The following is a 70,658-nucleotide window of genomic DNA, read 5'->3' as shown; positions in this document are numbered from 1 at the left end:
AAAGCCAGGGTGTCACTGAAGCCCCTGGCAAAATCTCCCCACTTTATTCCTAGCAGTGAGGGCTGCACGCTAGCCTCAGCCTTTTGGGCCAGCCTCCGCCTTCCTTAGCTTGCAGACTGGGTATTCAAGTCTTTGCCTCAAGAGCCCCATGGTTTCTCCTGTCCAAATGTCTCCATCATTAGTGTAAGCAGTCTTTGAATGTGGGCCACTTTGCCCCCAGGACAGCCGGGGCTACACCAGGTGTGGGCACAGCATCACCTGGTGGCTTCTGCCTGGACTCTATTTCCCACCAAGGCTGTGTGCTAGGAGAGCAGGGTCAGGATGTGAGCCTCTTGCCTTGTCAGGAGATGGCTTCTGTCTGTGGCCACCGCTTCTTTAGAGACAATATATTTGGATTTGGCGTGACAGCTCAGTGGGCAAAGCATCTGCCTCTCAAGCATGAGGACAGAGTTTGAATCTCTAACATCCACATAAAGCTGAGCAGGACGGCATGCACCTGTGACCTTAGCACTGGGGACAAGGGTAAAGCTGGAGATGGGGGACCCTTGAGCTCATGGACCAGCTAGCCTAGTCAAGCGGAGAGCTCCAAGTTCAGTGAAAGACCCTGTCTCAAAAATGAGGTGAAGATGCTCAGTGTTGACCTCTGGCCCTCACACATATATGCACACGGATACATCCACATGTACCCAGGCACACTGGGACACGCATGCACATATACCACATACACCACATACACCACATACACGCACACATGACTTTTATCTTAAACAAAGGAATACTTGAAAATTAAATAAATGAAAGTATCCAGGTGTAGAGACCCACATCTTTCATGCAGCACTCGGAAGGCAGAGGCAGACAGATCTCTAAGTTTGAGACCAGTCTATAAAGTAAGTTCCAGGACAGCCAGGGCTACACAAAGAAACCCTATCTAAAAAACTACAAACAAACAAACAAACAAACAAAAAAATTCGTGTCTGGATTGGGAAGGCGGATGGCTCAACAATTAAGAGTTCTTTCTGCTTTTGCAGAGGATCCAAGGCTAGGTGCCAGCAGGCAAATCGGGTGGTTTACAGTCATCTGCAACTCCCACACCAAGGTATCCCCCACGCTCCTTAGCCACTGACGGCACTGCACACACTGTGTACACACACATTGAAGTTAACAGCTGAGAGACAACCTCAGGCCAGGCTGAGACACAGGAAAGGGAGCCCTGGTGCTCCAGCAGGCGGGGAGGCTGGTTCCTGAGGGGACAGACCCCGAAAAACGCTCCCCATTAAGACAGGCTCAACGCAGTGAGTATCGGGAATCATATTGCTCTGATTAATGAGCCAGAGGCTCTCCTAGCCAGGAGACTACCTCCAGCTGAGGAGGGGCAGGGGCTTCTCCGGAGCCAAGCCTGGGGGCACGCTCCCAGTGTGCAGGAGCCTAGAGCTGAGCCCCTGCAGGGAAGTTGCTGGTAGCTGCAAAGGATGCCTGGGTGGGGACAGCCTGGAGTCTAAACTTTGTCCCAGCTCCCAGGAAGAACCATTAGAGGCATGCACCACTGAAGATGTGGAGGCCAGTGGAGGCTGGGTGGTCTCTTGCTCTCTTTCTGATTCCTTTAAGGCAGGACTTCTCAGTGATGCCGGAGTCTGGGTTTCCAGGCTAAGCGGACAGCCAGCTAGCCCCAGACGCTCTGCCTTGCTCAGTGCTGGCTTTACATACCTGTGCAAGACCATGGCTGATTTGTTACTTGGCTGCTGGGCTCCGAACTCTGGCCTTCATGCTTGGACAGCAACAGCTGCTAATAGATGAGCTACTGTCTGTGGCCCAAGGGCGTAAGGTTTTCTTTTTAAGTTGGGACACCATGATGCCAAATGCATGTTTCTGGTCTTTTCTCTGATAATTAGTGATTATTATTTAATGTGTCAGAACCAGCAGGTTGAATGAGATATGTGCCCCACCAGTGAGTTGTTTTTCCAGTGTGAACTCTGTCTGTCTGATCTAAGTCTCTCTGGCCTTTCAAGACAGGGTTTCTCTGTGTAGCTGTGGCTGTCCTGGAATTCACTCTGTACACCAGGCTGGCCTCAAACTCCGAGATCTGCCTGCTTCTGCCTCCCAAGTGCCGGGATTAAAGGTGTGTGTCACCACAGTAACTGTGACTATAGGTTTGGGCCACCAAGCTTCGATCCTTTCTCTTTTCTGATAACTGGTTCTCGTCTAGGGATGCAGATATGAAGGCTGGTATCCACGCAGTCATTGGTTGCCATTCACCAAGAGCAGTGGAGCAGTAAGACAGGCCCCTAAACTGTGGAACTTGTGCCAGCCTTCGAGTGCCGGCCTCTAGACTCTATGTAAGAGCTAGATGTCTCCGCCTTGTTTACGCCTGACTTGGCAGGCCTCCCCCTTCTTACTGCACGGCCAGCACACAGTTTCAGGTTAGCCTCGCCCACCTCATGAATCCTCTTTACACACTAAGTCCCAATCCCTCCCCAGTAAGCTAGACTCCCCAGAGGTCATCTTGCTCTGGCTTCAATTCCTTTGCTCACTGCTGAGACTTCTTCCTGTAAGTCCTCACTCTTTGCTCCTCCACCTGGTCTTATCTCAGCCGGGGCCTCCTCCTGGGAGCCCTTCACGCCTTCCTTTCTGGGAGCCTGTTCTGTGCCCACAGGTCCCACTGTGGTCCTTCTCAGACATCCACCCGGCTGTAGTGTATCAGTTTTAAGTCTTTTAGAGCTCTGGGCTCAGAGCCTTTCATGGTTCAAAGGGGAGTCAACAGCGGTCTAGATAGGGGTAGGACAGTTAACCACCTGATCCAGTTCTGGATTCTGTTACACGTGCCCCCAACCCGGTGATGTTACTTCAGCCCCGCAGGTGGTAACATCATGGAAGGGGTGAAGGAGGAAGCAGCCGGTAGAGGGCGCTGTCGCTCCGCAGCGGAGGTGGCTGGGCGGGGCCTGGGGTTGGGCGAGGCTGGGGCGGAGTCAAGTTGTTCAGAACAGGGCCCGGATCCTCCCAGCCTAACATCCTGGAACAGCTCGCCCCTCCCGCCGCAGATAATTAACTGAAGCCAATAAAACGCTGATGGCGGCGCCTTTGTAGCCATTGAGGCGGCATTGTCATGGAAAGCGCGGTCCCCACCCGCCCGGTCCCCGCAGCTGGCCCTGAGTCGCCCGAGCCACCTGGACGGGACCCGGGACCCGCGCCGGCCCATCTGCTGCGCCGTCAGCTGCGGGGGAACAGGGGAGGCAGGCCACTCTGAGTCTGCGAGTCCACAAAACTTTAGGTCAGTTGTGGCGCTGGAAACCCGGTTGCGCGCAGCCGAGATCAGCCGGGCTGACCCCTGAGAAAGTGTCTGCGGAGTGTTCACGGAAGCTCACGGAAGGCGATACACTGCTGTCCTTTACGGATCGCTCCCTTTCAGCTGACGAGTACATGGGGCTACCTCACGGCTCGGTGAACGAAATAAGACAGCCATGTCACCTACGCGGGCGGTCGCATCGCGGGCCCCAGGGCTTCCAGCCCAGCCCAGTAATGGTCCATCCTGGGTACCTGCCTAGTCTGTGGTCACAAGTTGATGCGATGTGTCCTCTCAGTGGAGCGAACAGAGGGCTGTCTTTGCTCAGAGAGAAGTAGGGTAGCAACAGAAAGTTTTAAAAAGAGATAGCGCCAGGTTGTCTTCTCGGTACCATGCCAAGGCACTGTGTGTCTGCTGGATCTCTGCGGACGCCCAGCCGCCAACTTGTGAGTTATACTTATGTCGCAAGACCGTCTTGAAAGAACAGCGCATCTTAGGATTCTCCTTCCCTTGGTGCTTTTGAACTCACAGCTGCAATAACCTCTGGCAACTCAGCCTCCATGAAGAGTTCCATGAAACTGATAGCTGAGGGTGTGGCTCAGTGGCAGAGCTTTGCCTAGAAACCATAAGGCCTTGGGTTCCATTCCCAACACTGAAACAAAACAAAACAACCTTGGCACCTTAGTATTATAGATGTGTGTGAAATTCATACTCTAGCTCTGTTTCCAGGTGTTAGACCTCCAACAAGCAACATCCATGGCTCCTGTAAGGTGACTGCAATGGGGCAAGCCCCTGCCTCATCCCTCTTTCCAACTCCAAGCTGCATCTACCAGTGCTGGGCTCTGAGCTGCCAGCAGACAAGCCTTCCCCCTCTGGACTATTCTTGCCTCATCTGTCAATCAGGATCAGGAACTGCCGCTGAACTTCCGGGAACTTTCAAGGATGAGCGTTACCTATGTTGACTGTGCTGGCTAGTTTTATGTCAACTTAGCAGAAGCTAGACTCATCTGAGAAGAGAACTTCAATTAAGGAAATGCCTCCAGGAGATCAGAATGTAGGCAGGCCTGTAGGGTATTTTCTTAATTAGTGATTGATAGGGGAGGGCCCAGCCCATAGTGGGTGGTGCCATCCCTGGACTGGTGGTCCTGGTTCTATAAGAAAGCAGGCTGAGAAAGCCATAAGGAGCAAGCCGGTAAGCAGCACCTCTGCATGGCTTCTGCATCAGCTCTTGCTCCCAAGTTCCCACTTAGTTTAGTTCCTGACTTGGCTTCCCTCAATGGATTATGACTGGGGATGTGAAAGCCAAATAAACACTTTCCTTCCAAGTTGCTTGGAACCTGGAACATGGGTGCATTTCATCACGGAAATCATAGTCCTAACTTAGACACTGATAAAAGTCAGAATACTATGTGCTGATGAGAAGACTTGATCAACGTGATAGCCATCCAGGGTGTGCTATCAGGGAAACAAATGTGAGATGTGTGTGGGCCACACACTTTATCTATAGGCATATTGTCCTTGCCTAGTGTGGTAGTTTAAATAAAAATGACCCCTTCCCCCATAGGCAGTGACACTATTAGGAGGTATGGGTTTGCTGGGGTAGGTGTGGTCTTGTTCCAGGAAGTATGTCACTAGGGTGTGGGCTTTGAAGTATCAGAAGCTCAAGCCAGGCCTAGAGGCTCACACTCTCTTCTTGCTGCCTGTGGATCCAGATGTGGAGCTCTGAGCTAGCTCTCCAGCATTATGTCTGACTGCATGCTGCCATGCTTCCTGCCATGGCCATAATGGACTAAACCTCTGAACTGGAAGCCAGCCCCAATTAAATGTTTTCCTGTATAAAGAGTTGCTGTGTCATAGTGTCCCTTCACAGCAATAAAACCCTAAGGCACCAAGTCTAGCTTGAGGACAAGAGGAGACCAATCCCTAGGGCCCCTGATCTAGCCTTGATAGCAGAAGCAGATGGAGGGTTGATTCAGGCCCTGGTGTCCTTCTGAACCCACCTCCGGGCCTCTCCCCACTGAACAGGGCCCAAGGTGGAGGAAGAAAGAAACCATTGGAGTAACAACTATGGGCTGTATGGATTTGGCTGTGCTGCTTATCTTCTCTGATCCTTAGCCTCCACATCTGAAAAATGGGGACAGTGGTCTTCCAGAATGTGGAGAGGTCTGAGACAGGAGCTGAGCTATCATGCCGTGTTCATTCAACCATAGACAATTGTCTGTGTAGTCCCATGGCTCTGTTTGCTGGTCTCCACCATGAAACACGAAAGGATCCTGGTGAACAAAACTACTATGCCAAGAACAATCTGCCACTGGGCACGGTGGTGCATGCCAGTAGTCCCAGCATCTGAGGCAGAGGCCGGTGGATCTCTGTGAGTTTGAGGCCAGCCTGGTCTACAAAGTGAATCCAGGACAACCAAGGCTACAAAAAATAACCTTGTCTCAAAAACAAACAAAAACAAAAAAGAAAGACAAAGAAAGAAAAGAAGAAGCAGAATCTGTGTGCAGAGCAAGGATTCTCAGGCCTGTTCCTGCCCAGCCCTTGACTGAACTCCTGCCCGTTAAGGGTGTTGAGGGGAACCAGGTAGCTGAAGGTCCTATCAGGAACCAGAAAACACCCTTCAGACAAGCTCCTTAGCTGGCATATCTAGGCCTGTCTCCCCACTTTCCCCCAGAATCTCTTCCTCCAACCATTTCTTTTGGCCCCCACACAAGGCCACTGCAGCATATATATCCCTAGGTCTCCGGTGTTCGTACATTCAGGGCCTTCCCATTACCTCCGTCAGGCTGGTGATCAAATATCACGTTTGTACATCAACTTCCACCCAAAAGACAGGAGTGGCAGAGACAGGAGTTCTCCTCCTGCTAGAGACAGACACACAAAGGCAGGCAGCACATTTGAGATGACAGTTTTCAGGACAGTGGGCATCCGATAGGCTGTGAAGGATGCCTTATGTGACAATGCTCTGGGCTGGGGTTCTAAAGAAGCTTCCATAGAAAATGAAAACGGTGCTTGTGCGTGTGTGTGTTCCTGCATGCATGTATGATGCTCAGTGGGCAAAGGCATTAGCCACCAAGCTTGACTACTTGGCTTTGACGGCTAAAACCCATGAGGTTGACTCCTACAGGTTGTCCTCTCTGTGCCACACATGTGCTGTCATGTGCCGTGTCCGTCCCTACTAAATGTTCTTTTAACCAGTAGGGGCTGGAGAGATGACTCAGCACTTGCTGCTCTGCTACCCCAGAGAACCTGGGTTCAAACCCAGCAGCCTTGGCAGTTAACAATTGTCCGTATTCTGCTTCCAGCGTATCCGATGCCCTCCCCTGGCCCCGAAGAGCATCAGGCATGCATGTAGTGCACAGATATGCATACAGGCAAAACACCCATGCAAATAAAATTAAATTATTTTTTAATATCTTAGTTAGGATTTCTATCGCTGTGATGAAATGCCCCAAACAGAAACAAGTGAGAGAGGAAAGCATTTATTCAGCTTGGGCCCCTACATCACAGTTCCTCCTCAAAGGAATTCAGGACAGGAACTCAGGCAGGGCAGGGTCCTGGAGGCAGGAGCTGAAGCACAGGCTGCAGAGGAGTGCTGCTTACTGGCTTGCTCCTCATGGCTTGCCCAGCCTGCTTTCTTATTGAGCCCAGGACCACCAGCCCAGGAGTGGCACCACCCACAATGGGCTGAGACCTCCCCCATCAAGCACTAATTTAGAAAATGTCTTACAACTGAATCTGTTTGTTTGGAGACAGGGTTTCTCTGTGTAACCCTGATTCTCCTGGAACTCATTCTGTAGACCAGGCTGGCCTCAAATGCAGAGATCTGCCTGCCTTTGCCCCCCAAGTGCTGGGGTTAAAGGTGTGCCCAGCTGCTTTACAGCCAGATCTTATGGAGACATTTTCTCAATTCAGGCTCCCTTCTCTCTGATGACTCTCATTTGTGCCAAGTTTACATAAAACTATCCAGTACAATTGACCCCTTGTCACCCTGACACACAAACACATCACTTTTCAATTAAAATCCTTCCTTTATCATTTAGCCCCAAGATCTTACATTAAAAACATAATTAACTTTAAAAGTCTCATAGTCTTTACAAATTCACTTTAAAACAAAGCCTCCTGAAAAAAAATCCAAAGACTTTTTTTTTTAAATCTAGTCTCTTTAAAAAAAAATTAGTCTTTCAGGCTGGAGAGATGGCTCAGTGGTTAAGACCACTGGCTGCTCTTCTAGAGGTCCTGAGTTCAATTCCCAGCAACCACATGGTGGTTCACAACCATCTATAATGAGATCTGGTGCCCTCTTCTGGCATGCGGGCACACATGCAGGCAGAATATTGTATACATAAGTAAATCTTTTTTTTCTTTTTAATTTAGTCTTTCAACTGTAGACTCCTGTAAAATCAGAAATAAATTAAATGCATTCTTACTTCCTAAGGGAAGAACCAGGGCACAGTCACAATAAAAGCAACACAAGACTAAGCTCTAACTGTGTCAACAACAGGGTGTTCAATGTCTGAGACCCACTCCCAGACTTCTGGGTTCCTTCAAAGGGCACGAGCCACTTCTCTGGCCCCGTCCTCTATAGTATGCACAGCTTGTCATCTAAGCTCAGGCTGGCCCCACACCACTGCTGTCACTGCTCTTGGTGGTCACCCCACGATACTGGCATCTTCAAAATGCTGGGGTCTTCCCCTTCAACTGGGCTGCACTTTCACCAATAGCCCCTTCTAGGCTCTCTTCATGGTGCCAAGCCTCAACTTCTCTGCATGACCACTTCAAGTCTGGCTCTTCAACTGCTACTGAGGCTGCACCTTCACCGATGGCCTCTCCTGGCCTCTCACAGTAACAAGTCTCAGCTGTTCTCCATGACCCTTTCATACCTTCAAAACCAGTACCACCTGGGTGAGGTACCTTGGCCACCCCTGGAACACAGCTTCTGTATGCTGACTCTCGGGAAACACTTTCCAAAAGATTTCACCTCAATAATGCTGATGTCTTATTAATCACCACTAAAGTCTCAGCTTCTGTTAACCAGCATCATTTGACCCAGCTAAGCAAAGCTTTCACTCCAGCGGTGCTGGTCTCTTGCTAACCACTCTTTAGCTCCAGTTGACAAGAATGAAAGCACCTTAATTCAAAATAACAAATGGCCTCAAGAGAGTCTTTAAACTTCCCTCTGAAACTTCACATTCTTATCTACCAAGCTCCTACAGAACAGCTCACTGAGCTCTCAACCCTCACTTGCTTTTCTAGCCCAAAGTTCCAAAGTCCTTCCACAATCCTCCCAAAAACAACATAGCCAGGCCTGTCACAGCAATATTATGCTGGTACCAATATGGCTCAGTTAGGATTACTATTGATGTGATGAAACACTATGATCAAGGCAACCTGGGGAGGAAATGGTTTATTTTACTCATAGTTCTACATAATAGTTCATTCTCAAAAGCAATGAGAGCAGGAACTCAGACAGGGCAGGACCCTGGAGGCCGGAGCTGATGCAGAGGCCATAGAAGGGCACTGCTTACTGGCTTCCTTCTCGTGGCTTGCTCAGCCAGCTTTCTTATAGAACCTAAGACCACACACAGTGGGCTGTGGCCTCTCCCATCAATCACTAATGAAGAAAATGCCCCACTTACAGGCTTGCCCACAGCCAGCTCTTCTGGAAGCATTTTCTCAGCTGAAATGCTCACTCCTCTCGAACGACTGTAGTTTAGTTAACAGAAAACTAGCCAGCGGATTAAGAAATTTAAAGAGGGGTGCACAGTGGTGCACACTTTTAATCCCATCCTTTGGGAGGCAGAGGCAGACAGCTCTCTGTAAGTCTGAGGCCAGCCTGGTTAGAATAGTAAATGCCAGGACAGCCAGAGCTACTACATAGTGAGATCTTGTCTCTGAAAAAGAAAACACATACGCTCACTCACACACACACAGATACACACACACTCTCACACAGAGAGAGACAGAGAAAGATTGGCACTCAGTGACCACACAGGACCAGAAACAGTGCTATACAGGAAAAGGTCACAATCCTGGGCCCTGGCTAAGGGTCCAGGAAGGTGTCCTCTAGTCCTCAGTAAAGTACTAGACCCTTTTCAGGTCATAAAAATAAGAGTAGAGAGGATCAAACCCTTCCTAAGTAGCTTAATTATATATTTCAGGGTAGAGGTGAGATTTATGGATATTTGAAAATATGCATGCCCAGCAAGGGTGAAATTGACAGTGCCAGATACCCACAGCTTACCTGGCACAAGAAAAAATAAAAAGACAGGAAATGTGTTCCATCCAGAGGAAGAGGAGGAGCCATCAGACAAAAACTGACCCAGAACTGACCCAGCAGTAGCCAGATAAGAACATTAAGACAGTTAAACACTGTGTTCCACATATCCACCTGTTCTGTTGGACGCCGGAGAGGCAGAAGGAGAGAAAGAGTTGGAAACAACAACGAATGAAGTGAATGCATGGTATCAAAATATGTCACGTACCCACAAAAAGAAAAGGCAGTGAGTCAGAACAAACAGGTTGTCCAAAACTCAACACAGAGAGGAAAATAGTGTGAAAGACAAGCCTATCAGGAGCTGTGGGACAGTTCAAGAAGCCTGCTACTGTGTAACCGAAGTCCCCAAAGGAGGGGAAATATTTGAAAAAGAATGACTAAAAATTTCCAAATCTGATGTAAACATAAACTCACAAAGTAAAAAAGCTTAAAAAACTTTAAACATTAGAAACTGGGGGGGGGGGGGGGGAGGAGCCATTGTGATGAAATTTCTCAAAAATTCAATGACAAAGGAAATAGTATTAAGGGCTAGAAGCCAGATGGTAGTGGCACACACCTTTAACCCTAGCACTAGGGAGGCAGAGGAAGGCAGATCTCTGAGTTCCAGGCTAGTCTGGGGTGCAGAATGAGTTTCGGGACAGCCAGGACTATACAGAGAAACCTGTCTTAGAAAACAAACAAACAAAGAGAGGGTTGGGCTAGGATTGTAGCTCACTGGAAGAGTGCTTGTAACAGGCTGAGGTCTCCTGGGGGAGAGGGGAGCTTCGCTCCAGAGAATGGGAGAGAGAGAGGGAAGTAAGTAGGTATATAGGTTAGTGGATATCCATGGACAGATGATTAGATAGATGATAGATAGATAGATAGATGACAGGTTTAAAATAATTTTAAAAGACTTGTTATGTGAGTGAAGTGGTTAAGCGAGTCCGTTGCTCTTACATTTGCAAGAACTCTTCAATCCCCAGCAATCACAGTCTGTAGCTCTACTTCCGGAGGACCCACCCTCTTCCTGACCTCTGAGGGCATCAAACACCCATGTGCTGGATGCACAGATATGCATGCAGGCCAAGCACCCCGGCACATAAGTTAAATTCAAAATAGTAAACAAAAGAGTTGTCATAGAGATACAGATAAAGATGACAGCAGACACACACACACACACACACACACACACACACACAGCCTCTTGAGACAGGGTCTCACTAAGTAGCCCTGGAGAGCCTTGGAACTCGCAGAGATCTGCCTGCTTCTGCCGTTGTAGTGCTGGGATTAAAGGTGTGTGCCACCACACTCACATGGGAGAAAAGTAGCAACATCTTGTAATGAGCTGAAAAAAAAAATCTGCCAACCTACAGTTGTATCTTTCAGAATTGAAGGGAAAATAAAGGTGTCTTCAGACATAGAGAAGCTAAAAGAATTGATCTGTACAAGAGATGACAAAGGAAATGGAGAAGGGAATTGAGACCAGATGAAAACCTTGCATCTCCCCAGAGAACGGAGATGATAAAGAATGTCAAGTACATGAGCATGTGAGTTATTTTCTCATCATTTCTTTAAAAAATAATTTACCACGCAAACAAGCAGGAGGGAGATGAGAAATAATGGGAGAGGAAACGATCAAGGTACATTGTGTGTGTTTATGAAATAGGGCCAGAGCACGTTTTTTAAAAATGTGTTCTCCCGGGGCTGGAGAGATGGCTCAGCACTCAGGAGTACTCGCTGCTCTTTCAGAAGACATTCGTTCAGCAACTGGTACCCACGCCACAAAACCATCTGCAACCCTGGCTCCTGGGGATCCAACATTCTGTCTGGCCTCTGTGGGCCTCTGCACACACATGTCATAGACACATGCAGAGAGACAGGCAAATGACAATAAATCTGTTTTAAATTTATTTATTTATTTTTATTTTGTGCATGAGTGTTTGCCTGCACCACACAGAGAGCCTGGTAACCGAGGAAGCCAGAAGAGGGTATTGGATCCCCTGGAACTGGAGTTATGACCCTGTGGGTCCTGGTCCTCTGAAAGAGCAACCAGTGCTCTTAACCACTGCACTCTCTCCAGCCCCATAAATAAAAAGAAAAATTACCTTTTTTTTTCTTAAAGACATGGTATCAGGGGGCTGGAGAGATGGCTCAGTGGTTAAGAGCACTAGTTGCTCTTCCAGAGGTCTTGAGTTCAATTCCCAGAAACTACATGGTGGCTCACAACCATCTGTATTGGAATCTGATTCTCTCTTCTGGTGTGCATAAAAACAGAACACTCATACATAAAATAAATAAATATATTGTTAAAAAATATACATGGTATCCATGTGTTGTTCTGGCTGGCCAGAATCTCATTTTATTGTACTGGACAGGCTGTCCTGACTGCCTCTGTTTCTTTAAAGTTCAGGGATTAAAGGCAGGTGCCACCAACATCTGGAAAACAACAAACAAGCAAACAAAAGAGATGTTCTTGGAGCTGAAGGGGGGCTCAGTGGTTAAGAGCCCTTGATGTCCTGGGAGAAGACTAGAGTCAAGTTCCCAGCTCCCACCGAGGCTTGCTCACAGCCACCTGTAACTCCAGTCCCAGGGGATCTAATGCCCTCTTCTGGCCTCCAAGGGCAGTTCATTCACAAGCACATAACCACACCAATATATACACAAGTTAAAATTAAAATAAATACATTTTTAAATGTGCTCTTGCAAAAAAAAAAAAAAAACAAAAAAACAAAAAAAAAAAACAAAACAAAACAAAAAAAAACACCCCAAATATTGAGTAGAAATATTGTTGAAGTAATATATATTGCTTTTACTCAGGCTCATGTCACATGATCCTGTCTTTCTTCTTGCCATTTGAATCGGGGATCCCACGTACACTCATACTGTAACCTCCAAATGCTACAACACAGGACAAAATCATTGTACTCCAGAATGTCTGTGGAAGACACATGGGATGTGAAAATTCTAGAAAGACAGACCGTCAGAGCTGGGGACCAGAGCTGGTAAAGAGGCTAAGCCTGGTGTGTACTAGGTAGGGCTGGGGAGAAAGAGCCAAATGGCTCTTCTTGTACCCCATCTGTTCCCTCTAGGCATGTCTCTGCACCCTCCCCCCACAAGTGCGGGATTAAAGGTGTGTGCCACTATGCCCAGCAGGGGCGTCCCAAAGGTTAGTGTCAGTGAGGAAGTGTCCACTCAGCACCCTCAGCTGAGCGACACCGCAGGACAGAGACTTCACGTGAGCAGTGAATAAGGGCTGTGGTGGAGGAGGGGAGGAGGGAAAGGAGGCTGTGTTTTTCCATTTTAATTCAGCTTCTGTTCGCTGGGCCCCTTCTGGACTATAGGCTTATGAGGCAGCGTGGTCATGCAAGGCTGGAGGCTGTCATAATCACAGAGAACCATTCACTCTTCCACCTCCTCAGGGACCCAGCCCTCCGGCTGCAGAACTGGCTGGCTGGCAGCTCAGGCCTAGGGGTAGAGGGAGGAAGCTACCCAGGGTCAGAGCGGCCTTTGGTCTCCATACCAGGAATGTCACCTTCACCCAGTGAGCGTGAGGATGGCTTCCAGCCATCCCTCTTCTTTGTCTACAGCTTGCATCATCACTTCAGGAACACGCGTCTCGAGTCGCACAGGCTCATTTACTTTGTGTCCTCGACCCTGAGGGGAGCCCAAAGCATCCACTAAGCCTATGTCTGTCTGTCCCTATCACCTAGTGGCAGTCCTGTAGACGCCAAGGCAAAAAAACGCAACCCATTTTGCTCTGGAACGGAGCTTTTCCTAGCTTTTCACGCGAGGCATCACACATCACGTCACACCACCCCCAAATTAATGGAAGCTGGAGGTGACCCACATCCTCCCGTTGCCCAGGAGCTGGAAGGGGCTTTGAGCCAAGCACCCCGCTTTACCCAACCAACACAAGTACCAGGAAAACAAGAAATTCCACCCGGCGCGATCCGTGGAAAACCATAGATGACTCCAAGAACCAACACGTGAACACTCCCCAGCACTCTGCCTGCTCACCGCAACTGCCCCAGGCCTACGCCGTGCCTTGCCTTGGTCCCTGAAATAGTTTGGAATTTGCCTTCCATAGAGGACCCTGCTTCTTGGCATCACCTGGATCACACACAGTCGCTTTTCTCGGGGGAGGGGGGGCTGAGGGCGTGATGGAGGGGTGTCAACTTCTGGCAGAGCCCCAAGAAACTCACAAAGAGAAGGAAGTGTGGGGCAAATTCCCGGAGACCCTCCCCTTCTCCCCCACCCTCCACAGCCCCAGCCACTGGGACACTAACCAGGCGCCACACCTGGGGTGCGGGGGTGGGCAGCGACTCTCGGCTCCTGGCCCCTGCTGGGATTCCCCCATCCCCAGCTGCGCAATCGGCGGCGCCCTCCCCCTCATCATTACCACGCTTCTTAATTGGGCGGCCCCCGCGTGTGTGCGCGCGCGTGTGCGCCCGGGTCTCCGGGAGGTGGGGGGGGGCGCTTCTGACACATGGGGCGCCGGGTGGAGGGGTGCTGGCTCCCTGCCCGCCCACGGGACCCCTCCCCCAGCCCGGCGGCGGGGGGCATCGCCCGGCTCCGACAGATGGACCGAGCCCAAGGGGCGGGGGCGCGCTGATGGGGTGCGAGACGGCGCGGCCGGGCTCCCCGCATGACAAAGGCGGCGGCGCGGGCGCCTTATCAGCGCGAGCAGCCCGGGCGGCCGGCGGGGCCCGCGGCCCGCGCTCGCCGCACAAAGGCCCGGGCCGGCGGGGGCGGGCGGGGGCGGGCGGGGCCCGCGGCCCGCGGAGATTAATTGCCCAATCAAGTTGTCGGCGTGGGCGGGGGCGGGCCGGCGGCCCCGGGGGACGCGGGCGGGCGCATAATGAAGTGTGCAAAAAGTTAATTTGCTCCGCGACGCGCAGCTCGCCGCAATCAAAGGCGGGCGTTGGGGGTGGGGGCAGCGAGGAGGGTGCCCAGGGTGCCATCCCGAGGCAGGCTGAGGGGACCCGGGGATCCCCGCAGCGACGGGGTCAAGGCCTGCGAACCTGCCTTCTACTCCCTGCTGTCCGGGCAGCGCTCTGGCCCTCGCCGGTTCAGGCCTCCCCAGACCCCAGCTCCGAGCAACCCAGCGTTTCCCTGGTTCCTTTTCCTGACAAAGTGGGGAGGCCGGGCCTAGAGGGTGATGGCTGGAGAGGGCTCCGAGGTCACGGAGCTCTTATCTGCTCCAGAGCCTTCGGTGGCAGCTGGCAGAGGAAACCCCACGCCACAGCCGATAGGATCCGAGCTTCCGTAAAGGGAGGGTGCAGCGCGGGTCCCCGGTCGGATCCTTGGCAGGACGGTTGGCCTTAAGCCCTTACCAGGGAAGCCACCGTTACAGGTGGGCGTGCAGATACGGGCTTGCCCTGTGATCCAGGGAGGCGGTCCCCGGCAGCCAGCTGGAGGGGAAATGTTCATCTTTTTGTCTAAATCTTTTCGGGGGAGGGGGTGTCACACAGTTCTGAGCTCAGCTAATTGGCCACAGACAAAGAGCGGGTAAATGGGACTGTCTTTGTCTGGCCTCCTTCGAGGAAAGTTCGCAGGCCAGCGGAGGGGGAACGGTCCAGCGCCGGGAACGAGGGCACGGCCACCCGAGCCCGAGAGGGTGCTTGGTCCAGCACGGCTTTCACTGCCCTGTGAGTACAGGACCCGGGTAAGGCTGGACGCTGTTCCGCGGGCCTAGAGAGAAGCGCTGGGAGCCTGTTCCAGCAGCTCTGCCCCAGAGAAGACACTGCTTGAACAAGCGATTTCAGCCCCTCTCCACACAGCAGGGACGCTGGAGCAGTCCCACCTTAGAGCAAGATCAGAGAAGCGAGCGGTAGAACCCGGGCCCCGAGGGGGCTGGGCTCTCGTCAGTTCTGAGTCAATGTTTTCTCTGAAGGGAGTGGAGCTGAGCTTTGGTTTGGAGGTTCCAGAGCACAGGCTGACCGTGAGGGGCATTGCGGCCCCTCAGGTACAGGTTCAGACACATCCAGAACCTGCGGCCCAGGTACTGGGTGCCCTTCCAAGGCCTGCCAGGGAAATCAGACAATGGCTAGGAAGCCCGAGTAACCCTGGATACACAGAGCCACCCCTCCTCAGAAGCGGCTTGCAGGCCAGATTGGCCAGCTCACCCTCAGCTCAGATTGGAGGCTCTCCAGTCCTGGTTCTCTGACTAAATGCCCAGGCCTGACCCTGAGCCCAGGCAAGACTAGAAGAGACTAGTCAGGGAGGCCTTGAGGGTGACAGGAGCCAGCCTTTCAGGGGAGAAGGGATAGGTTACAGCCAAACCAAGATTTATGGGCCTGATCATAGTAATGAAAAGAAAAAAGAAAAAAAAAGGACGCGTGTTCGGCAATGCTCAGGGACCAGGACTGCTGCCCTATTACCAAAAATGTCGTTGCTCTTGACTCTGCAAATTAGCATAAAACATGCTGTTTTGCATCGATTTGCATCTCATTTGCATGCTGATGACTTGCTGCCACAATGCACCCAGTTCCTTAGGTTTTCTCCCATCTCTGCCTCGTACATTGCCCTGAGAAAAGCAGGGTCCTGAGTTGGCCAGGTCACTGTGGTCCACTCCCTGGCTTCTTCTGTTTCCCTGAGTGTGAGCTGAAGGAGACAAACTGAGCAAGGATTTTCAAATTGTGCTCCAGGAGCTCTCTTGGGGGTTGCAGACATAGAAACAGGGGAGCAGGTGGGACAGATGCCCCCACCCGCCAATCTCCTGAGAACAGCTGGGGCTCTGAGTAAAATTTCTCTTGAGCAATGCAGACCTTCTCTATTAAACACAAAGACCAAAAAGTTTGCAAACAATTAGATCCAATTTTGTCCACCAAGCATTTCCATAGCGGGGTTTTCTGCTGACTCCAACGCTGACAATCGGGACACACTCACAGCACTTGCCACCGCAGGCGCTGTCCTAAACACGATGCATCACATTCAATTTCATCCTTTTAGTCCTCACAGCTCTTAAATGCTGCCGTTGTCATCCCCCTCCCATTTTACAGACCAATAAACTGAGATCCTAAAAGGCCAAGTACCTTAGGTAGGTTAGCGGCCACTAGCAATGGAGAGTCAAACCCATTCAGTCTGGCAGGAGTCCTCATGAGTTTATCCAGGCTGGTTCTCCCGTTATACAGATAAGAAAAAAGGGGGCCCTGAAGGAGAGAAGCCAGTTCTCTGTCTCTGTCTCTGTCTCTCTCTCTCTGTCTCTATCTCTGTGTGTGTGTGTATGTGTGTGTCTGTCTGTCTCTCTTTGTTGCTGTTTTTTTGGGACAGGGTTTTCCTGTGTAGCCTTGGCTGTTCTGGAACTCACTCTGTAGACCAGGCTAGCCTCGAATTCACAGAGATCCACCTGCCTTTGCCTCCTGCTGCAATTAAAAGCATGCACCACTCCTGCCCAGCTAGCTCTCATTCTTTTTCAGAGGACAGGGTCTCATGTAGCCCAGGCTGGCAGGCATAACATTTCTTATGTAGCCAAGAGTGGCTGTGAACTTACAATATTTCATTTATCTATTTATCTATCTATCTATCTATCTATCTATCTATCTATCTATCTATCTATCTATTGTTGCATTCACTTCCCAAGTGCTAGAATCACAGCTATGCAGCACCATGTCCTAGTTCTGCAGTGCTAGGGATTGAACCCAGAGCCTCAAGAATGCTAGAATAGCACTCAACAAATTGAGCTCCAGCCCTCAATCCCTTTCTCTATGTGGAATTCTGAAGCCTAGCAGCTACGAAGCCTCACTTTCTTGCTTCCTGCCAAAGGCTCCGTCCGGCTTTTGTTGAGTCCCCTGTCACTTATATCTGTCCCCCCCCACCTCCCACCCCCCTACCCTGCTCAAAGATGGCTGGAGAAAGGACCTTCTGGGGTTTCAAAGACCTCTAGAGTCTAGATAGGGATGCATCTTCTTCACTACTGTAGAACCCCGTGTCCTTCAGCCCTCCCCATCCTGGCTGGCAGAATTCAGGAGCAGGCCCTGAAGAGGGGCAGCCTCAGTCTTAAATCAGGGCTGCCAGCAGGCTCACCAGAGTGCCAGGTGTGCCTGCCAGAGCCAGCACTAGGGCCAGGCTTGAGTGCAGGTGGGAGTAGCTGAGAGGGTCTTGGTGAAGGGGGATGGGAGCTTTATGTCTGCACAGGGAAGTAATGCCAGGCCAGCAGGTGCTCTGTCCCCACCCCTTGGGCTGAGAAACCCCCAGATGCAGAAATGGCTGGGCCCCCTGAGGGATGCCCAGTGGGGGGTTGCCATCCCTTCTCTCTATTCAGGGCTTTCCAGCCCTCCCTTCTACAGTCTCACCCTCTGCGCTGCCCCCTACCCTGTCCCAGCCACCTGGGCCTTCTCAGCTCTTCCCACACCCTAAACGCTATCCTGCCCCACACAGGCTTTCTGCCCCTCCCAGCCAACACCAACTAAATGTATGCACTGGCACAGATAGCCCCCAGAACCCTGTGAGTCACTTGGAGTTGTTGAAGCAGAGGGAGCTCCTGAGTCTTCACCTCCTGTCCACATTGGTTATGAGGCTCCTGGCCCTGACTGCCCGGCTCTAGCTATCTGAGGGCACAGCCTAAGTTAGAAATTGGCTAGCATCTCTGCCTAGCTCAGCCGAGGCAGTGTTCTTTGGGGCTTGAATGCAGGCTCTACTTCTGTCCTAGAAGAAAAAATGGGGCACAAAGACAGGGTGACATTGTTCATAGGTCAGGCACTGCCAATCCCTTCTCACCCACTGGTTTGGATCCGAAATGTCTCCCGAGAGTTCCTGTGTAAAGACTTTGGGGAAGGGGTTATGTCATGAGGGCTCCACCCTCAACAGCAAATTAATATATGGATGGACGCATTTGAATTCATAATTGGGAGGTGGTAGGAAAAGGAGGCAGGGCTGGGTGGGAGGAGCTAAGTCATGCAGATGAGCCCCAAAGGTATGGGTACCTCTGGCCTCTGGAGCTCTCTGCCTCCTGCCTCCTGTCAGGAAAGCTGCTTTGCCTCCTCACAAGCTCTCTAGATCAGTGCTCTGCCTCAGCACCAATAGACCCAGACGACGCAGAGCCGTGGGCCCGGGCTGAAACAGTGAGCCAAAATAAATCCCCTCGTTGTGTAACATTTGTGATCTGCATGCATGTATGTGTGTGTACATATATGTGTGTGTTTGTGTTCTTGTGTGTGAATGTGAGCATGTGTATCCTGTGGCACACATGGGCAGGTGAGAGGGACAGCCTTGGGTATTTGTCCTCGCTTTCCATATTGTTTGAGACAGTGTCTTTGTTGTTGCATGCTACATACCCCAGGCTAGCCCACCTGTGAGCATCCATTCATCTCAAGCTACAGGAAGACTGGGATAGCAGACTTGTGCTGCTGTGTCTGGCTTTGCAGCCGGCACTGGGGAACTGAACTCAGGCCCTAACGTTTGTCCAGCCAGTGCTTTACCCACAGAGCCGTGTCTCTGCCCAGTGACAGAACACTGGCCGACACGCATGCCCTCGCAGCTGAACCCAAGCGCGCTCGCCACCCTCTCTCAGTCCCACCAGCTCCACCTCCCTGTCATTCCAGAGCCCCGAAGTCCTCAGTATGACACCCAATCACTTCCCTGGCCTACAAGGCCCAGCTTCCCCTCTCACAGTTCTGTGAACACAGACAAATTGCCAAAACACTCTGGATCTTCCTTTCCTGGTCTGGGAGACGGCTACGACCATAACCTCTGTCTCCTAGGGCCCTGGCGCAGCTTCAAAGAGTCGGGACAGAGTGATGTTCTCCTGTGTAACAAACAACCCCACACGTGACTATGAACCATCTTCCCATGCTCCTGGACCCTCAGAGGTCAGAGGATCACACACAGTGCACTGGAACTGCTTCCTTCTACTTTAGAATATCTAGGCCTCAGTCTTGAAGCTGATGGTAAGGGATCAAAATGATCTAGAACTGTCATTCTGCCATCTCCATTGACTAACGCTCTACATGGCTTCTGGTTGGGTACTACACTTTACAGGATGAGTTCCACGAGCCAGCTTCTCCTGCGATCCACACAGAAGCATCACACTCAGTTCTGACAGAGCTTCAGAAGTCACTGTGTTCCCCTTGCCACATTTCATTAATGGGAGCAGTCCTGTAAGGGGACAATGCCATTCAATGGGAGCAGTCCTGTAAGGGGACAGTGCCATTCAGTGGGAGCAGTCCTATAAGCGGACAATGCCATTCCACTCTTTGAGGTGAGGATTACCGAGGATATTGGATTTTGTGTGTGTTTGGCTGTCTGTGTATGTGTCTATGTGTGTCTGTGTGTGTCATTGTGTCACCTCAAACTCCTGAGCTCAAACAATTCCCAGCCCCAGCCTCCTATGCAGCAGGGACTGCAGGTAGGCAGCATGCTGCCCAGCCATCATCGTGGACCCAATAGTGTTTCCCCATCATACACATGCAAATGACAGAAGCCCTCCAAGCACGGCGCGTTAGCACAGGGCTCAGCCTTGTGTGTGTTCAAACAATCACATTGGATTACACTAGGCACAAAAGGGTGGAGAAAGCATGAGATAGGCCCTTAGAACTGACATCCCCAAGAAGCCAGGATCAGCACCGGAAGATAGAGCCAGGAACATACAGCTAACATGCCTTGATGTCAGCTAGGCACGGTGCCAGTCACTTTCTGTGCTGGATCCAGGAGAACGATCCAAGAGACAGATCCTATCAACATGCTGTTGTTAAGGTTAGGAGTCAGAGGCTCAGAGAGGCAAAGGGTCTTGCCCAAGGCCACACAGCAAAGCCGAGTCATGCCCATTAGCTGAACCTACACTGTGGGTGGTCAGAGACCAAGCCAGGCAATAGTCCAGCCTGCCAGGTGGAACAGGCTGTCCTGACTGTTTGGTGACAGACAGGGAGGGCTTGTTCTGCTGGACAGGGAGCCAGGACCAGGAGGCCTGTCAGCTGCAAGCCCAGCCACAGGAATGAGGCCAAGACCTCCGTCTGGAGGGACAAGGAAGGGAGGAGATATGGGGAACCAGGAAAGCAGGCTAGAGACCTCCTGGGGAGGGGAGGCAGTAAAGAGCTCTAGATCCTAACATGCCCCAGACAAGCCATCACTGTGCCCCATGGAGGAGCAGAGCTCAGCCTGCTCTAGAAATCAGGAATCCTCAGTTATAGGAGATCAGGAGGCAGTACCATGTCTTACTACAGCCAGCGCTTGAAGGCAAGGGCTCCTCTGTCCAGGGCCTCAGTCCTGACAGCTCCCGTGGTCTTCTCTTTCCTTCTCTTCCTTCCCTCCATCCACTCCCTTTTCCATTCTTCCCTCATTTTTTCTTCCATTCTTCTGCTTCCTCCTACCTCCTTTTCTTCCTTCTCACCTCCTCTCCTCCCTTCTAATCCTTCTCCATGCGTAGCCTCACAGATGGCATCAACTTCTCCCAAGGGAAGGAGACCTGCTCTGACCCTTGGCCTAGCCTGAAATGAATGCAACTTCCCAGCTGCCACAAAGCCCAGAGCAACCCTTGGCTCTCCACAAATCAGTCCTCTGCTTCCCAAGTTGCACAAGCACCAACGATGTCCTCAGAGTAGGTGTGTAATGTGGGAGATCCTTGAACAGCTTTGTGGGGACCCCTCTGAGCCCCAGTTTTCATGGTTGACACAACTTCAGAATCTGAGAGGTACCTAAGGCTAGATGACACACAGTCACACAGAGTCACTGAGGGGTGCATCTGCCGTGTCTAGCCCCTTGCTGGCATGGTACTCTGACACCGCTCCCAGGCCCATGGGGCAGAGCCAACTCCCAGCTGATGTTGGCGAGTGGCTGGGACAGTGGACAGACAGGCTGTCAGGGCCGGCTATGTGCCCAGAGAGCCTTCTGTGCAACCGTTACCTCAGCCAGCCAGGCCTGGGCCAGAGGCCACTTCCTGTGGCCCTGGCAAGACAGGGCTCCTGGCCCCTCCTCTCCTGCATCTCAGCTGACTATGGTAGCCACCTCCTCCCCCTAGGCCCTGGAAACAGAAGTCTCCAATCTAAATGCAAATTCACTGAGGTCCCCTGTCCATGTCATCTCTACTAGGCCAAGACAGAGCTGACAGTGGACCCGAGGAGATAAGGGGCTTCTGGAACACGTCCCCAACCCACCCCCCTCCTGCCTACCCTCAGCCTGTCAGTTCCACGAAGACCCCAGGGAGTCCCAGCAGCTTCCCAGCCCCATAAGCACTGGCACGGTTCTACAGGGTCCCCCTGCTGTAGTTAAGGAGGAAGGAAGCCTACAGGGGAGACAGTGGTAGGGACAAGCTAGAGGAACAAAGCCAGAGAAAAGGCAGTGTGACAAAGTGGAGTCACTGCCATCTTCCATGATGCTGGATGCTTAGGTGCCATTAGCCTGTCCCATTCCTGCGTGAGTTAGAAGCAGGTCATATTTTTTTTTCCTGGTGCAGTGGCAGCCCACAGTGGGAATAGGATGATTCTAGAGCCCTGCCCAAATTGTACTTTGGTTGCTGCCCAGCCCACACCCTTAGCAGGGCCTATCGTCCTTGGGATGTCATTTCCCTTGGGACAGAGAAACCATGTAGAGAGCCTGGTGTTGCACACCACTATGGTAGATGGAGTCAGGGCCCTGGAGGTGGGCAGGGCAACACCATAGATTAGACTTCCTCTGGCTCAGATTTCTCAACGTCCTTCCTTGCATTCCTGGGCCCTGCTCCACAGTGCTGCATAATGCACAAAGGGTAGGTCTGGGTCAAGAGCAGGACTCTTGCATGCCGCAGCTCAGGTTCAAATACAGCTGAGCCTGGGTTCTTTTTAAAGGTATTGCCTCAGCCGCGGCTTTAGCAAATGGCCTCATGGTACCTCCAGAGACTACCTCACATTGCCCTGAGGGTCTTTCCTTCCCTCTGCATGGTGTATCTTTTGTAAAATTAGCTCATTCATTTACATCTTCCTGTGGTCCTTTTCTGCCTCTCATCCTTTTGGAACAACAACTTGTAAGGGCAGATTCTGTAGCTGAGACGCCCTGGCCTTGATCCTTTCTGGGATCCTGGCATACCCTGTCTGTGGGGTGGAGGGAACCGAGCAAGGTGCTTAGGGCAAGCAAGCTAAGAGTTACTGGCGTGAAGAGAGTGCTCATTAAGTGCTAATGACTGCTGCTATTGTCATCAGGGAAGGGCTGGGATTCTGCCTCACTATTCTCCTAGCAGCTTGACCCCTCTCTGCGTGCCTCAGTTTCTTCCCGTAGATTGATGGAGTGGTCACTTATCACTTGTCACTTCACAGAGTTGCCGTGTCAAGGGGTATGGTGTCAGAAACATTAATCCCTAAACTCAGCTTCTATACTGAGGGGCTGGGGATGTAACTCTCGGAAGAATGTTTGCCTAGCACACACAAGGCTCTGAGTTCACTCCCCAGCAACACATAAAATGTATGGGGTTGTCTGTAACACATGGCAAATGCAGATGGGATCAGAAGTTCAAACTCATTCTCAGCTACACAGGAGTTTAAGCTTTATCTGTGCCTTTGGATACTTCCCTCCAGCATCCTCCCTTCACAGTCTCTGCGTCCTAGGACTGGAAGGACCTGTTCTTCCCTAAACCAGCCAGTGCACAGCTCAGGTCTTTGAAGGTAGGTTTTCCACAGAACCAGTGTTTTCCTCCACCCATCTACAGTCTGTGTTTCTCGCCATCTATTTTACGTTTTTCAAACTGCCTGTGATTTGAAAAAGTAAGGATAATTCCTGCTAGCAGAAAATTTGTATACTCTTATATTAAATAAAAGCTTCTCCACTTAAGAAAGAGGGTTATATTGGCATTTGCTGAAAGGAATGCTTACGTGTCAGGAACTTGGTGCCTTTAGCAAGAGGGCTTAGGGTTCTAAGAAGAGAATTCTTGGAGTTGGAGAGATGGCTCGGAAGTAGAGAATGGATATTGTTCTTGCAGAGGACCTGAGTTTGACTCCTAGCTCTGTGTCAGATGGCTCACAACTGACTGTAATCCCAGCCCCAGCAATTCCAAGGATTCTGCCATCCTAGAATACCTACATTCACACACATACACGCACACATACACACTTTACAACAATAAAAAATAAAGCTTAAAAAAAGAAGAGAAATCTCTGGGGACTTTTAAATGCTTCACTTCACTGGCAAACCCTTGTAAGGGGCTTTGAGAGACACCATTTCTACACTCCTCGAAAGATCCACTTAGGGCCGGAATCTAATTAATTAATGGAGATTCCCCAGACAAGTAGGCCTGACCGGCACCCCCAGCTCTTTTCTCCTCAATACTATCCAATAAAGGGTCTTCTCGAGGGAGGGGGTTAAGAATGCCGCGGTGGGAATATCTTTGTTTCTCAAGTGACCAGGGTGACTAGGGTGGCTGTCTCCATCTGCACGGCAGCTAGCCTGCTAGGTCTCACCACCTGGCTGCGGGCTCTTGAGAAAAGCACTTGAATGCAGTGGCATGCAGCTTCCTGGAAAGGAATCAAAAGGGGGACTTCCGCAAGTATGAGAGAATATACAGGGAACCTCAGTGCAAGGTATGGTGGGGCAGGCCTGTAATCCCCGCCCTTGAGAGGCTGCGACAAGAGAGAGGGCGGCCAGGCTGTGCCGCAGAGACCCCCTCTCGAGTCACAACCAGCACCAGAAGTCCGTTTGAGCCCTCGGCCTCTGAGGGTCACAGCCACTGAAGGTGTTCTTAGCAGTTGTGCTGAGCAGGGTGTCTGGAATGTTCATGGAGAGGCCCTGGGTGGCTGAAGATGCTTTGCTCCACACGGTGGGCAGCGTGCAGCTGTGAGCCGCTGGCGCTCTGACTGTCACACAGACAACGTCCACACTAGGTTGGTGAATGAAAAAGTCGCCAGGCAACCAGGCACACTGGGCCAGGAGACGGTTCAGCAGGTAAAGTCTCTCAGGACACAAGCTTGACAACCTGAATTTGATACAGAACTCAGGAAAAAAAAAAAAGGAGAAGATCAACTTCCAAAATTTGTCCTCTGACGTTTATGGACACCATGGTACACACACACACACACACACACACACACATACACACACACGTGAACGCATGCCTTGCACACATAGAAACCAGCATTTTCTAATAGGAGCTGCAGAGATGGCTCAGTGGTTAAGAACACATACAGTTACTGCTCTTCCACAGGTGCTAGTCCACAATCATCTGTAACTCCAGCTCCAGGGAATCCACTGCCTCTGGGCCCTTAGGCATCTGCACACAGGCACATATACCACACACACACACACCCCACTCACATGCATGTACCACACCTCACTCCATACATGTACCTATACACATCATTCAAGACCTATGATTTATATAGATATACATATATACCATGTTTGTGTGTGCATGCATATTCATGTGTGTGGAGGGCAAAAGACAACCGCTAGTGTTGGTCCTCACCTTAAATCTTGCTTGAGAAAGGGTCTCACACACTGATGACTGTAAGAGCCATAGAAACCCTGGGATAGAAATGTGTACTTCTGCGTCTGCCCTCACTGAGCCATCTCCCGAGCTGTGTGAAACCCTTTTAAAGGTCTGCATTATACTCAGCACTCCACGAGGCGGAGGCAGGCTGAGCTCTGTGAGTTCCAGGCCAGCCTGGTCTACAAAGGGAGGCCGGACTACACAGAGAAACCTGTCTCTAAAAACTGAAAAAAGAAAGAAAGAAAAAATCTGCATGATAGAATGGGCTACATAATGAGACCCTGCTTCAAAAGTAAGCGGGGGGGGGGGCGAAGGGGGAGAATGAGGAGGAGAGGGAGAGAGAGGAGAGGGTGGAGGGAACGATACAAGGGGAAGGGGGGGAGGAAACGTGAGTTACAAGCCGAGAGATGTTTGACTGACATAAATTTTCACCCCAAACATATAAAGAATTCCTACAAATCAATAAGACAAAGATAATAAAAAAGAAAACTCATCTAAAGATTTAACATATAGAACAGAAATCATGAACAGCCAATAACAATTGAAAAGGTGCCCAGCTTCTGACTAATTAGGAAAAATCCAAATTTAAAGCTCATCTCTGCTCATCACATTGACAGCCCTTAGACTGCTGGATGAATCTCAATGTGATCCATCAAGCTAGAACAAGAAGACTCCTTGAGGCTGGGGGGCGGGGGTGTTTGTACTGTCGCTTTGGGAGACAATCTGGCATTGTTCTCCAGCCGTTCTGTGACCAGTCCATCTCTGGAGACGCTAGAGGGAAAGTTCAGCCTTCTACAGTGCGGGAGACGGGGTGTGTGCAAGGATTCCGGCCCCCTCCTCTGGTCCTCATCAAGTCCTCTTCTCTCAGCATCAACTTCCGCTGTCCTCAGGCCATGCCAACCAGCAGGACTTTGCTCTCCTTCACCTCTCGGTGTTCTGCTGGGTTACTAGTGAGCAAGCTGGAGCCTAGGCCCGGAGCCTGGCATCCAGGAAGTCATCGTGTGGAGGGAGGGGCAACAGGGAGAGACCAAGCCTTCTCAGGATGTTAGGAAAGGATCGACAGGGCCGCAGGCAGGGCTCATCCACAGAACAAAGTGCCCCACTGTGAGGAAGGCTGGCACCTCTGCCCGCAACAGAAAGTATCTCAAAAACGCACCACCAAGTAGCAAAACCAGCAGGTCATTAACGGTGCTCTCCAGGGGGAGCACCCTGTGCACCCTCACTGCGTGAGCAGCGGCCCACACTTGCTGCGTGTATGTGTGCAGTGGCCCACGCTCGCTGCGTGTATGTGCTTCTGACACTTCAGAGCATTGGCCGCTGGTCTTGGAGATGGTGGGGAACAGGGGACCCACAACTTCCTATACTGTGCAGTGTAGCATGGAAACTATAGAAACACAGCAATCAAACCATGGAAGAGGCCAGGAATGGTGGCCCACGCCTTTAATCCCAGCACTCAGGAGGCACAGGCAGGCGGATCTCTGTGAGTTCAAGGCCAACCTGGTTGACAGTAATTTTCAGGCCAGTTGAGTCGACACAGTAAGCCCCTGTTTCAACCAAGCCAACAAATGCCAACAGCCAAACAAACAAACAAAAAGAACCTCACAATCCACAAACCCATGGAAGAGATGTGGCTGCAATAAGCGTGACACACACACTACCCTATCCTATGATAATGTACATGCAGCTGTATGTACCCTATCCTATGATAATGTACATGCAGCTGTATGACCAGCTTTGAAAGGCTTTCAGGTGTCTGTATGGCCGCCTTTCACTTTGGAACAAGGGTTGGACAGTTCCATCACTCTTGGGGTGCCCTCTGGTTTCTTGACACTGTGTCTACCAGACCAGATGCAAGGGGCAGAGCCGTCCACTTCTCGTGCTCCGTGACCCCTGCTCTGTCAGGGCTCCACCAGCGCTCACAGTGAGAACAGGGTTGATGGCTCAGTGGATAAAATGCCAGGTGTGTGAACATGAGGACCTGGGTTCAGATTCTCCGTGCCCACATACAATTCAGGCAACCCCAGTATCAGGAGAGGGGTGATACAAGCGGATCCTGGGGCCCTGACAGTCGGTCATTTGAGCTGAAATTGTGGGCTCCAGGTTCAGGGACCCTTGGGAGACAAAATGGCACAAGGTCACCTTCAAAGTCTGTCACCCACTGGGCTAGATGGTACCTCTCCTGGTCCTTTGCTTGCTGCTCCTCTTTGCTCCCTCCTGCACTCACGCTCCCTCACCAGGCTGGCTTCTCTACTTTTCAACAACCCCCATGGCAGACACACTCTAAGGTGGCACCCAAGATCAATAGCCCCCATCTGTGATCCATCTGTGGCTCTTGCCAAGCCCCTGGCACTGCAGAGGTGATGCAGTTAAATTCTCTGGCATAAGTGACCTTAAGCAGTGGAGGTCATGTGGGTGTGGCGGCCCCATCTCCTGGGTGCTTTCAAAGCATCTTTGCCGCCTTGACAGTGGAGGGGCTGCTGACAAGCCGAGCAGAGTTCTGTGGTCTCTAAGATCCAGTGAGAAATCTAGAAGTAGGCAAAGCATGGCGGCCTGGTCTCTTTTGGGCCCTTTGTTCAGGTGGGTCCCCAGGCCTGGAAGGCTCTGCCCTGTAGCTACCTCTTTACCCAAGTCTCTACTGGAATACTGGTTTGCAGAGCCCCGCCCTAACCACGTTTTCTAAAATATTATCACCCCTTTGTTTCCTGCCCCCACCCATGGTTCCTTTCATGGCTTCTGCTGGGGTAACTTTGACTCTGAGGCAGTGTTAAGCAAGGGGAAGAGTTGCCAGTGTTGGACAAAGAATCCTCACATATGGTACCCCATCACCCAGAACCTCCCAGCGCTGGCACTGAAGCGCATTTGCTTCAGCATCCCGGCAGAAGGGTCCTTCCTGGCACTGCAGAACAAGTTGCCAATCTGGTTCCCTGCAACCTAGGAACTCTATACCGTGTTTTCTCCAAGCAAGGACATTCTCCTGTATAACCACTAAAGCCATCAAAATCAGGAAATTGACATTCTCAGTGTGATCTTCAGAGACCAGCCAAACTGCAGCCAATTAGTTCAGTAATGAAGCCCTTTATCTCGAGAAGGTGCATCTGGAACGCGCTGGAACTACATGTCTTCCTGTCGGTCACCCTGACTCTGGATGGATCTCTCAGTGTTGCTTTGACTCTCACAGCTGTGATAGTCGAGGCCACTTATCCTGTGGATAGTCCCTTGCTGGGGCCTGGTATGTGCCTCTATTCCCTGAAGTTAGAAGTGGGCTTGGCTTCTGAGGCTCTGGGCTCTCTTCTACCTCCTGACAGGAGACCTCCATTGGCTTATCTATCCCTTCACAGGTGAAGCAACCCTTTAAAAATTCATTTTTCATGTATTTATTTCATTTTATGTGTGTAAGTGTTTTGCCTGAAGGTATGACTATGTACCAGGTGCCTGGTGCCCAAAGAGGTCAGAAGAAAGCATTGGATGCCCTGGAGCTGGACTTAGGGATGGTTGTGAGCCACTATGTGGGTGCTGGGAACTGAATCCAGGTATTCTGCAGAAGCAAACACTTCACCATGGAGCTATCTCTCCAGCCCCTTGTGATAGACTCCTTGATCAAATTTATCGAAGCCCTGCTTTTTCCCCTATGAAGTCAGCTTCCTTCCGGCACAATTGCTGCACAGATGTGGTGTGCAGCGTGCTTTAAAAGAACGTAATTTGGAGCCAGTGGCCTGGCTCGGCAGGTAAGAGTGAGTACTGTTCTTTCTGTGTACCTGAGTTCAATTACCAGCACCCGTGTAAGGTGGCTCACAAGCACCTGTGACTAGCTCCAGAGAGATTCAATGCCGCTGGCTTCTGCAGGCACCTGCGCATGCACACATACAGGCACACACAGGCACATGTACATGCTCACGTGCACACACACACACCACAAAGAATATGGAAATTTCCACAACAAATCTTCACACAGTACATTTAGCTTTGGCATCTACTAATAATCTTTGTTCTGTTGTTGAGATGGTAATGGGTACTTCCATCTTTCATGAGACACCTGAACATTTCATTTACTGATGGTCTGAGTGTGATGTCCCATCCCTGTTTGTGGCCTGGAGTCAGTCACTTTCCTAAGCCCTGGTTCATTTCCTCGGATTTGGGCATGGTTTCTCACTGTTTCAAATTAGCTCACCACTGCACTCAGGACTTCCGGTGGGCGTGATGTGACATATTTATTTACAAGAATGCCTAGGAAAATGGTTTGAGGAATGTCCCCTAAGAGTCCATTGTGATGGAGGCTTGGTATGCAGGGGTAAGACATTGGGAAGTGCCAGGGAACTTTTGGGAGACAGGCCTAGAACCCGAGGCCATCGTAGAGGGAGCAGGCGCAGCCTCTACACGCCCCTCTGGCTCCTGGTACAAGATGCGACCACCTCATTCTGTACTTGCTCCTGATTCATGACAGTGTCTGTCTGTCTGTGTGTCTGTCTGGCTGACTGATAGGCAGCAGAGCCCATGCCAGCGGGGCCATCTGATATGGACTTTGAACCTCCAAAACCATATGCTAAATAACCTGTTCTTAATAAGTAGCCTGCGTCTGAAGTTTTAGCTCTGCTTTGTTTTTGTTTTGGTGGGAGGACATGTGTTCATGTGTAGGTACATGTGTGTGCCAATGCACATGCATATTTATGCATGTGTGCACGTGGTAGCCAAAGGTCAACCTTGGGTGTCATGTCTCAGGAGCTGTCTACCATGTTCTTTGTTGTTGCTTTTTTTTTTTTTTTTTAGTATTTAGTATTTATTCATACACATTTTATGTGTATGTGTGTATGTCTGAGTATGTGTATGTCTACCCACACATATGCAGTACCTGAGAAAGCCAGAAGACGACATTAGATCACCTGGAACTAGAGTGACAGATAGTTGTGAGCTGCCATGTGGAAGCTGGGAGCTGAACCCAGGTCTGCCGGAAGGACTGACAGTCTCTTAATGTCTGAGTCACTTCTTCAGCTCCCCCTCACCTTGTTCTTTGAGTCAGAGTCTCTCAGTGACCTGGAGCTTGCTGAGTAGACTAAGATATCTCGGCAGCGAGCCTCACAGATCCACCTGAGACTCTGGTATCTCCCACCACACATGGCTCCCAGGGACCTCACTCAGGTCCTCATGCTAGCATGGCAACCACCTTCCTGACTTAGCTATATTCCAGGACCCGATTTAAATTTACAGGGAAGGTCTCATGTAGCCCAGTCTGACCCCAACCTCAAAGTAATCCTCCTGCCTCGGCCTCCTGAGTGTGGAGATCCCATGTACATGCACAATACCCAGCCAGTGTTTTATACCAGTGATGAAAACAGCAAATACTTATATCAATCCTCTTGTCAAAGCTCATTGACTTCAGCTCTGGACTGCAGCCCTGGCCTCACCTGGCATTCTGCTTTCTCTGTTTGCAATCCCCTTCTTCATTGATAAGTAACCTGGCCTTCCTTATTCTTGGTACATGGACCTGCCTGTCCAACCACCAACAACTGATACACTGCCCTAACAGCTGGCTTTTCTGCTTGATCCCAGATGCTGCCTCCACCTCCAACAAACAGTGGGGAAGGCAAGCGGGAAATAGGAAGCAGAACAGCTTGTTGTTGAAGTAGTAATATGTTCACAGGGCTGGGAAGATGGCACCCGAGCCACCTATGAGTCCAGCTCCAGGGTTCCCTATGCCTCTGCCTCTGTGCACATCTGCACTAACACACATACATCCCCACACAAGCACACACACATACACATTTTTAATATATATATGATATTTATTTTGTATAAAAATTAAAAGTACAGAAAAGCGCATAAAGTTCCCATCTCACCCTGAAGCCTCATTCCAACCATCATCAGTTTGATATCTTACCAGCTAATATGAACTTTCTGTGTTTTGTTTTATTTGAGACTATGTAGCTCTGGCTAGAACTCACTCTATAGACCAGGCCGGCCTTGAACTCACAGAGATCCACCTGTTTCTGCCTCCTGAGTGCTGGGATTAAAGGTTCATGCCCCCATGCTTAGCGTGAGTGTGTTTATTTTCTCTTTTGTACAGACCTGCTTTGTATGCTTGTCAGTACCTCATGGAGACCTTTCTATAGCTACATACAGCATTAATTTATCCTTTTAGAGACTATGTAATATTCTACTGCCTGCATATTCCAACTTCAGTTAGTGATTTCCTGTAAATTAGATATTTAGGTTGCTCCTAATAGTTTGCTAGGCCGAACAAGGCTGCAATAAAAAAGATTTTAGGATATTCAGTTCATGAATGTGCAACACATTCAGGAATGGGATTGTTGGTGTGTGTTGTCTTTTTTCTGCTGTATGTTCAGTGATTAGCATCTTAATATCTGTCTTTCCTTTTAGAATGTCAGTGTGAAGAAGGGGCTCTGCTATTAACTACTGTATTTTCAGTATCAAACCATCAGAACATAGAAAACATTCAATAAACATGTATTCCTAAGATGAATGAATGAACGGGCTATGCCCTCTGAGTCTGGACTACATTACCAAGCATTTATGAGCACCCACTGTATGCCCAGTGCTATGTACCCTTTGCTGACTTTCCAGACACTCCTGGGAGGTTGGGACTGCTTGGAGGGTACCAAGTTCATGACTGTGCTGAGATCACACAGCCAGCTTAGACTAAGCCACAGCTTCCATCTGGATGGTATCAGGCTCTGCGGAGTACCCTACCGACCATGTCACTTAGCCTCCAAAGACACATGGACCACCCCTGGCCCACCCCCCTCCCTGGCCAGATGCACTTACTCTCCTGGTCCCATCAGCTTCCTTCTAGCTTCTCCCCAAGCCAAAGGCATTTGCACCAACCCTCAGCCAGCACAGGCCGGGACCAAGGATGGGGGCTATCATTTCCATACAGCTGTCCCTGGGATCTGAGCCTGTGGAGCTCCCCCATTTTCATTGAAAAGGCTGAATTGTCTTGGCGTTTTGGGGGCTGCCTGGGCGGGGCCTGTCGAGGCTATTATCCTACATTATCTCACTCCCCTGCCCCTGAAAAGAGCCCGTGACTGCCCTCCCTCCCCCGCTGCAGCCTTTTACACTTAATTACCTCACTCGTCACCAGCAGCCTGCAGAGGGACCACAACTGGGGCGTGAGTAATCCTGCCCCACACACCCAGCCTGTCTGCAAGGAGGGAATCACCCTGTGGCCTGGAAAGAAAGGAACAGGCTGTGTAGGCCCCCTAGTCCAAGCACTCTGGGGCTGTTACCATGAGGGCCAAGTGCCGACCCCAGACTCGCTCATGACCTTGGCCTGTCCTGGTGTTATGCTATCCAGTTCCTTGGCCCCAGGCTGAGCTCGAACTTCTCAGGCTACAGAAGAAACACACAGCTTATTGCCTGGACTTCATCCCTGCAGCAGCCTGCACCACACTGGGCAAACATGGCTTCCAGGGGTGAAGCCACCCCCACATCCTGTATCAAATGTCCTGTCATCCTTTGTCCTCTTTCCTCCTGGCTCTGATCTTTAGTGTGCTAGAGAGATCCCTGGGCTCAGGGAGCCGTTTCTTATTCCCCAGCTCCTGGACATAGTCCCTGCCTGCTTATTTCAAGAGAAAGAAAGGGAGGAAGACAGGAAAGGAGGGAAGGAGGAAGGGAACCTTTGCTAGTATTGGGCCCAGGTCCTAGCACTGGGAAGACATTGCTGGGATCCAGTAAATGTGAGTGAAGAGTCCACAAAGAAGGAATGGGCCTGCTGGGAAGGTCTATGCTGGCAATGCGCCTGCTCCGATCAGCCCTCCCCCACCCATCCTACTCCATGTACAGGCTCCTAGAGCCCAGGCTTTGGTGCTCAGGAGCCTGGATGACCTGGAGTGTCTCTCAGGTCAAAACAGCTTCTTAGTCCCCCAGAGGCCCAGGTTAGGTAGTCCTCCATCACTAATGTCATTCCCATATTACCATGGTCACCAGTGTCCCCCTCATAAGATGATACAGTTGGGGCCAAGAGGCAGCTGCCCTGCCTCTCCTCTATCAGATGGCGGCGCTGCCGCCCCCCAGGGCAGGGGACACGGACTAGCTGCAGAGTTTGGCCTCTATCTCCCGCTCCCTTCCAGAACCACAATAAGGAACTTAGAATGTGGCAGGTGGTGGGAAGGGCGCATGCGAGAGCCAGCAAAGCCTGTCCGTCCTTCTCAGAATAACAGCTTTAAATTAATAATGTACATAGTGTTACAAAGGAAACCAATTATATAGGAGCAGTTATCAAAATATTAAAAACAAAATTGCATTGGAGGAGTATACGTGCTTCTTCATTTCATTTTGTAATATGAGATTTCGCAAATAACCATTGTTGTTTTCAAGTTGTGATAAGCATAGAAAGGAGACTGGGGAGACAGGTTCATTAGTAAAGCCTTGCAATTACAAGGATCTGAATTTGATCCCCAGAACCCACAGTTAAAAAAAAAAAAAAATCTGGGTGTGATTCATTGTGCTTGTAATTCCTTCTAGTGCTGGTGAGGCAGAAACAGGCCAGTCTCTGGGGCTTGCTAGCTACCCAGCCTAACCTACGTAACAAGCCCCAGGCTGGTGAGAAACCCTGCCTCAAAATCAAAAGGAAAGTGGCCAATGACTGAGGCATACCTCCCTAGGCCACACACACACACACACACACAAACACACACACACACCCCTAGAACTTCTGTCAAAGAACAGGAACACATCCATGATTTCTACACAAATCCTGCTACTGTCACTATGTCTGAGCCTATAATCACAAGACAAGGGGTAGTGAGTTTCAGATGGAATACTTACAGGCATGGAGGTGCAAACCTGTAATTTTAGTACTCAAGAAGCAGGAGGATTGCTGAAAGTCCAGGCTAGCAACGCTGACACTGTCTATTTAAAAAAGCTGTAAAGACTGGAGGGGTGGCTCAGTGGTTAAGAGTGCTCCTCGAGGGCCTAGGTTTGGTCCTCAACTTCAAAGTTTACAATGGACTGTGACTCTAGTTTCAGGGGATCCAGCTCCCTCTTCTGGCCTCCTCAGGTACCAGGCATGTGAGCAGCGCACTTACATATATACAGACAGTCATACACATGAAATAGAAAACAAATAAACCTCAAAAAGAAACAACTCAAATTTATAATGCTCTCCTGTCTAACAGTAGGCTTTTTGAGTTCTTTCTATGAACTCCAGCTTTAAAGAAATAGAAAACATAGCACAAACATGTCAGCAATTTCCTTCCTGTTTCTTTGCAGACATCACTAGTCAATTACTGCACTCTACTCAACTCAAACTCGGTTCTCTATACCAAGTACCAGGCAGCTGTTACCTAGACACCAAAGTTTTTCCCTTAAGCTATATAATTGATTTGCCATTTCTGGGGCGAAGGGAGTGAAGGGGTACCAGTAGGGAGTCAATCGAAGCTTAGCAACAATACAGAGGAGGGAATAAAAATAACACTCGAGGACAGGAAAACCAAGAAAAGCTTAAGAAATGTGGTTGGGGGGCTGGAGAGATGACTCAGAGGTTAAGAACACTGGCTTCTTTTCCAAACATCCTGAGTTCAATTCCCAGCAACCACATGGTGGCTCACAACCATCTATAATGAGGTCTGGTGCCCTCTTCTGGCATGCAGGTGTACATGAAGACAGAGCATTGTATACATAATAAATAAATAAATAAATAAATAAATATAAATAAATAAATAAATAAATACACTAATTAATTAATTAGTTAAAAAAAAGGAATGTGGTTGGGACACTAGAGAGATGGCTCAGAGGTTAAATTTAAAAGCAGTGGCCCCTCTTCCAGAGGACCCCAGCTTGATTCCTGGGACCCACATGGTTGTTCCCAACTGTCAGTAACTCCAGTTCCAGGGGATCAGATGTCTTCTTCTGGCCTCTATGAACACCAGCCACCCACATGGTGTACATACGTGTAGGCAAAACACCCATACACATACAATAAAAATCAACCTTAAAAATAAAAAGAAAGAAATGTGGCCAGGAGTCCCATCAACAGAGTAAAAACAGTGCCATTTTCTTTCTTCTTGGGCCTTCTCATCCGTCTCTGGAATTCCACACTCAGTTCTGGACCCTTTCTTTTCAGAACACCAGCCAACTGGAACAGGGCTTAGAGAAGTAAGCAGGATGGACAGACTCATGTCTTGTGCTTCTGATGGGATCACACCATGAACATCCTACTACACCTGGGTGATATAACTGTTCCTGTCCAGGGAAGAAGTACAAAGAGGAGATGAAAGTCTCTGGCCATAGTATCTGGCCCGTTAAAAGCATCAGAACAGATTTGAATGGAGACTGCCTATGCCCTTAGCTCCTGCTTGTCTATCCCTCTGCATCTGGGGCAAGATAAAGAGGATGGAAGGTGAACAATGTGGACATGGGAAAGGTCAGAAGCCTTAGGAGTCATCTACTCTACCAAGTCTGGGGTCAAGTACAAGTAAATATTGATAGTCTCCAGATTGCCCCAGAAGGTGATGGCATCCAGCTGGTTCGCAAGCAAAGTAGAAAGCAGGAGGCAGAGCCAGAGGTGCTGAGTGAAGTTGATTCCTCTGTGCCAGAAACCCTGGGAGCCCCAGAAATGCCAACTCTGCAGCTCTGACAGCCGCCTTCACATCTGCCAGGGATGGTTCTGAGCTCAGCTAGTGGGGAAGAGAGGGAGGCAGGAAAGGCCATCACTGATGAGAGCCAGCCTGGGCCTGGCAGGGAGCCCAGATAATCCAGGGAAGGCATTCTGCTGCCCTATGCCTCAATTTCTCCAACTTTCAAATGGGGATGAGAAGAGACGGTGTCAAGATCTCCAAGGATGCACAGGTAATGATTCGTTTTACTAGAGGACTACTCTTCTCTAAGCCTGACAGAGCAACTGCAACCATGGGCCTCAGTTGACCAAAGTGTGAAAGCTACCAGCTCAGTCATACCACTGGGGTTAAAATCTGGCTTGCTGATTCAAAGTCCAGAATGCTCAAGCTGGGCAGTGGTGGAGCAAGCCTATAGTGGTAGTATGTGGGAGGCAGAGGCAGGCAGATCTCTCTGAGTTCAAGGCCAGCCTGGTCTATAGAACAAGTTCCAGGACAGCCAGGGCTACACAGAGAAACCCTGTCTAAAAAAAAAAAGGCAATAAAAATGGCTTGCAACACCACAGGCCCATGCTTTGAGCCTCTGATCCAGCTCACTTGCTTGCATATGAAGCTCTACCCCTGGGAGTTTGAGCCCCACACACCCAGCCCAGCTGGTGAGGAGGCCTGCCCCAAGTTCCTTGGCCCTGCCCAGCCTGGTGATCAGCCTCCTGACAGCCAGTCCCTTCCAAAAGGCCTCAGCAAGGTGCTGAAATATGAGCATTTCAGGGATAGAAGTATCTCCAACTTTGAAGCAAAGACATTTGGCAGGGGCTGTCTCTGAGACAGGGTGGAGGGGTCCAGTGATTCCCCCAAAGCTTGAGGAAAGCATAAGCAGCCAAAGTACAACCTGTGCTTGGCCAAAGGTGAGCAGAGCAGAGGGGTGTGGTCACGGGAGGGGAGTCTCATTTGTTCACTCAAGGGATTTGTTCACTGAGCTCCCAGCACTTGCTCAGCACTAGGCTGGTGATGGGGATATGATGAGTGGAGCAGAAGTGGGAGGGGAGGGACATTCCTTGCAGGAGTCCATCCACCCACTCACCCAGTGCTGGCATATTGGGTGTCTTAGAGAGAGGCTCGGGTGATTCATGATGAAGACTTTGCAGCCAGGCAGTCTGACAGCTGTCTCCTGGGGCATGTCAGTCACCTCTCTGACTCTTGGTTCCTTCATCTGAAAAATGGAGAGGGTGAAAGAATGCTAAATCAAGATAATCAGTATAGTTTGGGCTCCTGGAACATAGTAAGTACTCAGGAAATGTCTGTTATTACCCTTCCTGGCCTGAAATGTGTTCTTCCCTCCCATGTCACACAGCAAAGCAGAAGGAGGAGGGCTCTGGGTAGTGGGAACAGAATGCACAGGGCCTTGAGGTGGGAGACCTTACGGGGCACAGGAGCTTCCTGGGGGGTTAGGAGCCTCTCATATCCTGAGCCACCCTGTTCAGCTATTTCCTGAAGCCTGTGAGGGATCCGAAGGTCTGAAGCCAGCAGGAGTGAAAATGCGAAAGTTCCCAGAATCTCTTCTTGACAAATCTCTGCCTGGGTCTTCGCAGCTGGAGAGGAGGCAGTGGTAGACAGGTAAAGGTTCAACTTGGAGAGTCTGCTGCCTGGGGAGAAGTGTGATTCACATGTGCAGGCTGGGAAAACCTCTTACTCTCTCTGAACCCAACTTCCCTGGCTGTGAAATGGGCCTAGTGATACTGCCTGCCTTCTAGAGTGAGTGTAAGAATTAAATGCCATTTGCAAAGTGCATAGGTCTGTCCCTGGCATGCAGCCTGGAACTCTGTGTTTACAAAATGCATAAAGGAAAGCATGAGGTAACCACGAGGCGATGCCCTTGGCTTTTTCTCTGGCCTGAGTCCCCTGATCCCTTCCATTCACAGACCCTTCACTATCCACCATAGTGTCCATCAGGGACCTCAGGACTGGCCTTTTGGTCCCAAGTGGCATTCCTGCACTGGAAGTCGGGCTTGCCAGCACTTCCTCTGAGCTGCCCCAGCCAGAGCTGCTCTGCTCTGGTTTTTCTTTCTTCCTCTTCTGGCTTCCCGGCCGACCACAACCCCCATACTGCCTATTCAAGAGGGAGGCTCTCCTCTTGTGCTCTCAGGTGCTACTACAGCACCTCTCCTTGGCTTCACCCTCACATTTGCTTCTGGGAAGACCAGGGAGACACAAGCAGGAATGGCATCTATAAGGTCTCTGAAGACAGGGTAAGGGTCTGGTTTCAAAATGCTCCCAGCTCACCCTTCCCCTCCTCTGAGGAGGAGGGTCTGGATAAAATGCACTGGAGACACAGGGCAGAGTGCATGCGGCTTCCTGGAGAAAGAGCCCCATCAGTGCAGGGCGGATGCTTTTGTGGCCACTCTCCTCCTTGGAATTCATACAGAATTCCATTATGAGCTCAGGACAGCAGCTCAGGGACCATCCTGTCCCTTTCCCATTTGACAGACAAGAAAGCTGGGGGCCAGAAGGGAGAGGGGATGGAGAAGAGTGTAGCAGGGACCAGGCTCCCACCTCCCATGACTGTGCTCCTTCTAGCTTCTAGAGTGACAGGTTCTAATCCCTGATGCCTACCCCTTTGTCACAGCTACACTGGGTGACCTCCGAGCATACAGCCAACCACCTGAGGTCACACAGCTGAGATTCCTGTCAAGATGCAAGGCAGGACAGAGGGAGATGTTGGGGGCTGGGGTGGAGACAGACAGAGCAGGCTAAGCAGGAAGCTTGAAGCTAGACATGGACAAGCCTGGGAAGGAGGTAGGTAGGGCCACAGAGATGTGGCATGCGCCATGGCTTCTCTGCATATGGGACAGGCCGTCCTGAGCTGGTTACTCGCACCCATCTGCAGAACAGGCCAGTAACAGGGTCTTCCCCCAAGAAGCTGTGCCAAGGCTCAGGTGAGTGGAGATCCTGTCACCGTGAGCCAGGCTCTGCTTTGAGCACTGCACCAGTGTGCTGGCATTTGGTCATCACTGCAACCTTGCGGCAGTGTCTCCAAGTCAAAAGGACAATATGGATATCCTGACATGCTTTACTGAACTCAGTTTCTTTCATTTGGAAGTAAACCGTTAAAAATGACCAAGAGGAATGTTTTTTTTGTTTGTTTTTTTTTTTTTTTTTTTTTTTTTTTTTTTGGACTGAACTGTTTTGTGGTCTTTGGGGGAAATACAGCATGAAAACACCCGAAGTTCCAGCAACCACCTTCCTTTCTGTGCCTATCTGTTCAGTCTTGGGCCTACAGTTTCAAAGCGGCTGTGGAAGTTTTCTGGATTCTGCATCCTTCACTTAACATAAAGCCATATGCTCCCCCCATATGGTCATCCACATCCATAGAGGTCTTCTTGGAATCTCCTCTCCTCTCAGGCCTATTTATTGGGCGTCTCACTCTGACTTCAATACTGTAGCCAATGCCCTTGGGAATAGAATGCTTTTTCATTTCATGTGATTCAGGAACAAACAGTAAGCTCATGTTGGGAAAGACAGGGGATGGAAGGCTCTCCTTGGTGTCCTGGAGATGACGCTATCCACCACAGAATAGTTCAGTACATCCCATTGTCCGCACAGAGGTACTTTGAACCTCAGGCCCTCAGCTGGTTTCTTCTTAGCTGCCATCTTAGTTTCATTTCTGTTGAGGACAAAAATCTAGTTAGGGGGATTAGAGAGACGGCCCAGCAGTTAAGAGCACTGATTGCTCTTGCGGAGGACCTGGGTTCAGTCCAGGGTCAGCCCTCTTCTGACCTCTTTGGGCAGCAGGCACACACATGGTGAACATACATACAATGCAGGCAAAGCACTCATATACATAGAGTTTAGAGCAACAGCAAAAGCAAGTTAGAGAGGACAGGTTTATTTCTGCTCAGCGTTCCAGCTTACAGTTTACCACTGCAGAGACGTCAAGGCAGGGATGTGAAGCAGCTAGTCAATCTCAGAATCAAGAGCAGAGATAGAAATACCTGCATGGGTGCTTGTTCTCAGCTTACTTTTTTCACTCATGTATGGTCCAGGGATCTGGAGAGATGGCTCAGCCATTAAAGGCCAGGCTCACAACCATAAATATATGGTCCAGGACCCAACCAGTGGGCTGTATTTTCCCACATCACCTCACGCGATTAAGGAAATCCTTCATGGGTTCTATCAGAGGCCAAGCTGGCCTAAACAGTTTTTATTGAGACTCTACAGGTGGCTCTCAATTGTGTCAAGTCAACAAATAAAACTAACCATCACATCTGCTATAGATGTACACGTCACCTTCTAAATGATGTCAAAGACCTGTCTTACCCTCAGCTGGATACTGGTGAACTGTGATATGCCACCTCTGTGGGCACTTTACTGGTCAGTGAATGCACTGGTTACTCTGTGATATGTCCAATGGAGGAGAGTCCAGATCCAGCTCCCTCCCAGCCATTGTGGAGCCCTGGGGCCTTGGTAAGCAATCTGGGCTCTGATCTACCATCTCTGAGATAGAAGGTTGGAGTGGGAGAACAAGGGAGCCCCTTGGCGCCCACTTGTTTTATTCATCCTCAGTGCCCTGAGCACTCACAGACCCAGCCCAGAACAAGGGATACGGCTAGACACAAATAAGGGCCAGAGCATTTGTCCCCAAATCACAAGGCGGCTCCTTCTAGACAGAAAGCCAATGTCACCCTGCAACTAACAGGGCCATCTAGTTTGGGCTCAATGCTGCTGCAGCGCTCTCATTCATCACTCATTCTAGGCTTTGTGAGCACCCTCTGCAACCTGGCCCTGCCACCCTATTGCCTCCTGCTTCTTGTCATTCTTCAGCAAGTTCAAGCTCGTTGTCGTCCCAGGGCCTATGAACATGGGATACCTCCTGGCACCATCTTGCTCGGTTTTTCTATGTCTGGCTAGCATCGTGGCTTAAGGGTCACCCCTCCTAGGGGATCTTAGCTGACTGCTTGTCTAAAGGCCCCAGCACCCTCCAACATCTATTGTTAGGTCCCTTCCAGCACCAAACACCTCTTTGAAAGGTCAGAATCAATTTAAGCATTCCGTGTTCGGTGTTCATTCACTATCCTTGGATAACAGCTCCAAGACAGTGGGGACTAGGGATGCTGACCTCGGTGTTAGTCCACAAACACGTGAGAAATGATTTGTAGGTCCTTCCGGCACAGCAATATATATGGACCCGAGTGTCCCTAGCACTTTCTATATGCCAATCACCATTCTAATCCCTTTATAGGGACAACTCTTATTATACTCCCAGAAACACCTGAGCCAGCAGCAAGTATTGCTTCCATTTATAAACAAAGAAACTGAGGCACACATCAGCTGAGCACCTTGCCCAAGGCTCTACAGCTATCTGGTAAGAGGGCTGGGAGACCCAGGCACACAATTTTGAGACTATGCTGTGTCATGTATGGGCATTCCATACCTTACAGGCTCAGAGACTGGTGGGAAAGCTGGCTTTGTTTACAACGATGGGAGCCAAGGCCACCCCTTATAGAATATAACACTTCAATTAAGTCTTGAGGACAAGTAGGGTTAGCTGGGGTAAAGGACACCCTGTCATCTTTCACAGAGACCTAGAGGGTAGCCAGGCTGAAGAGCTGGAAGAAGGCTCTTTGAGACTGGAGCACAAGATGATGAGAAGGACCATGAGTGAATGGCTGAGGTCATCTGAGGTTAAAATAATAATAATATTAATAATAATAATTAATAATAATAATGGTGATGTTCCAAGGGGCAGAACAGAAAGCAGTGTGACTAGGAAGATAAATAGAGACGCCCAGATTGTACAGAATCTTGGCAAGACCAGGTACCCAAAGGTTACTGGGAGATTTCTTAGAGACACACTTCCAGGACTGTCCTAGCCCTTGGCTTCATGGCACTTATGGAAACTGCTGCTGCTGACTGGCTGCGTGACTTGGTCTTCCACTCCCTACAGGCACTGGAGAACCCAGTCCCCAAGGACATCCCCATTCCATCAGCTTTGCATCCATAATAGATGATATGGGCCAGGAAGAGCCCAGCGTCCCCAGAGTCCAGTACTGGGACTCCAGCACACTGACCTTACCCCATATTTGCTCTGGCTGATCCACTACCCCGGGGTCTGCGCGGCTGCCTCTGAGCAGGACCCTGAGTTCTCCAGCTCCTTAGTTCTTCCAAGGCATAGTTGCTCTCCTAGGTTTGGACTGGATTGGGAGGGGGGGATCTGCTTAGATCCTTCCAGAGACAAAGGAGCTGACCTGCAAAGAGTTCCAGCAGGAGCCCCGCTCCCCCTCCCTTCCCCCCTTCTCCCTTCGCAGTCCACGTGTCTCTATTGTCTGCTCCCCCGCTTCAGGGAAAGACACAGCCTCGGATGTGTCAAAACCACCACCCCCCGGCAGCAGGGAAATTAATTACTGGGCGCTTTTCACTTCCTCTCGCAGCGCTCGCCTGAGCTAGGCACCGGAACAGGACGGGCTGAGCGAGGCCGTCACCGATATGGGGGACCCGCTCCTTCCACCAGTTCTGGAAAAGAAAGTTGAATCCCAAACCCAACAGGGGCCTCTAATAGGAGCCCTAGCTGGGGGCAGGGAGACTGCATCTAGTTAATCTGGGCATCCACACTGCCACTTCAGAACTGGGGCAGAGGCAGCCGGCCACAGGCAGAGGGTGGTGGCTGGCCGGCTCACTCTTTTCACCCCCCACCCCCTCCCCGAGTCTTCATGTGCCTGAATCCCACCTGCGCGGGCCGCTCACCCTTCAATCTCCTTGTCTTCTCCCTCTGTTTCTCACCTTTCTTTCCCTTTCTTCGCATCCTCCCCGCCCCAGGGTGTGTGTGTGTGTGTGTGTGTGTGTGTGTGTAGCATCCTTTTTGTGTGTCCTGACCTTTCGTTTTCTCCTGCGGGTGCCTGAGTGTGTGTGTTGACACTTTCTCCCTGTGCCTTTCTTGTCTGCTTCTCCGGTCTTTTTTGTCCTTCTCTTGGTCTCGGTCTCTCTCTCTCTCTCTCTCTCTCTCTCTCTCACACACACACACACACACGCACACACGCGCGCACACACACACACACACACACACACACACTCGCACACATTCTGATTCATTCTCTCTCCTCTCTCTCTCTCTCTCTCTCTCTCTCTCTCTCTCCGCCTGTGTCCCTCTCACTTTCTCCCCTCCTGCCTGCTCGTTCCTCTCTACGCCTGGCCTGCCCCCACCGCCGGTTCAGGGGAACGTGTGCGGAGCGATTGTCCTGGGGGACATTTGATGGATTAGAGCGCTGAACAGTTCCATTGCTGGGGGACCACCTGATCTCCTCCAGCCTGCGTCCCATATAAAGCCGGCAGCCGGAGTGCTGAGCACAGCTCCAGCGACTGCCCGTGTGCGCGCCGCCGCCGCCGCCGCGCCCGAGCGGCACCCGAGCTCGAGCCGCGACCGTCGCCACCCGCCGGCTCCGCGGCCGCCCGCCCGCTGGGAGCTGTCCAGTGCTGAAGCCCGCGCCGACAGCCAATCGCGCCGGCCGGCAGCCTCCCCCACCGGGCCGCCTGTGCCCCGCGAGCCCCCCGCCCGGCGGCACCATGCCGCGTTCCTTCCTGGTGAAGAAGATCAAAGCGGATGGCTTCCAGTGCAGCGGGGTGCCGGCCCCCACCTACCACCCCCTGGAGACTGCCTACGTGCTGCCCGGCGCCCGCGGGCCTCAGGGGGACAACGGTGAGTGGGCCCTGGGGGAGAGGAGCGGGGGCTCCCCAACTTGAGCCGCAGCAGGGAACCCCGGAGGAGACGTCCCTGGCCGCGTGCACCGCCGGGACTTCCCGAGGGCCGGCCGGGCGGGGCTGGGGTAGGTCGTACAATGGAAAGTAGCAGGGTCGGCTCGTCCCGCAGCCAGCGCCAGGCGGTACTTTGAAAGTTGTGGCCCCAGAATACCGCTGGAGTGAGGGGGGACAGAGAGAGGACGCCCCTAAAAGGCTAGCGGGGGCGGCTTGAAGTACCCTCTCACTGTTGAGGCAGAGAACCTGGCTGCCTGCGTGCTCTCTGATGGGAAGGTAAGGGATCAGGACTGCCGATCCCTGGGGGGCGAAGTGGGGGAGAAGACTGGCTCTCTGGATTAAGTGGGAGTACCCCGCCTCCCTTCGGCCATGCTCCCCCTGGCAATGCCAGACAAGTGCTCTCCAGCCCTCCTCTCTCCAACTCTTTTGTTACCCTCCGCCACATGCCTGCCAAAAGCTGGGCCTGTCCTAGGGACTCAAAGGATGAGATTATTGGAAAGGGTTCATCCAGCTTGCCTCCTGGCCCCCTTGATTGCACTCCTCTCTCTACAGCTTCTCACCCGTACCCCAACAACCAAACCTGCTGCTCCTCCGAAACCCCCCACATCCTGTCCCACCCCCACCCCATCTCTTCTTAGAGCAAGTTCTTGTAGGGAGAAGGATTTGGGGGACATCGGAGGTCATTCAAGCCCCCAAAATGGGTGACCTTCAGACGGTAGAAGGGTGCGTCTGTGAACCTATTCCTTGCCAAGGGGCGATCATCATAGCACTCAGCAGTCCTTCCAGGACAGGTGTCTGGGAAGGAGGAGTCACTTTGGTAGTGAGACATCTGACATCACAGGGGTGGAGGAAGAAGAGAGAAGAGTGAGGCACTAAGAATGAGTCTTAACTGGCAGCTGAAGTGGCAGACAGAAACGGGGGGGCGGGGAGAGGCTGGGGGCATCTCCTAGAGGACTTCCAAGCACGCGGCCACATGCCAGCACTCTGCCAAGCAAGGTAAAGACAAGGTGCTGAGTAAAATGGCTCTGCGACCTCATCAAGGTCAAAGAAGTTAGACAGTGATCAGGGATGCCTCTTGGAGTCCCTCAGCTCCTGGCACCACTCAACTTCCAACAGAAGCCTCCACTCCTCTGCCCACATCTCCCACTCTGCTGTCCTCTTTTCTTGACCTCCGGGACCTTGGGGTGGAAGGCAAAAGCCCAGGGAGATGGTTGTCAGGGCAGAGGGTGGACCTGGGGTTGTGCCAAGGCTGGGGAACATGTGCTGGGAACCGGTGGGAAGCGAAGTCTCTGCAGGTCTGGACTCCATAGAATCCCTAAGGAGACTGGCATAAAACTCCCGTGGCCTGCTTGGTCCTGTCCCTGGGCCAGCTGAGGAAACCCAGAGAATTTCTCACGCACAGCCAAAACTGCAGGCTGTTCCTCAGGAGGGAGGCAAGAGAATGCCTTTCCTTGAATCCGGTCCAAGCAGGCTTTGGAAAAAGCCCCTGAGTGAAGGATGGGAAGTACAGATGGAAAGGGTTGTGTCTCTGTGGAGGTCCCACCAGGTTTAGCAGCCTAGAACCACCCCTGTCTTTGTCCCTTTTCTAAAGGGCTCAACTCCCTGGCCTCTGGGAAAGCCTGGAGCTGCTCTAACCACATGCCTGGCTTGGAACTCAATAGAGTGGCTCTGGATCTGTGACTTGGACCATGACCTTGGACAAGTGCCTTCCCTTTTCTGGTCCTTGTCCTTGACAACAGTGCAAGAGTTTAGATGTCATGAACTAAGCATCCTTCCAACTTTGACAAGCTCGGTTTCTGTGGAAGGTTAACTGATGTGGGTCTGGTTTCTTTGGGGCTCTCTTCACCCACACTATGTCTAAGAGAGGAAGTTTTCCCAGATTCGGTCTCTGCCTCCTGCCTCATGGTAGAATAGGGCACCCGGCCTGGGCCACCTTGTCCTGTCTGCTGTGAATAGTCAGTGTGGAAATCAGCAAGGGCGGCCCTTCTAGCCTTTCAACTAGAAACTCTGTTCTATCTTGTTTCTCAAGGGCCTCTTCCCTTGGTGGGGTGTGGCCAGACTAGGCAATGAGGGCTCCCTGCATGGGTAAGTATTCTGAAGGTCCTCAGAGAGCCTGCCGGCTCCTGGTGGCCCGTTGTCTCTCCGCTCTGCCGGAAATAACCTTGCTGAGCATTTGAGGGAAGTGTGAAAAATTGCTGAGCTGACGTTTTCTCTCTCTCTTTCTCTCTCTCTCTCTCTCTGTATGTGTGTCTCTCTCCCAGCGTGTGTAAGTGTGCTGGGTAAACAAGGAGAAAGAGAGGAGGGGGAAGATGAGGAGAAAGAGGGAGGGATGGAGGAAGCAGGAGGAAGGAGGGGTGATGGCCCGGGGCTGGAGGCAGTTCTAGTTATTAGACCATCTTACAAGCCATTTCTTCAGCTTGGGCTGCAGGGTAAAGATGAGGCTGGGGGTGGGGGCGAGGAAGGGGGGGACTATGAATGTAGAAGTCAAATAGGCTTCCTCATAAAGGCACAGGACCCCAAATTAGGTGGGCCCCTCCAGCTCTAGGGGTGCCTAAGAAGTCTGGAGAATTCCTAGAGAACACCCCCACCCACACATCACACACGTGTACACGCTCCCTCCCCCACTCCTCTCTACTTCCCTTGCAGCCTCTGAAGGTAAACACTGTGTGTACATGGTTCCAGACTGACTCCAAGCCCACAGAACCTCAAATAGGGGACACCCCTTCCAAGTTGGAAGAACTCAGGATAGAGTCTTCTAGAGCTCCTAGGAGAAAAAGGTCTAATTATCCCAGCCTTCCAACAAGATGCGCCTTGGTCCTGTGACCCCTGTGACCCCTCTACAGTTGGTTGCCTCCAGGAAGCCTTCTCTCTCTTTTTTTTTTTTTTCAAGGTTGCCTCTGAGCATAGATTTCTCTGGGAAGTGACAACTCACACCCTTCTTCATTCCCCCCAAACCTAGCCCTCCAACTCCACCAAGCCCCTCTCCCAGCTGGAGCCCATTGCTCTGTGCTGGGACTCTGCAGTTCAGACAAGACAGCTGCTTTCCACCCGCTTTTCAGTGGTCTCTGTGGTCCCCTGCCAAGGACATCTCCTGGAGTGCCCGCCTCCCCTCACACTTGCCTCTGACCTCCAGCTGGGAGCCAGGGCCCCCCTCTCTATCCCAGCCCTTTCCTACCCACACCCTTTCAGAGCGCACCCTCCCTGGCAGACAGGGATCAATGCCGATCCAATAACACAGTTGTCTGCCCTCTGCAGCTACATTAAGCCTCCCTCAGCAGGCTGAGGAACGCTCCTCTCCTACCCATGGGCTTATCTAGCTGACCACATTATACTGGCTCCCACTTCCTTTCACTGCCTCTGATGGCGCCAAGTAGTCGCTCCAGAGCTGGGTCTGGGAACCCAGCTAAATAGGCTAAGATGCAATACATCCTTCCCACACCTCAGAAAGCCCATCTGGGGATGCAGAGGGTTACCCCAAGCTCTCAGCACAGGGAACTCAGAGAGCCTGGGTAGATGCCCAAGGACACACAGCAGGCCCATGTGTTTGTAGCCACACACGGCCTTTGGCATATTGATCTTGATCTAGAGTTGAGGTCTAGATTAAAGACACATACACATCCAGGCCCATTGTTTATATCCAACTTCAGGTTGAGGACTAGACCCAGACTCTAGATCCAAGGTCAGTGTCTAAGCTTATAGGACCAGGCTTGGAATCAGAATTCATTCAATGTCTAGAAACTGATCCAGCTCAAGATTCTGGGTCCAGGACTAAGATCTAGGCCCAACTTCCAGTTCAAGGTCATTCCAGATCCATCTCAAGCCTGGCTGGGGCAGAATTGGGGGGGGGGTAGCTTTAGCTCATCTTCCTCAGCCTCAGTTTCTCTCTTATGAAAGGAGCAGCTGAGCATGGCCTAGTTCAGCTCTCACTGGGGACTGAAGAGTTCAGTTTCCCTATCAATTATCAGGGCTCAGTGGAAGTACGGAGTAGTTGGGACCACATGGAATATGGAACCTGGGACCCATACAGAGTTCGGGGGCTGACAATAAGTCCCGAGAGAGCAGGAGAATAGTCAAGGCCCTTATGTCAGTCACAGTACACAGCCCAAAGTCTCTGGGGCCAGACACGTACACATACCCACTGTGCTGAGGGCAGCCTGGGAGAACGGCTGCACTCTGCAGAGCTAAAAAGGCATGGAGGAATCTAGAAAGTACAGATGGTGGAGCCCGCTCTACATACATATTGGGTGCTCTAGGACCCATAGCCTGGGGCCCCATTGGGGGTTGGCTGAGATGCTGCTGAAGGAGCTGGAGGCCCCAGGCCTCTGAGCCTGCTTTCCCTCTGTTTTCTGTGTTTCTGCTGCCAGCCTCTGGGTAAGGGATTTTGGAAGGGCGGAACGCAGGAGTGCTGCAGAGGAGGTGGCCTGTGCGTGCAGTGCGCCTGTGTCCAGGGAACCCGGAAGCAGCCAGGCAGAGGGCCACCCAGAAGGTAGCAGGGCACTGTCTCACAAGCCAGGGCTGACAACTCCATCATGGAGCCACATACTCCCATCTCCACAGCCTCTTTGTGAAGTCTTTTCTATTGATTCCCACAACGCTGTGGGCCTCCCTGTAAGCCACAGGAACTGGGTCACTGTCAGGAAAGCCCAGAACACAGGGAATTGCAGGAGTCAGGGTGGGGGAGGAGAGCTGGAATTCTCTAGGCCTGGGTCAGTGGGCATCAGCCCCGGGCTTGACAGCCCTGGTTGTGTTCAGCCAGACCCCTCACTCTGGCCCCTACACCCCTGTGGGCAGATGTACAGAGGTACCAGCTGCCAGGCCTTTGGAGAAGGTGGGTGTCATTCTGGTCCAGTGCCCAGGGAACAGCTAACAAAGATGCTATAATGGGGGAGGGGGAGGTACCCAACCCCTTTGCCCGGCTCTGTGAGCAGACAGGAGAAACTATTTTTATCCCGCTTTGCTGCTGACAGACCTGGCTTTCTGCTCAGCTGGCTGGCGCTGATTCTTGAGGCCTGAGGCCCTGGCACAGCAAGAAATAGCTCTAAATATACCCACGCAGCATCCCTGCAGCCCCCACTGCGGCAGGATAGGTCCTCTCCAGGAACCCAGCAGCCCCTTCCTCTGTCCCCTTCCTCTGGGAAGAGGGAAGTAGGACTGGGGCTAGAAATTCCCTGGAGGAAACTTGGCACCCTGTGAGTCTTCGGAGACACTAGGGAGAAGCTTTGGGCTGAATCCATTAAGAAAAGGAGGCCACCAGGCAGGATCTGTTGAGAGCTTGTGTGACCCTGGGAGGATCAAGGCCCCTCTCTAGGTTCCAGCTTCTGCGGAAAGGTATGGGCAGATCTGACCTTAGACTTGAGCTAATGTCTGTCCTAAGCCTCCACAAGGGCCTCACACACAGTAAATGCTCAGTAAGTGTGAGTCACTGCTTTTGAGTATCATTTACAGAAATGAACAGGACTCTGGACCATTTTCCAGAGCTATGGTTTCTCCCCACTCCAGCACAGCACTACCCCATGAGACACAGGCCAACTGTGTGGCACTACTGGAAGACACCCCCACCCAGCTGCTTCTCTTCCCCTCTCTGCGGGCCTCCAGTCTCTCCCTGGTGCTCTGGAGAAAATGCTGGCTACGGATCCTGAAGCCTGACTCCCTGTCTAGTGACCTTGGGCGAGTCCTCTGCCCTCACCAGGCTTCTGGCATACTGTAGTATTTGTTCCCAGGGCTGGCTGGTGCTGACTGCAAGGCTAGCAGACACAGTAGGGCTTGTAAGATTCTTCCTCTCCCACCCTAGGACCAGGCAGGTGCATGAGGGGTGGAAAGGAGCCCCAGCACGGTAATTCCTGTCATTTTTCTTCCTATCATTCCTGTGGCACCAGATTTTTTTTTTTTTTTTAATGGATGCTGTGGCCCAAACTGTGCAGACTCCTTGGCATTCTCAGGTGGCATACATACCTCCTGAGCCCTCCCTGTAAGTATGGCAGAGGTTAGGTTCTTCTGGTCCTTGTCCCCGGGGAGATTTAAGCCTACAGAAGCTCCAGGACTTACCTGAGGTCACACAGCGATGGTCTGCGTAGAGGAGTCAGGGTGGGAGCGAGCCAAATGTCTTCCCTCTGTGCCCCATTTCAGCAGGAGACCTTTTGTTCTGTTTTGTTCTGTTTGTTTTTTTGAGACAGGGTTTCCCTGGGTATCCTTGGCTGCCCTGGACTCACTTTGAGACCAGGCTGGCCTCAAGAGACCTTCGTCTGCTTGTCAGCTAGTGGACAACCTCTAGCGCAACCCTGAATGCTAAGGTTGAAAGCCCAGTGTACAGTGCTGTTAAGGATCTTCCAAGGTTCAGGCCAAAGAAGCAAGGTGACTTGCCCAAGGTCACACAGCACCCTGAGACACCCTGTCCCTGGACATCATCAGAAAATACAGAAATACATAATAATGGCAATGGCTTGAGAGGCTATCTCCTCTCTATTCTATTCTATCTGCATAACCCCCTTGTGGAGATGTGGTGGACCCATCCTCTGCCCTGGGTCACAAAGTAGGGAGACATCATTGGATCAGAAGAGCAAGGGGAGTGATGAGGAAGTAAGATATAGAAGGGACAAAGAGTATCACATAGGGATTGACTCTGCCATGATACAGAAAGTCTTCAGTGCATCCAAGTCAACCTTCTTCCCATGCATGTCGAGCCCCGGCTGCCTAACATCACAAAGAAAGAACCACCCAATCCTAACATGATCAAGCAAAGTGTCATCACATGATGTCCCTGACTGACGTTAAATGTCATAGCCATTGGACACCAGACTTGAGCCCACGGTGCTGGTCCTTAAAGCAATTCTATGTGTATCCCCAGTCAAATAAGCAGCTGTTGCTTGAGGAACCCTTATTTCCACAGAGCCTATAAGATGCTCCCAGAGGGATGCCAAGGAAACCACAGCAGTGAAATCCGGCTGGGGAGGCTTGGGACAGTAAACTAATGCTACAGTAACAAGTTGCCCGGCACATCCCTAGAACTGCGGCCCCAGATGTGTCACTTAACTTCCTTGGGGCTTGGTGTCTGGTTAACCACACTGTTGCGAGGACAGGATGCACTCCTGTGTGCAAAACACTTCAAACAGAGCCAGACGTCAGCAAGCATCCTCTACTGATGTGCTTGTAGAGGAGTGTCTGGCCCAAGGTCACACAGCTATGCGGTGGGAATGTAACTCAGCATCAGAGTGCTAAGCTAGCATGCACAAGGCCCTGGGCTCAAATCCAAGGAAGGGAGGGAGGAAGGAGAGGAGGGATGGAGGGATGATCTGATGGACCGACGTCACTGTATTAGTTAACTTTTCTATTGGTGTGATAAAACTCCAAGAACGAGGGAACTTACAAAAGAGTTTACTTAGGTTCATGGCTCCAGAGGGATGCGAGTCTAAGATGGCAGAGTGGAGGTCATGGTGGCTGGAGCAAGAGACTGAGAACTTGTATTTTCAGTGGCAAGACCAAACAGAGAGAACATACTAAGAATGGGCATGAGGCTTGGAAACCTCGAAGCCTGTCCCCTTCGAGCCACACCCCTGAACCTGCTCAAACAGTGCCACCAACTGACACAGAATATTCAAACATCTAAGCCTATGGGGAGCACCTCATTCAAACAGCCACAGGGCTGGGGCCGGTAATGGAAGCGCTCCAGTGCAGGCACATGCCCCCAAGGTTAGGCCCCTAACCACTGTGCTACCACCCATTAGTACGAGAGCATACAAAGTGCTGGTCACTACGGGGCACGGTGGCGAACATCTTTAATGTCATCACTTGGGAGTCAGAGGCAAATGAACCTCTATGAGCATGAGGCCAGCCTGGTCTACATAAAGAGTTCAGGATGGTCACAGCTACGCTGTGAGAGCCCATTTCCAAAACACTAAATAAATAAAATAATTAAATTAAAAGTGCTGATCACATGATGAGACCAAATAACATGACCACTCCTACCAGATCTCATCTCAGACCTCATTTACAGGGACCCAAGGCACAGAAGGACAGATGATTTGCCCAAGGTCATTCTGCTAGCACCTATGTCCTGGCATCAAACTGCCATCCCCTTTCCGTGGCATGCGAGGTGTGGGCCTATCCCAAGAGCTGGAGGACAGGACTGCTGTCAGGCCGGCTGCTTGCTGGGCTGGTGAGCCAGGCAGCCTGGCACATCTGGCATCTCTCACTCCACAAGTACTTACTAGGTGCCACTGTCCTGGGCCCTGGAGATGGGAGGGGCCCAAGCACTACCCTGTCCTTGGGGCCTCCTACGGTGCAGGGAACAAGCAAAGCGGGGCAGCGAGTGAGCAGGTCCCATCAGCCTGTACCTCAGTTTCCTTGTCTGTCAGAAGAGATTTCTGTAAGGACTTGAAGTGGCAGTAGAGCTTAGTACAGATCCCAGCACCCAGTAAGTGCTCAGTAAAAAGCTCAGAACTCAACACGTGGGTTCTGAGTACCCACAAAAATAAATAACCCAGCCCTTGACAAAAGTGTCAGGCCGGCTCCTGGTATGGACAGTCTGGGTCTTCCAGACTGAAACCAGATGGGTAGGGAAATGAGTGCTTCCAGGCTAGTCACCCTACCTCTTGAATTTAAAGAATAGTCACCACCATTGTCCCCTTGGCTCTGACCATAGAGTCCCTTTCTGTTGAGCCACCACCCTGATTCCCCAGTCATTTCTGTGTGCAGAGGGTCACATTTAGGACAGAAAAATGGACACAGACTGGCAATACTGAAGGGCAATTTTGTCCAGATTTCAATCTGTGACCATCCCACATGCCAGAAAAACAAACAAACAACAGAGGCCTGAAGAATGGTCAGCCAGGCCCTTCAAGGGAAAGGAGCTGGCCACAGTGCCCAGCCGGCCAGATATTGCTGGGCTAGTGCTTTAAAGCCCCCTTCCAGCTGCTCCTTCCTGGGGGAAGCCATGGGTAGAGGGGCGTTACAGGTCCCTGAGGTCAGATGGAGAGGGCCAAATGGGACTGCCACTCCTCAGCTGTGAAAGCTGGGAAAGGGCCTAACCTCTATTGTTCTCTGGAATCAGAGGACAATGGGAACACTTGGTAATTAAGTACTGGATGATAAGTTTGCTCAATGTCTGCCAGGGGCTCTCACAGGAGCCCAGCCCCCGGGTCCCCAGGGAAAGGACTAAGATCAGAAAAGGCCATGGGAGTCAGAGACAAATGGGGTGGCCCCTGCTCTCCAGAAGCCCCCAGAATCCCCTGAGAGAGCCTCAGCCTGTCCATGCAGCAGTCACTCAAGCACACTTACAGACAGGATTTCTGGTCTAAACTCCAGCAGAGCAGGAGAAGAGTGAGCGTCTGTGTCTGTCTGTGTGTCACACACACACACACAGGCTCCAGACACCCAGGAAGACTTCTAAAGGAATACTATGAGTCTTCTGTCCTGCTGTGGTATTGCATGTCACAGTCTTGACTCTACAGAGTTCTCAGGAAACTGGGGCAGGTGTGTCTAGCTGGACTCTTGATTCCTTTACGCAACATTTACTCACTGCGTACCTGCTGTGTGCCAGGCAGGGCTGAGGACCACAGGCCCGGAGAATCTGAAGTGTAGTGAGGGAGGGGGGAGGCTGACAATGAAATAATCTTCATCGAAGCCACTTTTTCAAGCAAATAAAAAGCATAATTATAATGCTAACATTTACATAGCAATTATTGTTCACTCTCTCAACTTCTTTACACATGAAACAGGAGCTATAATTATACTGTTTTATACTATTCCTTATGACGATTGAGTTAACCTTTTTAAAGCATGAAGTCCAGGCTAGCATACAGAAAGTGCTTAATACTTACTTACATGTTTATCACCCATCACTTTATATTGTGTTCTGTCAAAGCCCCTGGAGCTGCGTGTCTAATTACAAGCTCCATTCAAAACAAACATATTTAAAGACGGAGTCTCGGGGCGTTGTCCAGACTGGTCTCAGATTCCTAATCTGCTTCAGCCTCCCTCTTGCTCTGGAGTAGCTGGGACAACACTTTCACCACCTGTAAGCTTCCACATAGCAGTAAAAATTGCAACGAAGGCAAAGGCCGTTGTAGTATCTAATGGCTTTCATTTCAGCCCTCTAAGCAGAGACAGGAGGATCTCTGTGAATTTGAGGCCGGCTTAATTAACTACTTGGCAAATTCCAGGGCAGCCGGGGCTATGTAGCCTCCTAAGAGAAAATTAAAACAAGAAAATAAAAGGCAGAGATTCGCGCGTGTTACAGAGGTGGAAAGGCAGAATGTTCTTGGGCTGGGTAGGCCATCTTTGGAGTGCGGAGGCCGCGGCAAGCCCCTCTGTGCCTCTGTCTCTCTCCATCTACAGAGACCATAAGGCTACCCTCACCGCGCTGCTGCGCACACTAGTGACAATGAAGGCAAGTGGGCAGAACTGAGCAAACCCCTGCTCTGACAGAGGTCCACCCAGGGAGGCTCTAGACCCGGAGGGCAGGGCGGCCTGCGCGGACCCCTGTCCCCTCCGCCCCCAACACACACACACAGCGCGTCCTCACGCCCCTCTTTGTCACCCGCAGGTTATGTGGCGCACTGCCTGCCCCCCAGCAGCTACGATGGCGAGCAGAAGCCTGGCCTGGAGCTGGCGCCCGCCGAGCCCGCCTACCCGGCCGCGGCGTCCGAGGAGTACAGCGACCCCGAGAGCCCACAGTCCAGCCTGTCGGCGCGCTACTTCCGCGGGGAGGCAGCCGTGACCGACAGCTACTCCATGGACGCCTTCTTCATCTCCGACGGGCGCTCGCGGCGGCGCCGGGCCGGGGCTGGCGGGGAAGCGGCGGGGGCCGGGGACGCGGGCGGCGGCGGCGGCGGCGGCGGCGGCGGCGGCGGGGAGCGCGCGGGGCGCTCGGGAGCGGCGGCGGGAGGCGGGCACCGGCACGCATGCGCAGAGTGCGGCAAGACGTACGCCACGTCGTCGAACCTGAGCCGCCACAAGCAGACGCACCGCAGCCTGGACAGCCAGCTGGCGCGCAAGTGCCCGACGTGCGGCAAGGCCTACGTGTCCATGCCCGCGCTCGCCATGCACGTGCTCACGCACAACCTGCGCCACAAGTGCGGCGTGTGCGGCAAGGCCTTCTCCCGGCCCTGGCTGCTCCAGGGCCACATGCGCTCGCACACCGGCGAGAAGCCCTTCGGCTGCGCGCACTGCGGCAAGGCCTTCGCCGACCGCTCCAACCTGCGCGCGCACATGCAGACGCACTCGGCCTTCAAGCACTACCGCTGCCGCCAGTGCGACAAGAGTTTCGCGCTCAAGTCCTACCTCCACAAGCACTGCGAGGCCGCGTGCGTGAAGGCCGCCGAGCCGCCGCCCCCTGCCGGCCCAGCCAGCTGAGCGTCTGCCGTGTGAGCGGGGTGGCCGCAAAGGCCTCTCCCACCCCTCAGTCTGCGTCTCCCCTGCCTGCACCCTCGACAGGGTGGGGGTGAACCCCATCTTGGCCCAGAACTTTCTTTTAAACCCGGCCCACCACTAAGCCCACCGCTCACTTCCTGCACCGGATCCCCTTTCGCACCCACCCATTGTCCATTCTGGCCACCACTCGGACCTTGACCCCATGTCTGGCCTTCAAGGCTCCCAACTCAGGCACCAGGTCCGTACCTCTTCCGGGTCCCGGCGCTGGAAGTTTCCCCGGCCCAACTCTAGGCTGTGTCCTTAACTAGATCTTTCTCAGCTGAGTCATTGGCCATTCCTCTATGAGTCCTCATTCTAAACCCAGTGTACCCTTGACTTCCTGTCTGCCTCAGTTTCCCTGTCACAGTCCAATCCCTTGGGTGTCTGCTGAATTTCCGTGCGTATGTGTGTGTGTGTGTGTGTGTGTGTGACCAGCCGGGAATCTACATTTCTCCTCTCTTGGCGTCCTCTGCCTGTCCATCCCTGTTCTCCAGTCCTGCCCTCCCATGCTTGGGCCTTAGGTCCGGCCCCTTACACACACGACCCCGCCTCCTCAGTCTTCCCTGATCTCATTGGCCATCCTACTCCCTGCTTTCTCCAGCTCCTCCTTCCCTCTAGTAGTTCTCCGGTCCTCAGTTTTCCTAGCCGGGAACAGACTTGGGAGGCAACCCAGGGCTCTGCCCTCTCAGGTGACCCCTCTTGCCCCAGGACAGTTCCTGCCTAGGCCTCAGGCCTGGAGCTGCGCTCTCCTAGATTATTTGAGCACTTTCCCTTACCCCAGGACAACAGGTTCGCCTCCGCCTTTGCTAGAGGACAGCCTGGAGCACCTCACCCATGGACCCACTCCTTTGTCCGGCAGGGCCCTTTCAGCTATTTATTTGTGCATTATTTATTTATTTATTTATTTATTTACCTATTTATTATTCTATTTAATCTCTTGGCTTCACCCACGAACTGTCTGGCTTCCCCAGCTGGACTGGGAAGTCGTGGAGCAGGGTCAGCAAGGCCATAGCTCGCTGCTCCTCCCCTAAGGGTCTGAAGAGAAGCCCACTCTTACCAGGGCCTGAACTCCACAGGAAGAGGCCTGCAGAAACAGTGGGAAGCAGAGCCTGCTGATCCTCAGCTGGCAGGGGAGGGGCCATCAGAAGGTCCTATTTCGGGGCAGGTCCCCGGCCTCCTGAGCCTTCTACTTCTGTCCTAGGAAGCTGTTCTGGAGCCTCTTCCTTTGTTTCTTATTTATTCCTCTTTCAGAGGGACCCCAGGTTCCAGGGACCGACTGAGCCCCGGACCCGCTGGGGCCTCTGGCCTGCTCCCGGGAGGAGTGCTCTCTCCCGGCCACGACTATGCAACTCTCCCGGGCAGAGGGGCCGGGACTGCCAGCCAGGCGCCTATTGGCCACCACTACCTCCTCCACCGCGCTTTTGCATGCCCGGGCGAGGACCGAAGCACACACCTCCGCGCACCGGCCCGGCCCCCTCTGCTTTAAGCACACGCCTCTGCCCGCATCCCTCTGCGTCCCTTTTGTGGGCAAGAGTCTTGGACACCCAGACCTCTTCCCCCTACCCTTAGCCACAAAAGAGGGTGGAGACTGCAGACTGCTCCAGGCCGCTCTCTCTAGGGCTTCTGAGAGGTGGCGCTTCGTTCTGTCCCAGGCTCCCTGAAGGGAGACTGCAGAGACGGTGGAAGAAGAGAGGGGTCACGAGAAGCAATTGTGGAGGGTGCTGACCCTGTAAATAGGAACTTCTGACAGCAATAATTTCCCATGCATGCTAAGCCTTTTGGATCCTCCCTTGCCATACTCCCAGCTCGCCCCACCCCACCCCCATTCCTTCCCCATCTTCAGCAGTATTACTTGTAACGCAATTCAGGGATATTAAAGGGACTTTGGCCACTCACCAGCGCCTCCGGACCTTTGACGGGGACCGTGTTCAGAACCCCCCCCCCCCAAGCCTATAGGTTTTCCCTCCACACACCTTGGGACAGGTGGCTAGGAGTGGAATGGTGAGCTAATGCTCCAACAGTGGCAGCAGGTACAGGCCAGCCTACCCCCAACACACAGTCTCCAGTGGGGTCTGAGGACCACAGGCAGCGTTGGCACTCCTTATCCTCCCACCTGCAGCCTCTGGGGCTATACTCTGTCCCGGTCTGCTGTGGCATCCAGTCCAGGGACAACCTCCATCCTAGATCGATCAGGGGCTAATACCCTAGTCAAATCCCTATGAAGCAGAAGGCCATTAATGCAGGGAACTGGCTGCTGAAAAGATCGGTGGGGAAAGATGGAGGGAATCCTCAGCCGGGTCCCCAGAACTCTATTACAGAACTGTCACCAGGACAGCTATCTCTTCCACAGTGAAGAGGTGATGGTAGTCAGGAACCCGCACTGAGGCCAGAAGGAGGCAAAGCTCTTGTGAGTTCAAGCCAGTCTAGCCTGGTTCTACATAGTAAGTTCCAGGCCACCTAGTGCTATCTCGTGAGACCTTGTCAAAAAATAAAACAAGAAGAGCACCATAGGCTCTGTCCATGAGGCAGGAGGCCACTGCCACCACCTCCACTGATAGTTCCACCTCCGTAAAGCTGGCCGCCTGTGCTGGAAGGCTGCTACAGAGCTCAGCCCTTCCAAGGCCATTCTGACAGCAACAAGAGTCAGCAAGTAAGGGGCACTTCTGCCACCCAGTTCCCTGGCAAGTGCATTCCACTGGTGAATTTAATTTACAGTCAGCCTCTTGTTGCCAGGAAGTCTGAGAGAAGTGATTTTAACTTCTCAGCCCCGCACTAGACCAAAGCCCTAAAAGGAAGGTGGAGATAGATACTGGTGCCCCCCCACACACACACAGTGGTCCAGCATCTGCCCCACCCTTTCCTCCTCATTCAGCAGCTTAGGGGATTGAAAGTATCACACAGGAGGTTAAGTTCTGGCCAATGGGATTTAATGAGAAGGCGCTGGAAGCTTGTGGGATATTTCACGGCCTCCTCCATCTTAAGGGAAATAACCAGTCCCGTTCCCCCTTGCACACGAGCAGAGAATCATGTAGGGCCCTAAAGGGAACCAGCACTTGCATGAAGCCCACACCACAAGAGGCAAACAGGGAAAGAAGACGCCTCTGTCCTTGAGGACAGGAAACTGATGAAAAGACCACTCTGAAACTTCATGGCTGGTACACTGGTTCAGCGGCTCTTTACCACAGGCTAAGGCCCCCGGCTGGCATATGGATATAGTCTGGTTGTCACCAGGTCCCCAGAGGCCTTCAGGACTGATGTCACTGGTTCTCTATCATCTGGCTGCCTAGCCAGCAATTTTGCTGGCACACCAAATGGCCAGCGAAGGAGTCCAGGTCCTGTTCCTGTAGTCCCTTCCTCCTGTGGCTTCATTTCCATCCACGTGCAGTGCAGGTGGCACCAGTTGATTGTTTGAATTCCCAGCTCCTCTCTAAACTACAAAGCCATATCACCCTGCAGGATTCCTCCACTTCATACCAAAGCACCGAGGCCAGCCCGAGTCTAAAGCCAGGGCTCAGCTTTCCTCCATGGTTTCCTGCCTCTGCAGGGCGGCTCCACCCATCTAGCTCCAGACACAATGCTCAGGAGTTGCTTGGCTCCTGATTCCCCTTCCCTACTGCCCAGACCATCACCAGCTCCTGGGCTTTTTTCCTCCAGCCTATGGTAAACGGTGAGTTCTAGATCAGCCCAGGCTACAGAATAAGGTCACGGCAGTGTGCGCTCATAGCCCTAGTGCTGGTGTGTGTGGAGTAGGGAAGGCAGGTGGATCTCAGGGGCTCACTGCTCAGCCAGTCTAGCCAAAATGGCTGAAAATTCAGCTGCAGATCGTCTCAAAACAATAAGGTGGAGAAGACTAAAAGGAGATCCTCAAGGTTGGCCTCTGACCTCCACACATGCACTCATGGGCGAACCTCAACTGCTCACATATAGTTTTGGAGGTCTAGCAGTCCAAGGTTGAAGCTCCAGAGAATTCCAAGTCTGGCGTGGCTCTGCTTCCTGCTACACAGATGGCCAAGTTCTGCCTCAACCACATGGTACAGGGACAACAGAGCTTTCCAAGGACCTCATGTATGTACACACAAGCGGATGTGCACGCATGTGCAAGAGCAAGAAGGACAGAGCCCAGGCCTCAGACATACTTGCCTTACCAGTAAGCTCCACCCTCAGGCTCCAGGGGCTCTTTTATAAGGGCACTAATCCCCTTGCTGAGGGCTCTGTTCTCATGATCTAATCTCCTAAAAGTATCACCTCCTAGAAGCACTTATTTGGGATTACGGTTCCAACATAAGAATATGGGAGGAACAAAAAAAATGATCCCTCTGGGAGCAGCATTCTGGCTCTCAGTCCCCATCTTTTTCACTACCTGGGGCCCAGGCTGCTGTGAAGCACCCACTCATCCCGCCTCGGCCTCCTCTGTGCTGGGGTTACAGGCACACGCGACCACACCAGGCTTTCATGGTCTCACATGTGCTTTCTATCCCAATTGTAGCAAGTTTCAGCTCCTTCCTATCCAAGCCTCATCTTCACATCCTCTAACCCAGATGCAGGCACAACTCCAGAAGTGATTCGTCTGAGGACGGCTCCTCCAGCTGCGAGCCTGTGAGATCCAGCGAGTCACATGTTTCCAAAATACAGTGGTGGGCAAGACAAGGGCTAGGTATCTCCATTAGGAGATTAGGAGACATAGGAGGAAGGGCAGTCCCTTGTGATACACGGGACAAGACAAACTTGATGAGCCAGAAAACTTGAGACTATTCATTTTCAGGGCAATGAAGAGCCCTCCAGGTCTACAGGTGTGGCCTTTCAGTTCCACCCAATGGACAGGGAGGTATTTGTTTCCACAGTCCACTTAGCAGGCCTTGGACCACCAGGGCTCTAGGGATGTGAGACCACTACAGACTAGGCGCTGTCCTCTGTTTGGATGTTTTGATTTTGTTTGTTTTTTGAGACAGGGTTTCTCTGTGTAGCCTTGGCTGTCCTAGACTCACTTTCTAGACTAGGCTGGCCTTGAACTCACAGAGATCTGCCTGCCTCTGCTTCTCTTTCTGCCTCTCTGCTTCTGAGTGCTGGGATTACAGGCATGCACCCTATGTATTCTCTGTTTCTGAACAATGAAGGCATCCAGGATGATCCAGGAATTGTCTTCTAGATCATTCTTCCTTCATCTTGACGATGAGCTCATGGTCCCAGCTGACCAGCTTCAGGGTACTGTTCCCGGAAGTCAAAGCCTTCCATTCCTTCCTATCTCCCACCCCTCTGTCCAAGCCAGCAGGTGTCCGGTGGTGGTGGGTAAGTTCATGGTTGGAGAGTCAGGAACGGTAGTGCACACCAGCACTCAGGAGGCAGAGGCAGGTGGATCTCTGTGAGTTTGAGGCCATGTAGTCTACATAGTGAGTTTCAGGACAGCCAGGCATGCACAGAGAAACCCTGTCAATAACAACAACAACAATAACATTCATGGTCTAAGCCCTGAATAAGCTCCACATCAAAGTGAGCCTGGCCTGCACCCTTGCTGTTGTCCCACACAACAGTTGTCCCGAACTGTTCTTTGCTTGCAGATGGATCAGATGGGGATTTCTTCCATTTGATTCTTTGGTTTGTTTCCTTTTGCTAAACACATCTCATTTCTTTCTGCCGGAATTTTACTGCAAAGAGTAACCCCAACCCTCTCAGCCCTTTACTTAGAAAGAACCTCGCTGACTTTAAGGTCCTCGCTCCCAACAACAGAACATCATTGAACCCATGCAGCCCAGCTCTTTGCCACTTTGTACCAAAGATAGCTTTTTCACCACTGTCTAAAAACACGCTCCTTGGTTCTGAAGGACACCTCACCAGCCTGGCCTTTTCACCTGAGGGCATCCAAAAGACTGAGACCAATCTGAATGTCTTCAGACCCCAGCACTCCTACCAGTGTGATGTCCAGTGCTCCTGAAGTCTCCCCTGACCCCGAGGACTCCTCTCCAGACTCTTCTCTCTGAGCCCTCATCAAATTACTTGTTGAAGCGTTATCTCCGAGCCCTTGCCTCTCCTGCTGCTAGATCCAAAGCTACTTTCATATTCCCAGATACTTTAGCATCGTCTCCCTTCTGACTACCAGAATGCTTGCTTACAAATGGCTGAAAGCTTTTCACATTCTTGGTGTACAGCAAGGGCCTACTTACTGGTTTATAGACAGCTGGTTTTTCTGTCTCCTCCCACATCGGAAGGAGTAAGGGAACACCCCAAAGTCTCTCTTACGGTGTGTTTCATCCAACTTCTCAGCCCTCCACCCTCATGACCCATTCATTCACCTCCCAAAGGCTTGTCTCCTGATGATATCATTGTATGAAGGGCCAGGATTTGTCAGGATTTATAAGTTGTTTTGTTGTTGTTGTTGGTTGGTTGGTTGGTTTTTTTTTTTTTTTTTTTTTTGAGACAGTTTCTTATGTAGTCCAGGCTAGCCTCAAACTCTATATGCATTCAAGGCTGGCCTTGAAATCCAAACCATCCTGCTTCCACCAAGTGCTGAGATTTCATCACAGACAGGGAGGGCCATCAGAGCCACCTGGAGGTGGGGTGATGCCAAGGCATCCTGTTCCTAGTCTTCTCATGAAATCTGAGGTTTACAGCAGTGCCATGGATAGTGTGCTTGGCTGGCTGCCAAGCAGATCCAGGAGATCTCAGGATTCGAAGGCCACTGTTAGGCGACACCCACCAGCACCATTCTTTCCCAAGAATCGGTGAGTTATTCAGTCAGCCCTGTGTTCTTCCACTAGATCGAAAGCTCCATAAAGTGGGCCTGACAGAGTCTTTTTGCACATCATTAAACCCTTTGGGTCTAGCACAATGCCCAGACAATAGCAACCAGTACTTGTTTTTGGATGAACTCCACACATTTAAGTCATTCATGGTTAATGACAATGGTTCCTGCTTTTAAAAGTAGACGATTTTTTTTCAGATGTAGGCATCTGAGTAGAAGAACCTTGCAAATGTTCCCCCTCTCTATTATATATACCATGAGATTTGCGACTTAGAAGTTATGGCTCAGATTACCAGCTACTTATTAACGTCTATTCACTCCTAGCTTAGTAAGAGAACTCCCGCTGAAGCTCAGCAGACTGCCACTGTGACTCGGGACAGACCCCAGCTGCCTAGAAGTCAGGGTGACCAACTTGTGGACACCTAAGGGAAGGCATTACATGGAACTTCTGCAACAGCATCCAAATAAGAGCTTGTCATATCCTTACTTGTCACAGTGCCCACCGCCTTCCAGGCTAAACTGAAATGGCACTTCTAAACCAAGAGGTGCCCTAGGGAATTAACAGCTTTGTTTTAAAACAATGAAGCGGAGCTAGGCACAGTAACACACACCTATCATCCCAACAGAGGTAGTTCTAGGTCATACAAGTTCTAGGTCAGTCTGGCTATACAGCAAGTTCTAGGTCATAGAGGTTATATAGTTAGACCCTGTTTAAAAACAAACAATAAAATAAAATGGCAGGGCAGAAAGATAGGCCTGTGTCCACTAAGTGGCCAGAGAGCAGCCATTCCAGCTCTGGAGTTCCTAATTCCAGGCGATAACAAATCCTCCTGTCTGCTTCCTTCTCTTTCCTTCTCTTCTTCTATGAGAGAAGCCACTGGCCTCCGTGATTAGTTCTCTTTGATAAGAAGCCAAACACTATTGCTGTTAATCCCTCCTCTGAGTGAGGAAGAGAGGTTCAGCCTCTCCCACGGTCAAGGGGTGGCCACGTACCCCTAGGTTCATTATGCTAATTCACGTGGCTTTCTGTCACGTGCAAACGAGAATCCAGACTGAGCCTGGGCTGGCAGTGCATAGCTGTAATCCCTCTACTCAGGAGGCTGAGGCAGGAGGTTCTCAATAAAGAGACCTCCTAGTGAAACCCTGTTTTGAGACCCAAACAGGGAGTCTGCCCGTGCTAAGACATGGCTACAAGGAGATCAGGATGGAAATGCAGACAAAGTATTAATGGAAACAGCCAATATTTACTGAGCCCTTACAGGGTGTTAGACAATGTCTGGCAACATTACTGAGCATGTCTCTTTTGGGTTGTTAGCCTAGCCTTTAATGGCTAAACCATCTCTCCAGCCCAACCACATCTTTTTATCTCCCCAGTAATCCCACAGGTTGATACTACTATGCCCATTTTTCAGATTAGGAAACTGAGGCACAAATGGTGGCTGCCCCCAGACCACACATCTCATATTTTAAGCCTGCTGGGGTATAAAGTAGAGGTTATGACAATGCCAAGGTCTTCTTAGCTGAAGTTCTAATTTCCCACTGGCAAAAGCTGAGGCTCCAGGCCCCTTGTCTATGTGGGGTCCAGTGGCAGAGTGAGGAGCAGGAAGAATGTGTCAGGGTGTGTCTGTGAAGCCCCCACCACAGCAACAGGCCAGTTACCACTGGTCTTTGAGAACAGTACAGGAAGGTCCAAGTGATCTGCAACATGGCCAACCTGTGCTGGTGGAAGACTGGCATGTTCTGTTCCCATGGTAAACACTGGTATGTGCCATGTGTGGGCGGACATCGCCGTGGGAGCTCAGGGCCCCTGGGTTCAGAGCTGCTGGTGCTGGGTGAGTCAGCTGCTGCAGAACTTTCTGGCACGACTGCAGCTACAATCAAAGGAGCACTAAAGGGACAGGGGCCAACACCCAATCCGCTAGCGCATCTTTCTCTCGTCAACAGCCATCCCTCACCCACAAGGCCCACATTCAGCCAGCATCCACCCACCTATTTAGCCCGCACACAGGTGACTCAGACGGCTGTACCCCAGGAGGGCGGCTGACTGTCCCCTCTTAATTCATCCCAGCCATCCCCACTGGTGACAGACTCCTTGCTTACACAGCTCAGTACGTGGCATATCCCTGGAGAATGCCAGTCAGTCCTGGGAGACTCAAGCTAGCCCGATTAGACTGACCAGAGGAAGCACGGAAAGCACTCACTGTCACCACTGCTGGCGGAAAGCCTCTTTCTCTCTTTTGGAAGTGAACAAAGGTGGAGTCCCAGTTTGCACTAGCAGCTATCTTGAGGCTGTGAAGAGCAGACAGAGTGCAGAGCTGCCTCTGCACCTCAAAGAAATGCTCTGAGCCACCAAGAGGATGAGGTGCCCCTTCTAGGTGAAATAAAACAGCAACCAAGAGGGTGGTGGGACCGAGATGCGGCAAGCAACACAGAGGACCCTGTCGCCCACGCTGGAGAGATGGCCAAGCAGGTTGGGGAGGGTCTTCAGAATGACCCCATAATCCTTTCAGCTCCCAAACACTCAGAGAAAGCCACCCGCATGCCTGAATGCTCCATTAATAGGATTCTCTGCCTTCATCACCATCCATCAGCTGAGGAGGGAGCAGAAGGAATCAGGGAGCTACAGCCTCTAGGGCAAACCACTGGCGACATAAAAAAAACACACAGCTCTCATCCCAACAGGGATAAGAGTTTATTCTGGAGCATTTAGGTCGCCCCAAATTCCATGTTCCAACACAGTAACAGTTTTACGAAGTGTTAGCAGTAACATAACAAAGAAAGTAGATAAAACAACACACTTAAAATATATTCATTGAAGGTCTGGAGAGATGGCTCAACAATTAAGATTCCTAGCACCCACAACAGGCTCACCCCCCCCCCCCGCCCCCTGTAACTCCAGTCCCTAGGTATCTTATGCACCCATAGCCATCCTTGCCCAGATAAGAGCAGGGGCCAAGGTCTCTGTCCCCAAAGGGACAAAGGATAGTTACTCAGAGTCCTCAGTGGGAACACGCCTTGGTACCCGAGTTTACCCTCTCTCTGATGCCCCTAATTGGAGTCTCCTTTCCCTAGCACCTCACAGGAATCACCCCCTTCCACAGCTCTATCTTCTAACAGAGGTTACAACAGGTCCCAGCCCTCAAGCTCTTTTAGAACCTTACTGTCCCCTTTCCCTGGGGCCTGGGAAAGCTTGTATCAGATTCCAGACTAGAATGGTACAGAGACCATGCTGTCCAGCATCCAGGCTGACTTGGAAGCCGCCCAGCCTCTCTAGGGACACTCATTGCTGGAAACCACGCGCCTGCTAGGAGGAAGCACGAGTCACAGGAGAGGGGATATATATACACCTGTTGGTGCTGACACCCACCATGACCCTTGCCGGATTCTTACTGTGTAGTCAGGTGATTTGACTTTCGGGATTTTTTTTTTTTTTTTTTTTTACTTTGGGATTTTTGTTTTTTCTTTCCCTCTAGTGGGCCTACTTTGAGGAGGTCCTTCAGTAACCGCACCTACTTCTACTTCCTGGTTATACTTTGAGGATTTTCGACACATAGAACTTCAGAATCATAGAATCAGCTTAACTCCGGAAGGCGCTGTGGCTAGTTACTGTCGTTTAGCCCAGGGTAGCCCGCGGTGGAATCCAGAGCGTTCTACGGGGCAGTGTTGCTCGGATTTGGGCATCGGCTCACCCACTCCGTTAGCTCCATATTTTGTGGGTGGCTGGGTGGGGGTGACAGACCTTTACTGCGCCTCAGTTTCTTTCTCTGTAAAATGAGAGTGGCATCGTGCTCGGCTAGCAGGGTCTCTCTGAAGTGTGAGTAGGTCACCACACCTGCTTTACCGTGTCGGGGGTCACTGTTCCCAGCTCCCACTGAGAGCCGACTCATCCTCGCTGGGCGAGTCTGACCGCCAGCGCCCTCGCCTCTTAGGGCCTGAGTCACCACGCTGTGCGTCACCCGCGCCTCTGCTCCGCGACCTGCAAACTCACCCTGAGTCAGCGGCCGGGCGCGTCCACTGAGCGCATCCGGGGGGGGCTTCGCAGCGGGCAGCGGGCAGTTACGTGGGCGTGGGACACGGGACTTCGATCGGGCGGCGCGGGGGCCGGTATGATCACATCGCGAGCCGAGCCACTCGGCGGGACAGGGGCAGCGCCGTCGCACCACCACCCCCCCGCGGCCGCGCGATGGTACAGCCCGGCCGGGTAAAGCGACTGGGCGGCGCTGGCAGCCACGGAAGCGCTATGGGGCTGCGCGCGGGTGGAGCGCTGCGGGGAATGAGCGCCGGGCCCGGGACGCCGGAGGGACGGGGACCCGGGGGCGCGCAGGGAGGCAGCATCCACTCTGGCTGCATCGCTGCGGTACACAACGTGCCAATCAGCGTGCTCATCCGGCCGCTGCCTTCCGTGCTGGACCCGGCCAAGGTGCAGAGCCTCGTGGACACGATCCTGGTGAGCCCGCGTGAGGGAGAAAGAGAGGGCGCGCGGGTCAGGGGGTCCTGGATCTGCGGAGAGCTCAGCTTGGCCTGTGTGACCTTGACGGACCGGCCGAGTCTCCCGGGGCCTCCGGTTTCTCACTTGGACTTGGCCATAAAATAATGATCCGTGACGCACGTACTCAAAAGTGCTGCGGTCGCCCCGAGCTGATGTTATCTTCTCGGATCAACTCTGTGAAGTAGCTTCTGTACCTGCGGTACAGAGAACGAACTGGGGCACAGGAAGTTTGGGTTTTCTAGTTTTGTTTTGTTTTGTTTTAAAGCAACTTGCCCCTAGGTCAAGTGCTGACCAGATGGTACAGTAAGACTTTACACCTAAGCAAACTGGGCTTCCTGGCCGTGACAATCATGGCAAAGACTGGGTGTGCCTGTTGGGAGGATCTTGTCCATACAGGAAGTGGGAGAAGACAAAGATCGGCGTATCACAGAAGGAGGATCCCCTCAGGAACTAAGGGTTGGAGGACATTTGTGTTAGGTTAGACCTGCAGGGCTTCCCATCCCTTCTTGAGCAGTGGGGGCCTGAGACCCCCTAAGTCCCCGGAATCTTTTAGTCCTAAAATTTGCACCCTTGGCTTCCTGTGTGAACTGCACAAAAGCAGGGCCTTTGCCCCTTGTGTGGTTGCTCTGGAGATGACTGAGATCCTGGGATGCCCTGTGAGTACCACTCAGCCTGTGCATGGAGTTACCCGACTCCAGGAAGCGCTTCCATCTGTGCGCATGGTGCTAGGAATAGCTTTGGCACATTGAGCAGGAGCACCACCATCGCACTGCAGCTCTAGCTCTCTAGCTTCTCATCGCTTTGTTGCTTCTGACTCCTTAGTCTGTCTTGGCGTCAGTGTCTGCCCTGCTCACCCTATGTGGGTCAGGCAGTCTGTGACCTCACAGCCACCCGGCTGCCCCCTAGCACAGCTGGAATCCTGGTGGGCTTTAAAGACCAGTTTGGACACCTCTCTCCCATGCTGGAGCCACAGGCTCTGAAGACAAGAACCCGTCTGCCTTGGCCACCTGCATATGTTGCCACAGACAGGATTGCCTAAAACAAGACCCAAGTCCAAAGTTGTGTTTTGTTGCTCTTTTTCAGGCAGGGTGAGTCTCCTTATAGCCTAGGCTGGCTTGAAACGCATCCTCCTGTTTGTCTCCCGAGTGCTGCCATTACAGGTGCACTCCACCAGGCCCAGGTCGAAAACTATCTTATTGCGCTAAAGTAAGAAACCATCAGGGCCATTTTCTTGAGGCCCTGAGAAGTCTTAGCTACTTTTCCTTTTGCTGTGACAGAACACCCTGACAAATGTGACTTACAGGCGAAAAGGGTTTCTTTGGGCTGACAGTGCATCTTGTCAGGGGGAGTCCTGGTGGCTGAAACTCCAGTCAGACTGATGAAAGCCCACTCGTACACAGCTCACTTCCTTCTCTTTATACAGTTCAGGATCCTAGCCTAAGGACTGATGCCTCCCACAGTGGGCGGATCTTCCCATCTCAGTTAACCTAACCAAGACAATCCCCCACAGACGTTCGCAGAAAGGCCCACCTTCAAGCCACTCAGGATTTCATCAAGCTGACAATGGAACCCCTTAGCTGAGGGCCCCTCCCTCATCTTCAAGGCAGCAGGAACTGGTAGAGGCCTTCTCACTTCAGGTCAGCACAAGGCCTGCCATGTGCAGCTGTCTAGGGCCACCCCTCCATGAATCCTCCCATGCGTAAGCTCGGTGACCTCAACCACTGACCTGCTGGTTGGACGTAAGAGAGCGTCTTCACAGCACAGGTCTGTCGCTGCTCTGCAGAGGACCCTGGGTCCAGGCCTTTGGGCTCTTAATCTAAACTAGTCCGTATCTGTAACTTCCCAAGTGGTTCTGTGCTCCTTGTCACTTCAGAGAGAGAGAGAGAGAGAGACACGTGGGCCTCCTTTCTGGCTTGTCACCCATGAGACTGTCTTCAGAGCGCTTGTCACTCCATTATTCCTGTCTTCCTTCAGTCTGTACCTGGGACCCACACCCCGTCAGAGTGAGACTGTTCTTGCCTCCTGGCTGTGCTGTGTCCCCCCACACGTGGCCAAGTGGGCACAGAGTGTATCATTCACATGGATATGGATAAATGTTCCACACGTGGTTTTGGGGGAAGCCCTCACTGCCATTTGCAGCATCTACCATTCCTCTGCTAGAAAGTCTCTTGGGGCTGATTTTCAAGCTGCCGGGGTACCCCCAGGTGGCTGAGAGCCAGCATGCGCTCTCTGTAGGCGCTCCCCTTGCCTTCCTAAGCACAGTGGTATGCTTACTCACCCCGTGACCCTTCTCTCTAGGAGGACCCTGACAGCGTGCCCCCCATCGACGTCCTCTGGATCAAAGGGGCCCAGGGAGGCGACTATTACTACTCTTTCGGGGGCTGCCACCGCTACGCAGCCTACCAGCAGCTGCAGAGAGAGACCATCCCTGCCAAGCTTGTGCGGTCCACCATTTCAGACCTGAGGATGTACCTGGGCGCGTCTACGCCAGACTTGCAGTAGCAACCTCCTCATCTCCCCAGCCCCACTTCCCCAAGCTCAGAAGACACGGGTGGCCCCCAGGGGGTGGGACCAACAGGGGTATGTTCTCTTTATACCTAAGGGGAGCCGTCTGCCTCTTGGTGCCTCTGCACTAGCCCCCAGGACCAGGAGTAAGGGGGCCCCCGTTCTCCTGTGCGTGAAAAGATATCTTACATGGCCGAGATGCTGAAAGAGAACCACAAGGAGGAAGTGGGAAAGGAGATGGACATGGAGACATGGACTCCCTCCGTTGTTACCTTTGATAACTCATCACTACATGAACTAGGTACTAGGAAGTAAAGGAAAACCCAGGTCACTGTGGCTTAAGGGGAAGAGGCTGGTTTTCCCCATAGCCTGAATCCTGGCTTGTGTCAAGCTATCTGTTGACAGGTATTGTGCCAAGAGCTCAGTGAAGGTAGGGCTTCCTCAGTAATCCTTTGGCCTTGCCCTCATTGCTCCTTACTTCCTAGCCACAAGATGCTTGCTGTATTTCTAGGAATCATGTCTGTGCTCAAGAAAGAAACCCACTGGACCAACTTTTATCAGAAAGGAAAACCTCATTTAGAGGTTCAGGGTCCTGGTCTCTGCAGTGTCCTTGGTCTGAGCTAGCCATCATTGCCGCCCACAGTTACAGATGTTAGGGAATGCTGTCGCAGCTGAGCATGACTGCCTTGTTGCCCCCCTGGAACTGGCGCTGTGCCTCCTGCAATAAAACTGGGATCCCCTTAGCAGGAAAGGAAGACGTGTGTGTCAGTTAGCCTTTGCTGCGAAACAAGCCATCCCCAAACTTCACCGCTGAAAAAGTACTCGTTTTCCCATGATTCTGTGGGTTAGCATTTGGGGCTAGGCTCCCTTGGGCAGCTCTGCTGGAATGGCTGGTCTTACTCATGAGCCCACAGTGAAGGGTCACCTCAGCTGGGCCTGCTTGGGCTGGGATCACCTCAGTCCATGTTGTGGCAGTTGGGTTGGCTTGGTTATCCTTGTTTCCCCTCTATCAGGTCAGCACGGGCTTATTCTCAGGATGCCTCAGGGTTCTGAGAGGGAGAGCAGCGGAGACAAGGGAGGGGCTGGAGAGGTGGCTCAGCTGTTAAGAGCACCCTCATGGTGATTCACAACTAAATGCCAGTCCCAGATGACCTGGCGGCCTCTTCCAGCCTCTGTGGGCACAGGCATAAGCACTCAATGACATTTTTTTTTAAGTGACAAGATTCCTACAACCTGGTGCCGGGACAGTGTCACTGATGCTCAGTTCATGCCTCAGATTTAAGGGGTGCGAATGGAGCCAGCTCTCGATGGAACTAAAGAACACAGGGCCATTGTTTGTCACAGATGAATCTTGGTGGGCAAGTGACAATTTCTCCCTCCCACACGTAAGCACTCCTCATGCAAAGGGCCTTGCCGAGTCTTAGCCTCAGTGACAGACAGTTCTCAAGACCTACAAGTGGTGGCATGGTGTCTCCAAAAGCGGGTACCCCAGCCCCGAGGGTGACTCCCCAGCAGCATGGGGTGTGCAGTGGGGTGCTGCAGGGGGGCTTCTGTGAACAGAGCCCTGAAAGGCTGGGGAGAGGCACAGGAAGCAGCCGAGTGAGCTGGCACTTGCTACACTGCCCAGAGACCTTAGCCGCTTGTCATTTTTGAACCTCGGTTTTCCCATCTTAACAGTGAGGACAACGGCCCTCCCACCCACTGAGTGTCCCAGAAAGTGAAATTGAAAGGGATAAAATGCAACATGGTGCTTGGACCAAAAAGAGACAGGGAGCGAGAGCATTAGCAACATGGGCTCATATGGTCAGGGATTTAGTTCCAGTGTGGGCAGCCGTCCAGCTGGATGGGCTGGATGAAGAATGGAACTTGTTAGTCTCTGCAACTTTCTGTAAATCTAAAATCATTCTAAAATAAAATTTTATTTAATTTAAAAAAAAAAAAACAGACACAATGCAATGGCTTTAGCCCAGCAGTTTGGGTTTGATGGACCTTGCCCTTGGAACTTAAGGTCTGGGGCCCAGGAATGGGCATTTCTGGAAACAGCTGGGACCCCAGGAACAAATATTTCTAGAAGGTTCTCAGGTGCATTTGCTGTCCAGGAAACACAGCCAGGACTCCAGTCAGATGACAGCTTTTTTTGTACTGGGTCCAGGATACCTGAGCTCTGGACCAGCTTGGGCAGGTATTTCCCTTCCCTGGAAGGAGGGTAGCATGGTTCTCCGAGCTCTGCAGCCCTAGCTTTGTGACCAGGTCAGGAGAACAGAGGATGTTCTGGCTTGGAGTGTTGCTGTCTGTA

General features: G+C 51.7%; 2 protein-coding genes across 2 annotated transcripts; both read left to right on the top strand.

Moving 5' to 3' along the window:
* The first annotated feature begins 42,020 nt into the window (after positions 1–42,020).
* Positions 42,021–56,527, top strand: Scrt2 (scratch family transcriptional repressor 2). Its single transcript, XM_021649265.2, has 2 exons — positions 42,021–43,170; positions 53,767–56,527. The coding sequence occupies exons 1-2, from the start codon at positions 43,038–43,040 to the stop codon at positions 54,573–54,575; spliced, it is 942 nt and encodes a 313-aa protein (XP_021504940.1). The 5' UTR covers positions 42,021–43,037; the 3' UTR covers positions 54,576–56,527.
* Positions 56,528–65,484: 8,957 nt separating this feature from the next.
* On the top strand, positions 65,485–69,113 carry Srxn1 (sulfiredoxin 1). Its single transcript, XM_021649272.2, has 2 exons — positions 65,485–65,815; positions 68,156–69,113. Exons 1-2 carry the CDS (start codon positions 65,552–65,554, stop codon positions 68,357–68,359), a joined length of 468 nt encoding a protein of 155 aa, XP_021504947.1. The 5' UTR covers positions 65,485–65,551; the 3' UTR covers positions 68,360–69,113.
* Positions 69,114–70,658: the final 1,545 nt, after the last annotated feature.

Source organism: Meriones unguiculatus, chromosome 4, assembly GCF_030254825.1.
Source record: "Meriones unguiculatus strain TT.TT164.6M chromosome 4, Bangor_MerUng_6.1, whole genome shotgun sequence".
Lineage (NCBI taxonomy): Eukaryota > Metazoa > Chordata > Mammalia > Rodentia > Muridae > Meriones > Meriones unguiculatus.
The sequence above is the reverse complement of the archived record's forward strand: the minus strand, read 5'-3'. Positions and strand labels throughout refer to the sequence as shown.

Coding starts and splice junctions, on each gene's coding strand:
- Scrt2 (XM_021649265.2), top strand. CDS start 43,038: ATGCCGCGTTCCTTCCTGGTGAAGAAGATCAAAGCGGATGGCTTCCAG. Junction 43,171..53,766: donor CGGGCCTCAGGGGGACAACG/GTGAGTGGGCCC, acceptor TGTCACCCGCAG/GTTATGTGGCGCACTGCCTG.
- Srxn1 (XM_021649272.2), top strand. CDS start 65,552: ATGGTACAGCCCGGCCGGGTAAAGCGACTGGGCGGCGCTGGCAGCCAC. Junction 65,816..68,155: donor GCCTCGTGGACACGATCCTG/GTGAGCCCGCGT, acceptor CCTTCTCTCTAG/GAGGACCCTGACAGCGTGCC.